This window comes from Arachis hypogaea, chromosome 2 (assembly GCF_003086295.3).
Source record: "Arachis hypogaea cultivar Tifrunner chromosome 2, arahy.Tifrunner.gnm2.J5K5, whole genome shotgun sequence".
Taxonomy (NCBI): domain Eukaryota; kingdom Viridiplantae; phylum Streptophyta; class Magnoliopsida; order Fabales; family Fabaceae; genus Arachis; species Arachis hypogaea.
In genome coordinates this window covers 103,225,367-103,295,395 of record NC_092037.1, presented here as the reverse complement: position 1 = coordinate 103,295,395, position 70,029 = coordinate 103,225,367, and the positions used below count along the sequence as shown (strand labels likewise).

Below are 70,029 nucleotides of genomic sequence, written 5' to 3'. Positions count from 1 at the left end.
GAAAATCCTAGAAAACTCTGGAAAACCCCAGAAAATTCTTGGAAATCTCTAGAAAAACCTAGAAAATCCGAGATAACCCTTAGAAATCCCTAGAAAATCCTAGAAACCCCTAAACACCCTAGAAAACCTTAAATTACCGTAAAAAATCCTAGAAAACCCTAGATAACCCTAGAAAACTCTAGAAAATCCTAGAAAGCTCTAGATAACCCTAGATAAACCTAGAAAACCCTAGAAAATCCTAGAAAACCCAAAAAACGCTAAAAAATCCAAGAAATCCCTAGAAAAATAAAGAGAACAATAAAAAACCCTAGATAACCCAAGAAAACCATTAAAAATCCAAGAAAACCCTAGATAACCCTAAAAATCCTAGAGGGTCATAGTAAGAGGCCCAATAGAAGTTGAGTGTTTTTTCCTCACTGCTCTTTTTTTTTCTTCTTAAAAAAAAAGAAAGAAAATGAAAAAGTTCTTCGTGGAGAAGGAGTTGCTGTTTTTTTGTTGTTGATGACACAGGAATAGAGTAGCAGACAGCACCTAGCAAGGTTTTGTGTCTTCAATAACATCTTGTAAGCATTAACAGTGAAACATATAAGAAAGTAATAATATCTTCTGTTTCTTGTTATTTCGTCATTTTTTGTTTTGTGGTTGGAGTTGGGGAAGCAAAACCTACAATTTGAAGAAGCGAAGGTTGATAAACAGCATGATTCTGAAAATTGAACCGGACCGACTAATTTGACCAGGTTAATCGAAAACTAATCCTCTTGCCAGTCCGATTAAGGTTAAAAACCGTCTGACAAAAAACCGATTTGAGAACCGGCCAAAGCGACGGTTAATCAATGAATCGGATGAAAACCGACCGGTTCGATGCAATCCTTGAACCGGTCAATCCTTCGATGCTCCGGCGCTCTTGTAGCATTTGAATATTGGATTCAATATTCAAAAATGCATGCAAAGATTATCGAATCAATGTCTCCTTGTTGGGCTCCAATAAGAAATCCTACCAAACTAGTGTGTTCTTTTGTTATTCTATGTGCTAATTATTATATACATACACAAATTGAATTATTTTATATTTATTTAATTTAATTTTAGTTTTATACTCAATTTTTTTTTAATTCTTTAGAATTTATAGAATTATTAAAATAAGTATTAAATATTTTAATATTTACATTTTACATATTAAAATGTTAGTAAATATATTTATTTTAGATTTTTTTAGAGTATTAAGTTAGTAGGTCTTCGAAGATTTCGACTTAGGACTAATTAGTAGGGACATATAAGTATCACCACTAAATTTCACATGATAAATTAATGGAGTGACATAATGTGTTCATTGTTTACTATTTTGGAGCACCAAATTGGTACCTTTTTTTTTCAAGGGCTAATTAATCTGAAGTCGAAAATTTTAAGGACTTAATTGTCACTTTACTCATTTTTTACTATTTTATATTTTTTTATTTATGTATGACCAATTTTATCGGTTGAACCAATAATTTATCGATTGAACAAATAAATTAATGAACTGGTAACTTGAACGGTTTGATCACCGGTTCAGCTGACAACTATGGTTTGGGTTCAACGCCCAGAAATGGCGTCGTTTTTATAGCTTTATTTAAAAAAAAGGTTCCAGAGAACCCAACGAACAAAACCCCCTCCCCAACCCCTTTCTCTCTCTCTCAATTATGAAAAAACCCTAATCCTCTTCGATATCCCAGAGGCCCATTAGCCACCGTCGCCGATTTCCCAGCCACCATCGCCGATACCCTTCTCCTCGGGTGGAGGTGTGGAACTGACCGCCCAGTCACCATCGTTCCTCTTCTCCTCGCCGTCGAGCTCTCTCTTCTCCTCGCCGTCGCCGTCGAGCTCTCTCTTCTCCTCGCCGTCGCCGTCGAGCTCTCTTTTCTCCTTGCCGTCGATCTCTCTCTTCTCCTCACCGTCGCCGTCGAGCTCGCTCTCTGTCTCTGTCGCTGTTGAGCTCGCTGTCTGTTTCTTCTCCTCCGGTAAGCATTAAGCACCACTTCTCGAATTTGTTTTTGGCTTTATGCTTGTTTTGTACTGTTAATCTGTTGTTAATAATATTAATACTGATTGAGTTGCTGGGATTAGAGTTTACTAATTCTAAGTTGCTGAGATTTTGTTAATTTCTTATTATTCTGAGTTGCTAATTTGTTGTTGATAAATAATAATATTGTTGCTGGTTCTCTGATTTTCTAATTTTGTGAGTTGATTTTAATGATTATGATTTTTGATGATTAGTGCCTTTCTTTAGTTGAAAACTTGTTTGTCAATGTTTGTTTCTTTTGGCAGTAGAACATTGTGTGTTTGTCATTTACCTGTATTTTGATCTAATTTAGTTATAAACTTTGATGTTTGAAGTTGTTTATGAGCTTTTATTGATAAATTATGGACAATTTATTATATGAAATTGTAAAATTTTAAATTTTATTTAGTTAAAAATGATTAAATTTAAATATTTTTTTTTGGTGACTATTAAATTTAAATATTTGAAATTATATATTGAATTTTTAATAATTTTATTTAGTATTTAATTAAAACGGTTGAACCATGGTAGAACTATTGAACCAGTGAACCAGTTGCCTTACCGGTTCATTGACCGGTCCGGTTTTTGCAACCTTGATAAAGAGAAAGTGGTGGCAAGATGAGGATTATGATAAAGGGCGGTGTTTGGAAGAACACCGAAGATGAGATCCTGAAAGCAGCTGTTATGAAATATGGCAAGAACCAATGGGCTCGAATCTCTTCCCTTTTGGTTCGTAAATCTGCTAAGCAATGCAAGGCTCGCTGGTACGAATGGCTCGATCCTTCCATCAAGAAGGTAACCCTAACCACCTTATAACCTTAATAACTCTATTTGTCTATTTATTTATTTTACTTTTGCTGTCTTTTGTATGCTGTTTACTTTTTTTGTGAGTGAGTGGTTGTGTATCAAGTTTATGTATAATAGGGCTTTTGAATATGAAGGACAAAAAAGTTTAGATTTTTTCAGTTTGATTGAAAGTTTATGCTTTTTGACATGAGTCTCTGAGAATGGATGGTTGTGCTGCCAGTAACGATCCTTGATAGAGCTTTGATTATTAGGTTTTACTCAGTTAAGGTTTAATGTAAGTAATTGTAAGACTGCCCTAATGCCATTATTTAATTAATAAGTAATTAATTATAGTTCTGGCTTGCTTTTTAATGTGTCTCGATGCCCCTGCATTTTAACCCTTTTTCGGCATTTTTTGTGTCGACATGTGTTTTTCTACAATCTAGACTTTTATTATAATGCCGTTTTTTGTGTGCAGACTGAGTGGACTAGAGAAGAGGATGAGAAGCTGCTTCATCTTGCTAAGCTTATGCCCACGCAGTGGAGAACGATTGCTCCTATTGTAGGACGTACTCCTTCTCAGTGTCTTGAGCGCTACGAGAAGCTCCTTGACGCAGCCTGTGTTAAGGATGAGAACTATGAACCCGGCGATGATCCTCGGAAGTTGCGTCCTGGGGAGATTGATCCAAATCCAGAGTCAAAACCTGCACGCCCAGATCCTGTTGATATGGATGAAGATGAAAAGGAGATGCTTTCCGAAGCACGAGCCCGATTAGCGAACACAAAAGGAAAGAAGGCGAAAAGGAAAGCGAGGGAGAAACAGCTTGAGGAAGCCAGAAGACTTGCTTCTTTACAAAAGAAGAGAGAATTGAAGGCTGCGGGAATTGATGTCAGGCATCGAAGGAGAAAAAGGAAAGGCATTGACTATAATGCAGAAATCCCTTTTGAGAAAAGGCCTCCTCCTGGTTTTTTTGACGTTGCTGATGAAGACAGACCCGTGGAACAGCCCCAGTTCCCTACTACAATAGAAGAACTTGAGGGTAAAAGAAGGATTGATGTTGAGACACAGTTAAGAAAGCAAGACATTGCAAAAAATAAAATTGCACAGAGGCAAGATGCCCCATCTGCTATACTACATGCCAATAAGTTGAATGATCCGGAAACAGTACGGAAACAAACCAAACTGATGCTTCCGCCACCCCAGATTTCTGACCAGGAACTGGATGAAATTGCAAGGATGGGTTATGCCAATGACCTAGCTGGGAGTGATGAGTTTGGAGAAGGTAGTGCTGCAACACGTGCTCTTCTAGCGAATTATGCACAAACACCTGGCCGGGGAATGACTCCTTTACGAACCCCTCAGCGATCACCGGCTAGTAAAGGAGACGCTGTCATGATGGAAGCTGAAAACCTGGCGAGGTTGAGGGAGTCCCAGACACCATTATTAGGGGGAGAAAACCCAGAGTTGCATCCTTCAGATTTTACTGGGGTCACTCCCAAGAGAAAAGAGGTTCAGACCCCAAATCCAATGTTGACTCCCTCTGCAACTCCTGGAGTTGCAGGTCTCACTCCCAGAATTGGCATGACACCTGCAAGAGATGGTTATGCTAGCATGACACCTAAGGGAACTCCTCTCAGGGATGAGCTTCATATTAATGAGGATGTGGATATGCATGAGCGCGCTAAACTTGAGCTACAAAGAGCTGAAATAAGACGAAGTCTGCGCTCTGGTTTAGGAAGCCTTCCACAGCCCAAAAATGAGTACCAGATTGTCATGCAGCCCATTCCAGAAGATGCTGAAGAACCTGAGGAGAAGATTGAAGAGGATATGTCAGATAGAATAGCTAGGGAAATGGCAGAAGAAGAGGCAAGGCAACAGGCGTTACTTAGGAAACGATCAAAAGTCCTTCAAAGGGAGCTTCCTCGGCCTCCAGCTGCATCGTTGGAGCTTATAAGAAATTCTGTGATCAGAGCTGATGGGGACAAGAGTTCCTTTGTTCCACCAACCTCAATTGAGCAAGCTGATGAGATGATAAGAAGGGAGCTTCTTGCTTTGCTGGAGCATGACAATGCTAAGTATCCGCTTGATGAGAAAGTAAATAAGGAGAAAAAGAAAGGAGCTAAGCGTGTGGTGAATGAGCCTGTTGTTCCTGTTATAGAAGAATTTCATGAAGAGGAGATGAAAGATGTATGTATTTATTAATCTGCTTCTTATTTTCTTTCTTTAGCTTCTTTTGTGATGACATCACATGTTCGTGGCTTATGCGTTGATAGATAGTAAGTAGCAAGCTGCTTTCTGTTGTGGAGGATACACCTCTTGTTTTGCACTAACCTGAAGACTATAAGTCTAACCATTGTTATGGTTGTGTACTAACTTATAAGATTGAACAATTCTAAAATTCTGCTAGGTTTGTAGTCTGTAGATCCTGACACTGAGCCACCCGTTTTATTTGATGAGATTGTGCTAGGGTTGATTTTGTTTGCTTAGAAGCAGTTGGATCACACAACTGCAATGTGCCAGTTATGCCACTGTATCTAGGGCTGAATTGGATTAGGATTTTTTTTCTTGTGTGGTTTAGGGATGGTTGATGGTGTCTTGTTTGATCCGCATAAGTGCAGTGGCGTTGCACCTGAGATGCTTGTGTCAGTTGCTCTCCATGTCTAAGTTGTAGGTGCTTGTGTAGTTCGTCCTGAAAGTGGGTAGGCTCTGATTTTCTGTGGCCTGTGTTAATGTGATTGTGCTTTGTTCGTTGGTGTGAAGTGTGTTTGTGATTTGCAGGTAACCATTACTATGTCATAACGTCTTTGATGTTTTCTGTTTTATAAAAGATTTTCCTGTTTTTCTAATAGGAAGTTAAATGTTTCTTATGATTACATGTTTATTATATAATTTTCTATTCTATGTATGATTGTAGTTGTGTTATGGCCTCACATTGTATGCAGCTGTCCTCCCTTTATTATTTTACTGGGTAAGATATCATTGTTCATAATGTGGTTATCAAAATTGAAATCTTAGTCTTATTTATCTTTTAGTTTTATTCCTTTTTTTTTGTATAATAAAAATTCAAATATGATTAGGAAAAAGAAATACCAAAAAGCGGGGAGGGGACCAGGGTTCCCATATACAAAAGCAAAACACAAACAAAGGCCTATCAAAAATGTAAAGCTCTCCAATCTCTCAACATGTGTGAGAGGGAAAGACCTCTAAAAAGATCTTCAGCTTTACACCAGGATGCTAAGTGTCTAGTCCTATCCCATAAGATATGTTTATCAGAGAATCTGTCACTAAAGGTGTGCGTACATTACCTCCAAGCAGAGAGTCCAGATGGTGGCGAAATTTGCACTGGTCCACCTAATTTTTGCCTCTTTTCTATTACCAAACCCAACAAATCTAGTCAATAAATATATATCTAGAGTTGCAGGGCACACCCAACATTCATCAAAGATGCTAAACAAATTGTTCCATAAGAAACTAGCTGTCGGCAATGCTAAAACAGACAAGGGTACTCATTTTGGTGGGTACTGAGTAGGCTTTATGATTGATTGGCAAACATGCAAGATATTAGGAATTATGCTACCTAAGCATGCTGGGCCTGCCACCGTCTATCTGTTCAGGAGCCCAGTTTTTTGTAAACTGTCCAAGCCCATCCAATCCTCGACACCGTAAACCCTCATTTTATTACCTCATCTGCCTACACTTGTGTCCACCATCCTCTGTTCAGCTGTGCCGCCGCCGCCCCCCCCCCCCCCTTCTCTTTCTCCTTTCTCTTTTGCCCCCATCCCCCAACCAAAAACAAAACACACATCCATCCTTTGAGTTCTTTGCTCCTCTCCCAATTTCTCCTTTAACTCTGATTATTTACTGGGACTTGTTTTCCTTCTATTTTTTTATCCCTTTTGGGTTTCTTTGTGACTGTGATTATAAAGCATTCTGATAGGTGTTTTTCTTTTTAACATCCTAATTTCACGTGTCATTAGAATTAATGCCTTTTATATTGATTTGTTATTATGTTAATGCTGATTATTTCATATTATAACTTCATACATGTCAAATCAAAGTTTAATTTTGTTAAATGTGATTGTATGTCTATTTTGCTTGTTTATGCCTTATGCTTAACTATTTGTTTAAATGTGTTCAGTTTAGGCAGGATCTTGTGATCCATGTTACCATCACATGTCGTACATATGTTTCTAATCTCAATCTTGGGTAGAATCTATATTGACAACATTGCTTGACTACACTGTCTATACCTATCCTAGACATTTAATACTCATATATCACTCTTTTTTTCCCAAATTATTTTTGGTGGTTTTCTTCCCACTGAGGAGATTTTGTTATACACCTATTCTATATCTGTCCTTTATTAATATACTCTTCAGGTATGGATTTAATCTGATGTGTAGGTCTTTGTTTATTTTTGTTATTTCAGTGAATGTTGTAAAAATAGCCTTGCAACTCTTTTCAAGGTTCCTTTTAGGTCATGTATTGTGACATCAACACATTTTCTGTTTATGAATTATGACTTCATGCTATGCTAGTTTGATCTGATAGTCTCACTTTTCGGTTATAATCCTGCAATTAATTAATTATGTTCGGTTGTGTTTGCTGGTGATGTTTCTCAAGGGCACTTCCTTGTTTGATTGGCAAGTTCTACCACGCCCTCTCACAAACATAACAAAAAAAGAAAAAGAAAAAGAAATAGAGCAGAATGTTAATGTTGACTATATTTCAATGTATGTCTTTTTGTTCATATCATAAATGGCACTAAAATATAACAAACTTCTGAGTTTTGAATTAGCTGGCTAATTACCTTGCTTATTATAATTTATGATGTTGTCATCCAAACTTTCCCTTGTAAGCGGGTTAAGGATACTGATTTTGCATTTTTTTTTTTTGTTTCTATTAGGCTGATAAGTTGATAAAGGATGAGGCCCATTATCTTCGGGTAGCACTGGGACATGAAAGTGAACCCCTTGAGGAATTCATTGAAGCACACAGGACTGGCCTGAATGATCTCATGTTCTTTCCAACCCGTAATGCCTATGGTCTCTCAAGTGTTGCTGGAAACATGGAAAAGCTGGCAGCTTTGCAGAACGAGTTTGAGAATGTGAGGAAAAAGTTGGACCAAGGCAAGGAGAAAGTTGTAAAGCTCGAGAAGAAGGCAATACTCCTCACTCAAGGCTATGAGGCATGTTACTAACATTCTCCATGCCAAATGGCTTTAACTCAGTCAGTTCTGATTACGTTTTATTGCTTAAAAGCTGGCTTTGTACTTAGAATCACCTTGGTTGAGTTAGTTTTGTAATTGAACAATGCTATTTTTGCCTTAGAGATAAACTGATAGGAACCTACTCACCTAGTCAATTGTAAATAGAGTATGGAGTGGATTGAGTGAATTGTTGCTAGGGTGGGTTCTGCATTCAGGAATGCATTCTGTTATGCGAGAGGTGAGAGGTATACAACGGTAGGTGGAGTAGTGATGGGACTATATCAAACAATTTGGACATAGAATTCATGCTTGGACAGAGGTCGAGTCTCTTGAATACTCAACAATTTAATGTTATAAAACCAGTATTAATACATTCTTTGAAGTAGGATATTTGCACCCCATCGGTGTAGATCAAATCCTAGAGGTATTTCTTCTGCATTTCTATTATGTTCTATGCATCTATTGACACAATTTTCGTTACCTAAAATTGAAAATTGTAACTGAAAATAATTGGAATTCAACCCATGAGTTTGAAGCAGTGACCTTCATGAATCAAAATTGATAAGGAACACATGGAAAAGAAAATTCCTTTTGTTTGATTTTGCTGTTTGTAAAGAGTCCTTTGTGCCTGTACACAATGTTGAATAATATACTTCGGCTATTGCATTTTTCAGATGAGAGCCAAAAACAGTCTTTGGCCACAAATTGAGGCCACTTCCAAGCAAATGGACATAGCTGCAACCGAATTAGAATGCTTTGAAGCTTTGCAAAAGCAGGAGAAGTTAGCAGCATCCCACAGGATAAACAATCTATGGGAGGAAGTACAGAAGCAAAAGGAACTTGAGAGAACTTTGCAATACAAGTATGGGAGTCTTATGGAAGAAGTGGAAAGGATACAAAATGTCATGGAACAGTACAGGGTACAAGCACAAAAGCAAGAAGAAATCGAAGCAAACAATCGTGCTCACGAGTCAACAGAGACTGTTGCTGACAAAACTGGTGCACAGGATTCAGAGAGTTTTAAAGCTGCTCCTCTCACTGAAGAAAATGAAACTGCTATAGCAACTGCTTTGTCTCATGATGAAAGTGAAGCGGGCACTGTGCGAGACCAGACTACCGCTAGCCAGAAAAATGATGTGGATGTGGATTCTGATGATATAAAGCAAACAGATGACCCTAATGCAAAACCGCCAGATGCTGCACTTGCTGCCAAGGCTGACGCCGGAAAAGTGGAAGGTACCATCATTGATGGTCACATTGATAACGGTAAGACAGCATTAGACTAGGGTGCTACAATAGGAAATGAGGTGGAGAAAGATTTAGCTATGGGTGCTGAAAATTCACGATAGGTGATAGCACACCAGAAAAAACCACTGCTTCTGATGAAGGGGTGAGATGCAAGTTGCTGATGGCAATTAAACCAAGAAATGCTCAAGCCAGTTCTGATAGTTTTTTTTTTTTTAAATTTGGGGTTGGTGTCAGTGAGGGTAATTAATGCTGGGGATTTCTCGAAGCAAATCTCTCAATCAAGGGTCTTGAACTGAATAAATTACATGGAAATTGAAGATATCTGATCCAAAAGATAGACGGGGTTGAAATGATCACCAGTTAAAGCTTGTAGCATATGATGAACCTATAAATTGTACGAGCATTCTCAGAGACTCGTGTCAAAAAGCATAAACTTTCAATCAAACTGAAAAAATCTAAACTTTTTTGTCCTTCATAATCAAAATCCCTATTATACATAAACTTGATACACAACCACTCGCTTGCAAATTAAAAAAAAGTAAACAGCATACGGAAGACGGCAAAAGTAAAATAAATAAATAGACAAATAGTTATTAAGGTTATAAGGTGGTTAGGGTTACCTTCTTGATGGAAGGATCGCGCCATTCGTACCAGCGAGCCTTGCATTGCTTAGCGGATTTACGAACCAAAAAGGGAAGAGATTCGAGCCCATTTGTTCTTGCCATATTTCATAACAGCTGCTCTCAGGATCTCATCTTCGGTGTTCTTCCTAGGGATGTCAGCAGGGCGGGGGCGGGGATGCCTCCCTGCTCCCTATTCCTTCCCTTAGATTTGCTCTCCATCTCCATCCCCATTCTCCATGGCTCCCCATCCCTATTTTCCACGAGATCACATTCCCTGTGACAACTCCATTTCCTATCTATCTTATAGTTCTAGCTAATCATTAGTTTTCATATGATTAGAGCTACAATTATCCATCATATACAAAAATAGCAAGATTTTATATAAAAAGTCTAAATGACACGATGGTGACTTCTTTCAAAATGACGCAGTGGGGGGACGCAACGACGAGCCAAAGGACAAAGCAGTGGACGAGGTAGGAGACACGGTAACAGAGAGAAGATGTTTTTTAGGATGTTTAAGGTTTTTAAGGTTTTAGGATTTTTAGGGTTTTTAAAGATTTTTAGAATTTTTTAGTGTTTAGGGTTTAAGGTTTAGGATTTAAGGTTTATGGGTTTAAGGCTTTAGGGATTTAGGGATTTTAAGGTTTATGGTTTAGGATTTAGAATTAGGGTTTGTGGTTTAGGGATTTAGAGTTTTAGAATTTTAGGATTTTTTAGAAATTTTATTGTTTTTAGGGTTTAGGTTTAGGGTTTAGGATTTTAGGATTTTTAGGATTTAGGCTTTAGGATTAAGTAGTGTAAAACTTTGTATGTTTATCTGTTGGAAGAATTTCAGAAACGACAAGAACCGAAAATTTTTTTTTTCAAAAAACTATACTTTTTCTTATCATTTTGCAAGGAGTTGAAAATTTCACATCATTTATTTAAAATATAAATAACAATGAAATATAAAGATAATAAAGAAAAAGAGATTGCAAATTTAAATTTTATTTTGATTAAGTATAATTTTTTTATCTACGACTAGTCATCCCCAATAAGGTATAAAAAATTTTTCACTATACACCAAATTTTGATGGTGATACTTGATAAATTGTTATAAATAAGAATACTTTGATACACCTAAGAAAATTCTTTATCTTTTGTCTATTAAGGTCCAGTTTGGGTAACCAACTTAATTAAACTTCTTTTGATAAAATAACTTAAACAATAAATGACTTTGTTAAAAGTAACTTATAAATAAGTTATTTTGTATTTGGATTTTTAACTCTAAAAGTGTTTATTTTATAGAAATGTGATGAAAAGTAGAAGTATTACGAGAGAAGTCATTTTTTTTTAACTTCTCTATAAGCTCTTAAATAGCTTCTTAGAAAGTTACAATTTGGTTTTGAAAATTGCACTAAACATTAATACTATTACTTTTCATAAGTAAAAAGTTAAAAAAAATTATTTCTAAAGTTTCCAAACGCGCCTAAGTCTAGTTCCACTAATTAGAGACGTCAACTCTAAGAACTTAAAGCAATTCTAAGTTTCTAACTAAAAGTAAATGATGAGAATAGAGTCTTTCATTTAATTGCGAAAGAAGAGTCTGAGACGCAAATGCAATTGAGTTTAATATGTTTATAGTTGGTGCTGTTTTCGGTTATATATGTAGTTAAATTTGATTTATCTGTTAGTAGTGTAGTTTATTTTATTTTAACTCTTATACATAATTATTCTAAATATATGTAAAAAAATTATAATTATACATCATTGTAATTTTAAATTATAAATATATCGCTGTTGAACAAAATTTATTTTAACATATTTTTGTTCTATTATTAAATTTTTTTTAGATTTATCATTATATTTGTTAGACTTATACCAATTTGATTAGATTTAATTGACAAAAATATTTAAATGTGTAATGGAACTTTTGTTTTATGTGATAGTTTGTGTTACAAAGTTTTCAATTCTTTTTTTTTTTTTTCTCTAGAGGAGAGATCGATCTCTATATTATTTTTCATTGGGAAGAATTCTTACATCAAACTATAGAATCGCATGAATTATTTTCTTTATGTTTTCTTTCTGAACTTTTGAATTCTGAGTAGTCTCTGTCTTTTATTCTCTTTAATCTAATGATTTTTTACATATAAATGTCTATTTATATAAGTTGGATATGATGTGAACAATTTTCATCCATACTCTTGCATCATTACTCTTATAATGTCTTTGCTTGCGTCATAATATACTATTTGCACCACCTATATTAGAGTATTTTTAATATTTAGAGTTTAAAATTTGAAATTTGCACTAATAATAATTGTATTATTTATTTAGTTATAACATATCACTGAAGTAACAAACATATTTTAAGTCAACCTACAAAGAAAACATATTCGAAACACATTATTGATGGGCACCTAGAGCACAACTGCAGAGCAAACACACGAAAATAAAAAGAGAAAGGCATAAAAAGAAAAACAAGTAAACTAGGGGAGAATATATTGGACAAACAAATACCAAATTAACTATAGGATTCCTCCATAAACCAGTAATTTAGTAGTGGAATTAATCAGGAAGTGTACTTCTTCTCAATCATCACATCACCACTCTCTGTAGGTTCGGCTTTATGAGAATGACCATGGCAGCACTTGTACCGAACAGATTCTATCTCCATGGTTCGTCCACACATAGGGTCTGGACAGTTTATGGGATCAAGAATATCGGCAGGATAATTAGCCAATTGCATGTGAGCGCATTGGGCAGGTGAATCCCGAAGCTTGTTCTCGTAGTATTCTCTGAAAGCCACGTCAAACCCTGCTTTCTGCAGCACTTTGTCTTTCCATATCTCAAACTCGGCGGCAGTGGCAAGCATGGGTTCCCCGGGACCTAGCAACTTCACATTTGAGCCTTTGCTTAGTAGAACCCATCCCAGCTGGTCCTGTTTAAGGCAGAGCAAGCTCTTTATCTCCTCAGCGGTGGGATCTCTGCGCTTCTTCAGAATCTTGCTCGCGAACAGGTTCTCAATCCCAATCCAGAAGCGGGGAACAATCCGAGGATCTTCTTTTCCAAATGGATAATACTCTATTATGGCATCTGCCTTCTTGATAACCTCATGCATTTTCATTTTCTCTACTGCCACTGTTAAGTCTTGCATCCACTTGCTGTTACCGTCGGCACCTCCGTAGATGAAGATGAAACTGTCTCCTTTAATCTGATGTCGATAGTATTCAATTCACACAGCAACACGCGGACACATAGAATATTAATTATTTAACTTGTAAAGTTTTGATAGAAGGAAATGAACTCATTTTCTGCACTTAATTAGTTAAGATTCGTCACATCACAGGTAATAACCAGGTAATGATTATGAAGCTAATTGAGTACACAGAAAATAGATCATGCAAACATCTCTGTAACTTGTATACGTATGAAGTGATATGTGCAACATGCAGGCACATGTAGTGTAGAACTTACAAGGTCGTGTAATCTTGGATGCACTTTCTTCATCTCGGCCCAGAACCAGTTCCATTTCTGTGTAAGTAGCTCATCATCGGAGGGCCTGAAAGGGAAGGCATCGATGCCCCACACAAAGATCATGTGCATTGCATTGTAGTTGACGACCCTACCTTGAGGGTTCAACACAGGGATGATAGGCTTATTCTTGTAGTTCAAGTCCTCTCTTATCAGTTTGATTCCCGCCAAGGGCAGGAAGTACTCAACCACGTACCATTGCATGTCAAGTTTCAAGTTCTCAAACTCTGCCTGGCGAAGACGGTTCCAATCATCCACCACGGGCACCCACAATATCTTAAAATCCTCTTTCCTGTATCCCTTGACATCTTTAGGATCTTCTTGCAATCCAACATATATAGATTGTAGAAGCCGAATCTCATCTCTGATGCTGTCTAGGCCTGAAATGAACAATAACACATGCTTCTGCCTAAACACTTCGATGCTAACCTGTTTAATTTGCCCCACAACAATAAATTAAAAGGAAATAAGAACCTAATTCAAATTAAATTGAGTAAATAGCTCTGTCTCTAATTATTGTATAAAAAAAATTTCCGGTACAAGCTAGGCGATATATTTTGTCATGGAAACCATATATACTTAAATATTCACCCTTTGTCTATTCAAGCCCTCGTACACTTGGGGGTCCTGAATTTCATTGTGGAAGATCAGAACCTTCAAAACCTCTACAATTTCTGTAGGTGTTTGAAGGACCCTCTTACGCCTCCAGTAATCTTCTAGTTCACCTGTTTGCAATAAACAGAGCATAGAGTTAATCACTTATTGATTTATCAGCATGACGCACTAATAATGTATTTGTTATATGTATCTATCCGTCGACGCCAATAGTGATAACAATGAATGCATATGCACCGTTTTATTATTGTTTATAAAATAAATAAACTATTCACTAAGCACGACGTAACCTATTTCTTTTCTGCTTCTTGTCAGATGCGCCTTTAATTTGCTAAGAATGGAGGAAAGCTTGTTACCGAAATTCGATATTTCAATTCCATCTTCCCTGTAGAAAACAATTAAGCAATTGAAGTAATATAATTTATATAAATTGAAGTGTGATCAAGTAAACGCCTTGTACTGATATGAGAGAACTTACGAATCACCCATGAGAAAATCAATATGAGTAGTACAAGATACAATGGTGATGATTGTCCAGTAGACAACCACAGGGATTTCTTGCAAGGCATCGGACAAGGCGGGCACATCCTTTGAGTCATAACCTTTGGTAGAGAGCCTCTCCAACTCAGTGATACACTCAACGGCTAACAATACGCTCTTGACCAAAATGTTATAGTCGGCTCGGGCTTGTCTGTTCCTCTCGATGCTATGAACTTTGTTCATCTGAGCCAATGACCTTCCGAGCTGGTCCCCGGTTGGAACCTGCGCAAGGTGCCAAAAGTTCCCATATTCCATCGAAAATGCGGCTAGTGTTAACACCGCTTTTCCATCCCAGCTGTAGGATTTCAGCTCTTCAAGTATCCACATTGTTGTTTCGTGTGCGTAATGCTCTCCATGAGGTGTGTTCATCATCTATAACGTAGCCGCCCGTAAGTTATTATTATTGTATTTGGCATAAAAGTAATCTTGTGTAGGATCGATTTAATTATTTATTTCTTCATAAGGTGAGTTTCGTATTTAATTAATTTCGCGATTCAATTACTCGGTTGTTATTTTTTATTTTTCTCAAACTACTGGACATACTAAGTTCTAACACTTCTTTAATGACTGGTTTAATTTAGAGTGGCCAAAATCATTATAACGCATAAAATCGGGTCAAATTATATACGTATATGGATTGTTTCCGTGCATATAGTGCCATAGTGGGAGAGTAACCTTAGAAACAATACGCTTCAGCTTTTGGAACGGTGGATTGAAAGTTGACACGGTAATATTGTCCTCTATCAGATTACCAGCCTGCAATAAAACAAATAATAAAATAATTAAAAAATTGCTCTGCTTTTCTTAATAATATATAATATATTAATGCTTTATGTATTATTTTTTTATGTTAAAGTGATTAATAAAAAATAAAATAATTTTGTTATATTATAAAAAAAATTACATAAAAAAAATGTGAAGAAACCCTAATATCATTTTTGTGTGCATAATAATCTCATGTATATTACAATTCTCGAAAGGAAGGGGGAGAGAACATGGATTCGACTCTAATAAAAATTTTATAATTATTTTTATGTAAATTTTTTTTTAGTTTTCGAACGATGAATTATAGAATTAGATTTTGATATATTTATAAAAGTGTTATTTTTATATAAAGAAAAAAATTTATTCTTCTCTTTTAAGAGATGTTAAAATGATACTTTCATCTCCTCTATTTGTAAAATGTACATTCTCCTCCCTTGTAACTTTTAAAAAACTTTCTCTTTAATGCATTTTAAATTTTTTTGTGTTAACTAATATTAATTTTATCCATTTTTTAAGAAAAAATAAATTATTTTTTACAAAAAATTTCTTTAGCAAAAATTTTATTTTTTTGTCATTAAATTTTACTTATCTAAATATCCTTTAATAAATTATTTTTTATTGATTAAATTGTATTTTTATTAAAATATTTTTAAAAAAAAAATAATTATTAAATTTTTTTAAAAATACCTTTCAATAATTTTTAAATTGTGATTTTACTAAAATTTTTGTTAACAATTATTTTTATATTTTATTATTAATTTTCTGATATTAATATATATTATTTACTATTAAATAAAAAATTTTACCACTGTTAATATCTATAACAATTAATATATATTAAAAACACAATTTAATAATTAAAAAATTATCGAAGAATATCTTAAAAAAATAATTTAATTATTAATTTTTTTAAAAAAATATTTTGGTAAAAATACAATTTAGTCAATAAAAAATAATTTATTAAATGATATTTTTTATTATTGAATATTTTGGTAAACAAAATTTAATGACAAGAAAATAAAATTTTTGCTAAGAGATATTTTGGTAAAAAATAATTTATTTTTTTAAAGAAATAGATAAAATTAACCTTATTAGTTTACATTAAAAATTTAAAATAGATTAAAGGTGAGATTTTTTAAAAATTATAAATAAGGGAAATGTATATTTTACAAATAGAGAAATAAAAAGTATCATTTTAACATCTTTTAAGAGAGAGAAGTAGAATTTTTTTCTTATATTAAATATTTATAACTAAATAAATAAATTATACTTTTATACAAAATATATAAAAAAAAAAGATATTTTTGACAATTCATTTGAGTACCTTAACAACAGCAGTGTCAGCGGCAACCGTGGAACGCTTGATAATGCTTGAAGTGACGTTGAAAATGGAATCCACATCATACCTTTGAGCGGTGTGGACGTGAGTTATGTAAACTCTCTCGAGGATCTGATCATCGGTCAAAGCCAATGGGTTCACCAATAGCGAAGCCTTGGCTTGCTGCAGGTGCGCACTGGAAACTGGTACCGACGATATCGACATATCTGATGATCAGATATAGATGTGATACTCTCTTAAATTAAATTTAGATAAGTATATATCTATCTCAGTAGTGAAATTGTTGCCTTGCTCTTAATTGCCGTGGTTGTTTGGCCTATTTATGAGGAGTGGACTAAGCTATCTAGATTGATCATACAGTACGTACGTACGTGATAGTCATACGATTAAAGTGAAAAAGAATAAACATATATTCACCCAAATCTTGCCGGTGGCTTCTTTGCCCCGTCTTAATTACAATATCAGTAACACTGTATGCTTTATCCGTCATTCATGCATGTGAGATAAGTAGGGGATACTGGGATAGTATTGCCATTTTGTGATGACTTCCTGCAGCTTTTTTGGCACTTATTTTTAAATACAATTCTTTACAAGATATGTATCCTGCACCTTTTGCTTTTGCTTTTGATAAATCAAAATTAGACCTTCTGGCTTCAAGAAAGGAATATTCAATACTAAAAGGTTAGAACAAGGAGAATACTTATAAGATTGCAACAAGTAATGGATATCATCACGAATCTCGTCGTCCTTCGTTCCTTGTGTAACAACTTACCCAACTGTGATGAAGCCGAGGAGTACGTTATTTGAGTTTTTTTTTTCCCGAGTAATTAAACTATTAAAGAGTTGTATGTTATTTGAGTATTAAATACTACTGTAAATAAAAAAACGATTGACTAATTAATCTCACATTAATTGCAAAGCTGATTTTTAACCGGACCAGCCAAAGGGATTAGCTTAACTAATAGATAACCTAGGGTTTTGTATATATATATATATATATATATATATTTATATATATATATATATATATATATATAGTCCAAACTCAAAAAAAATCACTTTCATTACACCAACGTGTACACACGCGCTTGAATAACACAAACATATCTTTTTTCGTTTTCGTGTTCTTTCTTCTTTGCATTCTTCCTTTTTCTTTATCTTCGCATTCCTTCTTCTTCGCGTTCCTTCTTATGATCTTCACGTGTTTTCTCTCAATCGTCATTTTTTTATTGTTGTTGTTGTGTTTTTTCTTTTCCTCCTTTTAGTTGAGGTTCATTTGAATTCAGAAATAAATTTGATGTGTTTTTGTTGATAATTGAATCTTTTTGACTGCTTGTTCAAAATTAAACTAATTTCGATTCATTTGTGAATTAATTGAGATTCACTTGATGCTGCTGATAAGTATTGACCAAATTTTTTATTCCTTAAGTAATTTTGGTTCATTTTTTAGTTTAATTGAGATTCATTTGAATCCATAAATAAATTGTATGTGTTTTTATTGATTATTGAGACTTTTTTACTGCTGGTTCAAAACTAAACTAATTTCTGTTCATTTGTGTGTTAATTGAGGTTTACCTGATGCTGTTGATAAGTATTGACCAAATTTTTTATTCCTTAAGTAATTTCGGTTTATTTCTTAATTTAATTGAGGTTTATTTGGATCCAGAAATGAATTGGATGTGTTTTTGTTGATGATTGAGTCTTTTTGACTGCTTATTTAAAATTCGGTTTATTTGTGAATTAATTGAGGTTCACTTGATGGTGTTGTTAAGTATTGACCAAGTTTTTTATTCCTTAAGTAATTTCCGTTCATTTCTTAGTTCAGAAATAAATTTCATGTGTTTTTATTGATGGTTGAGTCTTTTTTACTACTTGTTCAAAACTGAACTAATTGAATGGAATGGAGTGGAATCTAATGCAATTGAATAAAGTGATAATGAATAATTTCATTCTTCTTTGCTAAAAAATTTGGTCAATACTTATCAACAGCATCAAGTGAACCTCAATTAGCACACAATGAACTGAAATTAGTTCAGATTTGAATAAACTGTCAAAAAGATTCAATTATTAACAAAAATACATCGAATTTATTTCTGGATCTAAATGAACCTCAATTAAACTAAGAAATGAACCAAAATTACTTAAGGAATAAAAAATTTGGTCAATACTTATCAGCAGCATCAAGTGAATCTCAATTAATTCACAAATAAATCGAAATTAGTTTAATTTTGAACAAGCAGTCAAAAAGATTCAATTATCAACAAAAACACATCAAATTTATTTCTGGAGATGCAACGGCACTGATGATTTCTGCAGTAAGTTAGGTCCCTTTTTATCTGATAAGGCAATCAAAACAACAGATGGAGGGTTTCAAGATGTTAAACTTTATATGCGCTTGTTGAGGGCGTCGCGGAAAGTATGGAAGTCGCTGGCGCTTCTAGCAGCATTGCTGAAAGAGAGAGGTCTGTGTGTGATTGTTAGAGGTGAGTAGATTAATGTGAGAGAGAAGAGGAAGGTTTTTATAGATTTTAATTAGGTTTACTTAATCAATTTTAAATTTTTTAAATTTTGAATTTAAAAAATTTAAAATTAATAATTAATATAAATTAATGTGGTTTTGTTTAGTTTTTGGCTGGTAACCTTTTGGTTCCATATACTTTTCCTAATGTTATATATTGATTATGAAAGAATTATATCCGAAATCTCATTTTTAAATTTAATTTGAAAAAGATTAGAAACTAATTTAAGTGTCAAATGCCTTTTGCATGTACTTATATTCTGTTTTATTCATCAGGCAAAATATATCTCATCTATTCCAAAGAGATCAAGCTCAAACAAAGACCGGATGAATTATACTTCAAAAAGATTAATTAAAAAGCAACAATAATATCTAAATTAAAAAATATACAACTGTCTACGTATAAAATTTATAGTTAAAAATTATTACATAATTTAATATATTAATAAAATTATTATCTCACAGTTCCCAATAATAAATTTTATATAAAAATTGTACGTAAATTTTTAACGATTAAAAAATATAAGTAATATTCAACTAATACTTAAGATGCTAACATATACTTAAACTACTGCAGTATATATAAGCTCGAATAGCTCTTTTATAAAGTTGTTATACTCCATGTAAAGCCCCCAGCCCTAAAGAAGTAGTTACGAATAAATCAGTAATTGTTACAAAACTATGCAAGGGCCCGCAATATAATTTCAGGGATTATAACCACTGTTTGATAATTGTTAAAACTTGGAAGGAGATTTCTAATTACATGCATGCTGGTTTATATATTTTACCTTTTAAAATTATCAAAGTAACCCCTTCTTGCGAGCATAAGCAATAATTGTGAGAAACAGAGATGCAGTGCATATTGCTGTGACAATTATTACCTGCCATATACCCATACACGGAAACTTCTATTAGATTATATACATCAAAAAATTAAAAACTTAATCTCAAAAAAGGAAGTATAGGGTACAATGCATGCATTGAATTGTATTGTGTTCGATTTCAGTACGATATCAAATGTTTATTATCTCTGATATTCGGATGATTATTTTAAATAGTATGAATGTATTGTATTTGATAAATTAATAGTATTTTATCTTATATGTTTATTTTTAATTCAAATTGAACCAAATAAACAGCTCATTATATATATTATACAAATATTCAATTCACTCATTAATGAGATTTATCTCAAAATATACGGTGCATACGAAATTATGTTTCACTTAATTGCAAGCCGAAATTACCACTTATGCCCTACAATTTTCATAAAAAACCGATTTTAACCACGCGATAACATCTCTACAGTTACCCTTCAGTAACTTGGCCGCATGACGTTTTTAGGTTCTTAAGTCAAAATGTGTAACCATCATAGCCACCAATTTTTTTTTAAAGCTGGAGAGACTCGAATCAACAACCTTTAAATGAGTATAAAGAGGTTATGCTATTTAAATTATAACTGTTTCACCATCAAATTTATAGTCATCTCAGGCATGTATGTGCATAAAATTAAAAATAAAATAAAAACTGTGCATACCCATTTGAACATGAAACCATGGTTCTTTTTCCAATTGTACGGAAAACTCAAGCCAAATATATCATTGGTCATCAACGCAAAGATAGCTAAACAAAGATTTCCTGAGCTAAGGACGAGCTCCCACTGCATACCATATACAAAAATATAACTTCACAAATATAATTTGTTGAACCGAATTATAATAAAGAAGTCGATGAAAACCTTTTCAATCAACAGTTTTTAGCTGAAACTTTCTGGCGTGGGATTGGAAAGGAATGTAAAGGACATTAAGTAAAATAAAGAAAAAACGACTATTTTTATTCATAAATATTTAAAATATTAACAAAATTATTCGTAAAAAAAATAAAATTAAAATTGTATCCATCAAATAAAAAAATTTATTTGATAAAAATATCCAAAAATAAAATTTTTGTTGAATCCTTTAAAAAAACACTAAAAAATTTTAAAATACCCTTTAACTCTTCCACTTTTTTCTTCAATTTCTGCAACTATACCATCCATTTTTACTCGAATCTAAAAACCTTCCATCTTCATCACCTTAATCAGTTTTAACGTCACAACAACCACAACACCACCATTATCATCATTGTCACCGAAAAAAAAAAAAGGAAAAATCTTCAAGTAAAAAAAAATCTCAATTTGCAGAAAGCAAAGAATATGCTGCTCCCTGACCCATTATTTAAATTCTCCAATTCAATAATGACCAAGTTGCTCCTTTAACTCAAAGAAGAAGGAGGGTTGAAGAATATGCTGCAAATCCAAAATTCTTGCTTCGATGGGGTTGAAGCCATAGAAGAAAGAGGACAAAGAGCCATCATCTCTACGACCGTACGTCCAAGAGGAGCAACTGCAACCCTCCAATGACGATGTTGATTATGATATTGGTGGTGTGATTATTGTTGTTATGGTGGTGATGACGATGAAAGGTTATTAAAGTTTAAGATTTGAAAAAAAATGGGTGGGATAATTTTGGAGATCGAAGATAATGGAAGAGATAACGATAATTTTGAAAACAACAATGCTAGGGAATCAAAAAGGTACCAGTAAAAAATCAGCTAAATACCTCTGGGTAAATTCAAAACTTTTACATGGATGGTGTTTATGCTAGGTATTAGGATGTTTCTTTTCTTTGTAGATTGGATGGTTCTGAATCTATTTTTTAATTTATCATGTTTTAGGCATTTGGAGAGGAAAGGAGGGTGGAGAGACGGAAGCTAATTGAATCAGTTTCCGCGATTCATGTTGCAATGATACTGAACGTATCTCCTCCTAATTTGAATGTGGTGAAACATTGAATAACCAATATTTTAAATCATAAATAAATAAAACTAATTACTATATTTATAATTAATTAAGTTGTTCCATTCTTAGCTGATTTAGAGTTAGTTCCATATACTCTTCCTTTAAAAAATATTTTATGTTTTTCGAACGAGCCAACGAAAATCTATTAAGTTTATATTTGTAGAATAATGGAATGGTTTAAAATTTAGCATTTTGTATTTAATTATGGTATAAAATTCAGCTGCTTTATTAGAGTCAATTTCTCCCCCACCTCCATCCGTTCAGCAGTAGGGATGTTCAAAATCGATCCAGATCAAATTAAACCGACAAACCGAATTGAAAAAACCAAAAACCGGAAAAAAAAAAACATGTTTGGTTGTTTTTTGTGGTTCGGTTCAGTTTTTGGTTCTTACCATGAAAATCTCAATCGAACCGAACCGATAAGGTAAAAACCCTAAAAAAAACCACCCCCCAACCCCCAATTCCCCAAATGAGCGTTGCGTGACCTAACCCCCAGTCCCCCACCCCCAATCGAAACCTAGCACCCACGTTCTTGAGTCTCGAGGCCGGCGGCGAACCCACGTTCTTGCAGCACCTCCTAGTGCCGGCGAGAGACCGTTTCTCCCACCACCTCGAAGCCTTCCTCCCAACACCAAAGCCTTTTCACCCACTGCTCCCAGGACCTCTTCGTGGACAGAGCACCACGAAGCCCTAGGCACAGTTATCACCACCCTCGCAGGCTCGCACCCAGCAGTAGCACAGCACCACCCAGCGGACAGAGCACTGTTTCTGGCCACCCACGCAGCAGTAGCACAGCACGACGCCACCACCCACTGACCCAGCAGGCTAGCACAGCACCACGCCAGTGACGCCACCACCTAGCAGCGTTTCTGGCCACCACCTAGCAGCGTTTCCCAGTCCCCCACCCAGCCACCGATTCAAGTCATTAAAAGTCAATATGGAGTCTGAGCCACCGAGTCAGGTATGTAATTTGACTAATTTTTGTTCAATAATCATTGATTCATTGCTGTTGTTTGTTGGTATTGTTTACTTTATTGTTGGTATTGTTGTTTGTTGATTCATTGTTGCTGACTTGCTATCATTGTTGATCATTGTTCAATAAATTTTATGTATTTATATCTATTGCGCTCTTGCTCAGCACAATTTCGGTTTTTGCTTCTTCCTTCCTTGAATATGTTTAACTTTTATTTCTATTCTGTTGTCTGATTTTGTTGAGCCTCTGCTTTTACTTGGACTTTCCAACACCATTTCTTGTTGCTTTCCATTTGATTCGAATTTGTGGCTTTCTTATTATAAATTTGTTCTTGATTATCGATTGTTGCTCTTAGTTCACTGCTATTATTAATTTTTTAATTTGTTCTTCATTTTAATTTGTTTTTTATTTTGAGTTTAGGGTTCACTGCTGCTATTATTGATTATTGATGAGGTAATTCTGAATTGAATAGATATCTTTATTAATCAAATCAAAAAATTTTATAGATGTCTTTATTCTTTATCATGTTGAGTGTTTACTCTTAAAATTTATTTTAATCAGATGGTTCTAGATGATGGAATAAGTATGTATGTATGTATGTATGTATGTATCAATAGGTTGATTAGATGGTTGCTGGATTGATGGATCTAATTGCAGTCTTGCTCTTATTGTTGCACAGAAGGTTCTGATAACTGATATGATTCAAGATTCACCTTTTTCATTGGCTAAAGTACCAACTAAGAATAAAGAATATAGAGATAAATATTTATTTACTGAATATTCTTATTGAATTGTGTGTAGTTAGCATGCCTTATATGCTCTTAAACTTTGAGTTGATCCATTGATTCGGGCACATGTATCATGGTATGAATTGTTCTCTTTATTATTAGAATGTATAACTAGATTCGAATATTTTTTTACTTGTGTTATATTATTATTAGTATTGTTCTTATTATGTAACTGCTTTTTGATTTCAGGTTAGTTTGTGTTAAGAAGTTTAGCTGTTTTGTTGGAGAAGACATTATAACTTGGCTATCTTTCAATGGAAATTTATTTTTACTTTCAATTGTGTTGACTATTGAACTTTTAAACTTCTTTGATTTTTGTATTTGAATTCCTTTTGTCGTTAAATTTCAATAGACTAAGACTTTGTTAGCTATTGTGTATTTGTGTTTGTCGATTTCAATGTTATGACTTTGTGAAATAGTATGGTAGTATTTTTTTTGAATTGATTGAAAAAACTGAACAAACCGAAGCAAACCAAACCGATTTTAATTGATTTGGTTTGGTTCGGATGGCCTCGATAAAAAAAATCGAACCAAACCGAATCACAGTTTAATTAGACGATCGGATCGGATGACCTTTCTCTCAAAAACCAAACCAAACCGCACCACGAACACCCCTATTCAGTAGTCCACTCTTTTGATGACGACGTCACTTTCAGCGATAGACACTGCGGGGCTAAAATTTTCTCACGGATTCCAGTCAGATGCCCCTCCACCACCTCCAATCATACATATGACGATTTGTGTTTATAGTTTGACAGCGTGACTACTATTTTAAGTTTTTTAAATGCAAACTATTTTGACATTTTTATTCTAACGTATGTGGTTGCTAATCTTAAGTTTTTCATTTTAGTTAATTAGTTTAATTTAGTTAGATTCAATTTTCTGGCTTTAGTGGATTTAAGTTGTTAAGATAGGTTCGATTTAGGTTAGTGGGTTTGAACTATTGAAAGTGTTTGAGAATTTCTTATGTTGATGGATATTGTTGTTTAAGTCATATAATGTCATATTGATTTGTTTGTGAATTGTTTAAGTTAATTATTGATGGATAGAGTTTTAGACGCCTTCTAATTATAAATGACGCTCAACCTAAATTTCTAACAAATCTAAATATATAATTGAAGTTTATAGATTATTTCAAATTTGATTTAAACTACTAATCTTAAGTTTTTCATTGAGAGGTTTGTGCTAAATAACAATGCATGTACATAGGAGTGTATCAATGTCATCAAGCTGATGTACAATCACCCATGGCTGAGCACAAGAAGATCCATACTGAGACCAAAGAACGATGATTTCAGAAGTGAGCGGCAAAAACTCAACATATTCAAACCTTGGCTAGTTTACATTTTTTATTTTGTTTAATTATGTATTTAATTTCGATTAACTAGTGCTAAATGTTCTTTATGCAGAAACAATTTATATGGGACAAGACTCATGATATCATGATCAAGAAGATCTTCGACCATCGGATGGTTAGGTGGCTTCAGCAGATGATGGAGGACGTACATGAGAGGCGCGATCACCTCACTATTTGGCTCTACCCACATATTAAGAAGGCATTGTACGCCTATTGGAAGACTGATAAGGGGTTCAGGCAATGCCGTCTCACAAACAGAGCTAACAGAGCATCGACCGTGTCGTTGAAGTTGACTTTCATGAGGACAAAAGCTAGACTGGTATGTAACTTATTTCATTTTGCTATTAAGTTTGTTTTGTCTTTGACATTTAATGTCATTATTACTTGATTTAACATATTGTTTCAACATGTGTAGTCTAAAACGTTAGATCGTGATGCGATGATGGTAGAGACCTTCAAGTATACTCACACTTTGAAGGAGAACAAGGAGAGATTTGCTAATCGGCGGTCTGCGAATCATTTTGTGAGTAAACATCATTTGATGTAAAGATTTCAATTAACTCCTATCATCATAATCATAACATATATTATGCAGGAGTCCTCCACGCAGAGACTAGTGGTCACAACCCAGCAATCCCAGCCTACTAAAGAGGACAACAACAACTCCGTTGATCCAGTCATCAATTCTGACACGGTTTGGTGCGAGACCGCATCTAAGCCGTACAAGAATTGCGTCTACGGGATGGGATCGTTCTTCACCAACAACCTCTGCACCTCTATATTGAAGGCTTTATCTGCCTCTGCCACCAGTCGCGCTGTCGATCCAAAGGACAACAACGTCGATTTGAGGAAGCAGGTTCTGAATCTCACCCAAAGCCTTCCCCAACAAGCTCAGCAGCTGCAACAGTCTGGGGGGAGAGATAATGAGATCCTAGCACACGTGTCAGACACAGATCCCCTTTGGTTGGGGCTTAAGTAGGAGTTGAAGCGATTTCAGCGGATGAAGCAACAGATAACGGTGTACTAGGAGTAGAAGCGCGCTAATGGCAGTGGCGTTGCTTGAGGGGTACCAACATCACTATCTAGTTCGCCGCCTCAACAGGACCAGGGAGATGACAACAACCATGACTATCAGGATCCATAGTGATCAAGGTTTTGTTTTAGACTATCTGATTGTATTTTATTTATTTGACTTTTTATTTTATTTGTACACTTGATATTTAATAAAATCATTATTTGGTTTCTATTATTTAAAATTTGACTACTAATTGTGTAAAAAATAAATTAAAAAAAACAAAAAAAAAATAGAATTTGACTACTAATTGTGTTTAAAAAATAAAACAAAAAAAATTGAAGTTACTGTCGGTTTTACCGGTGGAAATATTATGCCAGTAACCAAATAGTTTTCAGGCAAAGAATTCACCGTAAAATCTGACGGTACTCAACATTTTTTTTGTAGTATTAGCAGATCAGCAAGCTTCATTCACATCCAATCTCACACCAATTTGGTATGCTTTTATCCAATCACCCACCCTATCCCCCCTTATATTGTTCTCCTTGGAATCAGCCATGAACATTGAGCAAACCTTGTGATCATGATTTTTGCACAATAGGTACACACGGTACCCAGCCTTTCATATTATAGCACATTGTCTATAGGAGTGTTCACAGATCGGATCGAATATGGCTAAAATTTTTATCCAATCCGCAATATAATTATCATATCGGATCCCATATCTGCATTTTTTAGGCTTGGATCCGATCCGATCCGCAAATTTAAGAATCGGATCAGATATATCCGGCAAGAATAGTATCACCGAAAGAACAACAACCATCAGAATGCTAAATTTAATACAACAACAATCATCAGAGAAAACTCAGAATTTTATAATAGTACTATTAAAACATTTAATCCCTAATAGTATCTACATTTAAAATATAGAAAAAAAATAAATTTTATAAGACCAGAACTTAAACAATTTATTGAAGACCAAAAGACCAGAAGCAGATGCCAAGTGAAGCCAGAAGACCAAAAAGCGAAACGCAAAAGCCAAAAGCAGAAACTGAACTGAAGCTAGAAGCAGAAACTAGATGCAAAACAATTGTGACAAACCTCGAGGAACATTAAAACAGAGGTGAGCGGCGAACGCCAATAGAGAGCAGTGAATGTCCACAGAGAGCAGCAAACGACGATAGAGTGAGGAAGAGAGGACTGGACAATGGTTGTGGACTGGCAACGAAGAGGAGTGAGGTGAGGTGAGGTTTGCCGTTCGACCTCCGGTGTGATAGCACAAAGAACGGCGGCGGTGGTAGACTGCTAGATGGCGGTGAGGACGGGGTGAAGAGTAAGAGGTGAGGGAGGAGAGGGGCATAGCTAGAGGTGGCAAACGGGCTGAAACCCGCCGATCCAGCCCGTGTAACTCACTAAAAAAGGCGAGTCAGGCTGAAAAATTGAAACCACCTAATCCACAGGCTTTGGCAGGCTTTTTCGGCTGGCCCAGCATTTTTTTTGTAATTGAAAATGTTCTAAGTAATAATTTAGATTATATTCTATGTTTGATTTATTAGAGACTTAAAGATATTTAATTATATATTTTGAACAATGTTGGTTTTATTATTTTGTTTCAAAAAACTTGGTTGATGATTATGTTTATTACATATTTAGAATTATAAAGACTTTAATGTTTATGGATTTAGAAATTATAAATTTATTGAAATGGTTGTGAAATCATATATATTATTTAATATTTAATAGTTTATTAATAAAAAAAAGAATTGGCGGGCTTAACCCGCCATCCCACCGTTAGGCGGAGCGGGGATGGAATTCAGGACCGCCTCACTAGGAGAGGCGGAGCGGACCAGCCCGTTAAATGACGGGCTTTCAGCACGACGGACTAGTCCATTTGTCACCCGTAAACACAGCAACACAATAGAAGGTGAGAGTGGCTAGAGGATTAGGGTTTTGAATGTTAAAATAATTATATATATATTTTTAATTATAATTTTTTAATTTATTTTGCGGATCTGTAGATATAATTTTTTAATTTATTTTGCGGATCTGTAGATAAAGATGCAAAATCTGCTATCGAATTCTATTTAATTGTGGATCCGATAATCATATGAATCAGATAAGATCCACAAAATGCAGATCGAATACGGATAAATACGGCAGCAAATCAAATCTGATCTATAAACACTCTAATTTTCTATGGGAATTTTGTTTGGACCTGCTATTTTTAGCGTATCTCTGACCAAACCTTCTCCTTGCATCTCCACCCTAGCTTTCACAATCCGTGAATCTCTTTCTTTGACATTGAAGAAATCCACTTTGAGCACGCTCCCAATACCATTGCCTAGTTTTCTAGCCACCTCCAATGTTTTAAAGTTCGCAGAAAGTCCCCAAAATTGTACCCACAATGACAACCTTGTAATTAATTGATATTCCACACTTCTGTCTTCCTTCCACCACTGTACTTGTAACGAGAAGTCTTTAAATAACCACGGTGAGCCTCGCTCTGCCCTCACTGTCTTCCACTCATTATCAAAGTAGAATTGAATTTGGTTGTGCCTAAACTCCACTACTTTGAATCCATCTGGTCTTCCCATATTGCTCTCAATGTGCCCTCCATGGTCCCAGCTGAGAACTGTTTCTCTGCGAAGAGTCTAGCCATCAAACTATTTCGGCAAGCATCGGTACCTTGTCTTACGTCCTCCTCCTCCAGTTATATAATGCCTTCCAGATTTCCTCTGTCTCCCTCCTTGTTGTTAGCATTGTTCCTCCTTTGTCAACTATCCTGATTGAAACTCTACATTATTTGTTTTTAGGTTGCGGTTCAATTGTCTTGGTTGAGATGTAACGTTGACCTTATGGCGCAGGTACTTTATTTGGTGAAACCTTAGCAGAGCAGATACACTCTTGATGGCACAAGTTATGATTTTATTGGATGGACAAATTAGTTCTTCTGATACTTGCAATCAAATTTTTAATATAAGATAATTAGGCCATAAAAATATATTCTAAAAGAAATTAATCTTCATTTAAAACGACAAAAAAACTAATTTATTTGATAAAGATAATTTTTGAAGACGTTTAAAGAATAAAAAGTTATTGAAACTAAAATATCTGACTTAAAATGTCTTGAAGATTAATTAGGTGTTTACTCTTTTAATCTATTATAGATTATGTAATTGGATACGAAGGATATGTAGACTTACCTTAATCAGCTTATTTCGACGACTGTCAATCTGCAGGATGCAACAATTTTACATTTAGCATTTGTCATTATGAACTTAGTACCAGCAACTATTATTCCCTCTAGTGCATAATGTTACCTGTATATTAATATAATCTTCTGTTCCGTCAATGTACTCCTTCATCTGCAAATTAAACGTAAAGAAAAATCAGTAGAAAAATCTGTAAAATTTTGTAGTATAAGGACAATTCAGACTTCAAAAATAATAATAATTGATCCATTTTCATTGAAGAGTTATAACTTATAACTCGAGTACTCAACCATTGTTGCTAGACAATTAGAAGCAGTAACAAAACTTTCGTTATAGCTGAAGAATTTTTGAAACCTCTGTTACATTGTGTGACACTTTATTCGTTTTTTGTCAATTTAAAATATTTTACTAGATAGAACTTTTTGATAAAGCTTTTTACATATAATTTTTTTCTATTTGACCGACTCTTAATAAAAATATTAATTTATAATATTACAAAACTTTGAGAGAAATTATAAAATCTAATTATTATGGTATAAAATTTTTAAGTTCTATATTTTTTTTACTGTTAACCTTTAGATTTAAAATTCTTATACAAGTATTAATTCCTTTTATATATATATATATACCAAAGGTTAAAAATTTATTCTCCAAACTAAATTGTGGTATCAGGATTAGGCTCAAGAGTTTGAAAATGAAAAAATAGAGAAAACAGAATATTTGTGAAAAATAGAATTTATATTAATCCAGACTAAATTAAGTATGAGGACGAAGCTTTAAGGGTTCGAGAATGAAGGAGAGAGAGAATAGAGTATTTGCGAAGAGTAGAGAATTAATTTATTGTATTAATCATACTCAAGAGGTTACCAGACACGCATATATGTATCAGATAAGTGAACTTTTTAGAATCTGTTACAACCACATGCTAACTAGTCTAATTAACCCCTTAACAGTTTAGTTGATGAGATGACACACTATAACTAATTCTTTTAACACCATGTTGACTAGACTAACTACTTCTACCTCCATAAATAATATACTCATTTTCCTCACTAATTTTGGTATAATTTAAGTCCTAATTATTGGTGGATTTAGGAGTTGATTTTTAGTATAAATTAAAAGAGATCTGTCTGAATATATTAATAGACACCAAAACGTACTTAATAAAATAAGATAGCATTTGTTTTTAAAAATTGATACTAAGAAATTGAGATTTAGTATTGTATTTAATGGTAAGAGATTTAAATTAAAATTTTAGTTTTAAGACACAAAATTTTAATCTCTTCAGTACTTCTAAAAAATAAAGATATAGAAAACTGAAATTTTTGTATACAGAGATTGAAATTTTAATAATACTTTTTTTAAAAAATATCCTCATTTAATTTTTTAAATTTTAAATGTATCCCTTAATTTCTATATTTATCTTAAACTAAATATAATATTAAGACATAATTGAGTCTAATGTATTTTATATCAAACATAATATAAAGACTTAATTTAGTCTTTTTTTTTTTAATCTTTGTTTTTCAGTCTCAATCCCTTAATCTTTGTGTTCCTTTCAAACTCAGCTTTAGAATTTATCAAGTATAACAAAAAAAAAAAAATACAAACAAAATCATATTCTTGAATGGTAATATATATTAATAGTATCATATATTACATCCCGTATATGTAAAGATAAATGATATTGTGCAGGTATACACGAATAATAATTTGCAACAATTTTTAATGTAAAAAACCTAAAAAAGAAGTCCATTTTTTAATGTAAAAAACCTAAAAAAGAAGTCCATTAACTACATATATCTAACCTATTAAGGACGAAATCTAACCTAACTTGATCTGTTTCTATTCTTTTATTTGAAACATTTCTTTTCTTTAATTAATTTTTATAATTGTACAGTAACTCAAATCCCATGTAGCAGTGTGTGTGCCTTGTGTATGTGTATGTTATGCTTACATTGATTAATTTTTCCAGTGTCCGGTCAATTTGCACGAAATAAGCCTGCAAATAAAAGTAACAAAAAATGTAGTTTTGACACTAAATTATTTTTAGCTAATATATAATAACGGTATTTACTATTTTATATAGTTTTAAGTTTGCAAGGCAAATTAATAAAGATGCATGTAACCTCCAATAACATTTCAAGCTCCTTCACATCATTTTCTTCACCGTGAATTGTTGATAAACTTGAGATCTTGGATCCTGAGGTTGGGGAGATAGAAGCCTTATTAGCAGCACCTGATATACTAACTGGCGAAAGCAGCTTTCTTGACAAGCACAGGTCAGCCATATCTTGGTCATCGTCCAATAGACGTTCAAGCTCATCTCTCACCTATGCTGTTTGACAAGATCTTAAATAACAAAATACATCTTGCAGTTGATAATTATTGGTTATATTTTTATTTTCATTTTATTTTGTTCTGAGAAGTGTTAGGGCTTTAGGGGTCAGCAAATTTTGTAATTTGTAATTATTATTTAATTATTATTAATATTTTTAATAATATGAGATGATATCTAATAATATAGAATTGTTCACTTTTTTTTATTGATTAAATTCGGACCAAATTTTAATAAAACTGCTAACCCTTAGACTTTCTCAATAAAATATTACTATGTCTCAAACATATTTAGATTAAATACACCTAATCACCTGTCGTATAGATGTTCCATTCTTAACAATTTAAGTTATGAATATGTGTAACATACAAGAACTAATGACTGAGCCCGTAATTCGCACGAAAATGCAAAATTAATAATAATGTTCCATTAAGAGAATGATTTATTAATTGTATCGAAATATTAGTTCGTATCTAATAAAAAAAATTTTATTGTATTCGTGAAACACATCATGTAAGAGAATAGGGTACTTTATTAAAAAACTATAATTACTATTTTTGGTATTTTCTTGTTAAATTTATCGTTTTTATTAAAAAGTAGGGTACTTTATTAGTTATTTGGAAATCAAAATTTAATAAGAGAATCAACTATTGTTCAACTAATGTCTATCAACTTTTTTAAAAATGATCCTTTTATCTTAACTTGTAAACTATAAACTTTAAAATTCTAAATTTTAAATTCTAAATAATATTAAACCACTCTTCCACCTTAGCCCATGACAACAATAAAGACGTCTCACGGCCCACAAATTCAGCCCAACAGAATACACAAATTAAATTATAATTTAGTCTTTATCTTATCTTATAGTTATCTTTTTCTTTCACAATTCTTTTATTTTCCTATTCTTTCACAATTTTATTATCTCTGTTTCAAAAATTACTTCAGCACTCATATGTGAACTCACTTTTTCATTCTTCTTCTTGCACACTATCGTTTCCTAACCAAGTTGAACCTATGACCACTGAATCACTTTCAACACTAGACACCAGTCCACCATCACCTTCTCATCCCCCGTCACCTTCTTCACCACCTGAGCAACCCCATCCTCGTCATTCCGACCGGCCTCACCGACCTCCAGCATATCTCTATGATTACTTGTGTAATTCTTTTCTCATCTCTACAAATCAATCCCCCTCAAAGTGCAAGTATCCTTTATCTTCAGTCATGTCTTTTTCTTCTCTTTCATCTTCACATAAAAAGTTTCTTTTATCTCTACATTATGACGTTGAGTCAAAGTCTTTTAAGGACGCCAATCAACACTCTAATTGGCGTAGTGCTATGAAAGATGAGTTGGATGCTCTTGAGCAGAACAAAACTTGGCGTCTTGTTGATTGCCCTACAGGGGTTAAGCCGGTTGGCTGTAAATGGGTCTATCGCATCAAACGCAAGCCTGATGGTTCAATTGATCGATATAAAGCACGCCTTGTGGCTAAAGGGTTCACTCAAACTGAAGGTGTTGATTTCTTGAAAACTTTCTCCCCTGTTGTCAAGCCTGCCACCATCAGATTAGTTTTGGCATTGGCCTCTATGAAGCGTTGGCCTATACATCAGTTAGATGTCAATAATGCTTTCTTACATGGGGATCTTTCTGAGGATGTTTATATGACTCTGCCACCCGGATTTATATCTCCTCAACCGAATCAATGTTGTAAGCTACTAAAGTCATTGTATGGTTTACGACAATCTAGTCGTATGTGGTATGACAAACTTTCTCATCTTTTGCTATCTCATGGATATCAGCAGACCTCATCTGATTATAGTTTATTTGTCAAATTCATTGGTGATCAAATTTCTATCCTTTTAGTCTATGTTGACGACATTGTTCTCACTGGTAATTCTATTTCTGAACTTGCTGCCATTAAGTCTATTTTGCACCAACACTTTCGAATTAAAGACTTGGGCCCATTAAAATATTTTTTGGGTATTGAGGTTGCTCAATCAGAGAAGGAAATTTGCTTATCTCAGAGAAAATATTGTCTTGATCTTCTGGAAGATTCTGGTTTATTAGGTGCTAAACCTGCCTATGTTCCAATGGATAATACCACAAGACTATATCAAGACAAAAGTCCCCTGCTATCCGACCCTTTTGTATATCGTCGTTTGGTTGGCCGTCTTATCTATCTCACCACTACTCGACCGGACATCATGTATGCCACTCAACAATTAAGTCAATTCATGGCATCTCCTACTGAATCTCATCTTCAAGCTGCCAAGCATGTGTTACGATATCTAAAAACTAGTCCTGGCAAAGGACTTTTCTTTCCAAGGGAATCAGAAATTCAGCTTTTCGCCTTTAGTAACTCTGATTGGGCCGGATGTCCTGACACTCGACGATCTTTAACAGGTTATTGTTTCTTCTTAGGCAGTTCTTTAGTCTCTTGGAAGACCAAGAAACAAACCACCGTTGCCCGCTCATCCACAGAAGTAGAATATCGTGCACTTGCCAACACAACTTGTGAACTTCAATGGATATTAAATGTGTTACAATTTTTACGCATCTCTCCTATCCGCCCACCAGTTTTATATTGTGATAATCAGAGTGCTCTTCATATTGCTGCTAACCCAGTTTTTCATGAACGGACCAAACATTTAGAGGTTGATTGTCACTTAGTTCGACAAAAAGTTCAAGCTGGAGTGATGAAACTTCTCCCAATTTCCTCTTCTGGGCAACTAGCTGACATCTTCACCAAGCCTTTGTCTCCTCAACCCTTCCATCTTAATCTGAATAAGTTTAGTGTTCTTGACATCTTTCATCCTCCAGCTTGCGGGGGCGTATTAAACCACTCTTCCACCTTAGCCCATGACAACAATAAAGACGTCTCACGGCCCACAAATTCAGCCCAACAGAATACACAAATTAAATTATAATTTAGTCTTTATCTTATCTTATAGTTATCTTTTTCTTTCACAATTCTTTTATTTTCCTATTCTTTCACAATTTTATGAAAATAAAGAACTAGGTGGAGTTGGGTCAATGGGTATAGGTGAGGTTTCAACTGGAAAACTAATTAAATCTTGTTTTTGAGAAGGTGTGTTTGACAATGTTGGGCTGAGTGTTTGGAATTGGACATTTTTTTGTGACTAAGGGCAAGATCATTTCATAAAAAATCACGTTTCTGGAAATCTCAATTCTTTTATCTTCTAAAACATAAACAATATACCCTTTAAAACCAGGTTGAAAGCCAATAAATACAGCCTTTTTGGCTCTTGGATCAAATTTTGATCTGTTTGCCATTTGGGTAGAAACAAAACATAAGCATCCAAAAACTTTAAGGTCATGATAATTTGGTGGATGATTGAATAAAATCTCAAATGGTGTTTTAAAATTAATTGCGGATGATGGAACTCTATTAAGTAAATAAACAACATGTCCAACAGCATAAGACCAAAAAGATGATAGTAAATTAGATTGAAACATAAGAGCACGAGCTATATTCAAAATATGTTGATGCTTGCGTTCTACCCTTCCATTTTGTTGAGGAGTTTCAACACAACTACGTTGATGAATAATGCCCTTTGAAGCATAAAAATCAGGTAAAATAAATTCTGGTCCATTATCGGAACGAATAGTTTTGACTTTGGAGTTGAATTGTGTTTCAATTAAAGTAATAAAATTTTTTATTTGATTTTGCACTCATATGTGAACTCACTTTTTTATCTTCTTCTTGCACTCTACAGAGCAACAATTTGGGAACGATTGATTTGGCCATAATGAAAGAGGGATTATATGTCTTTGAACCCAATTTCGGTAAAAATTCATCCATTACACACTCCATAAATTCCATCCAATCTCCACCCATTACACCTTCCAATATATGACATTTTCGTTTAGGACACCTTTCTGGGCAAAGACTTAATCATTTACATAAACAATTTCCTTTTATCTCTATGCATCATAACGAGGCTTGTGACATTTATCATCTTTCTAAACAAAAGAAACTTTCATTTTCTCAAAGTTTTAACAAAGCCAATGCAAGTTTTGATTTATTACACTTTGACATTTGGGGTCCGTTTCGACAAAATTCTATTCATAATCATAAATATTTTTTTACTATTGTTGATGATTTTAGCCGCTTTACATGTGTTACTTTATTAAAATCAAAAGGAGAAGTGCTATGAAAGAAAAGTGTTGGGCTGACAAAAGATCCATAAGAGGCTCCGGATGAAGTTGCTGGTGTGCCCTTTCTCCTGATCCATGGATGTCAGCAGAGCTCAAGAGGAGCTCTGATACCATAATAAAATTGTGAAAGAATAGGAAAATAAAAGAATTGTGAAAGAAAAAGATAACTATAAGATAAGATAAAGACTAAATTATAATTTAATTTGTGTATTCTATTGGGCTGAATTTGTGGGCCGTGAGACGTCTTTATTGTTGTCATGGGCTAAGGTGGAAGAGTGGTTTAATAAATAATTCTTCAAAAAATGAGGGTTTAAAAAATAATTTATAATAAAAAATGAGTTAATATTAACTAATTAAAAAATTAGTTCTTTTGTACTTATTTATTTTCTTTTTTACAATATTAGCTAATATTATGTGTTCTCGTGAGCAATTTTTTCCTTAAATGTGTTTAGCCTCCCGCCAATGATAATTTTTGCCCATCAAAACAGACTAAAACGTACGTTTTTCTTTCTTTTGGACAAGACTAAAACGTACTTTATGAACCTTAGCCGTTAATGTAGAAGTAGTGCACTTCAGTTTTCGAACACAATCCAAATTCACGCTACTGATCTGCAAAATTAAAAAAATTCATAAATTAAAAAAAAGGAAAAGAGAATATTTTCTTAAGGCCTAATTAGGGCTGTTAGTAGGTTGAGTCACATTAACATCAATATTTTTTTTCCTCTCCCCCATCTCTTTTTTTTTTCTTTTCTTCTTTAATTTCTCTCCCTTTTATCTTTTTAATGCCAATGATTTTTTTTTCATTATACTATATGTTGTTTTAATAAAATACCATTAAGGTTATGTTATTCTCTCTTCTTGGATATAACATGTTAGAGAATACTTAAAATCAATTTAGATCAATTAGTATCATTTATATTTATATAGCATATCCATATATTAATTGTAGAATTCTATACTTTTATTATTTCGATTCTTCTAGCACCTAACCTCTTGTACATTGTACTTTTCAACACTCTTTTAGATTACTCTCTTGTTTCTAACATGATATCAAGAGCATAGATTCTTTTTTTTCCATGTAAATTCGTTTATAGCCCCTTTATTTCTTCTCCTCCAGCAGTGTTCTTTAGCCTCGTTTTTCGATCATTTTTCGATGCTTTGGTTCGTCACAGCCATTACTACCGTGCTCGTCTTGTCGTCGTGATTCCAACGCATCCAGACTCGCCATCATATGCCGCCGCGACCAGTATTCTTCTCCTTCCAGATTCATCCTGCGCTGTCAGATTGGGCTCTGCGATCAATGGCCCAACGCTCTCCATGTGTCGCCTGCCATTTGCTCCGCGATAACCCGGCAGCTCGCATCTGGACCCGACCCGGTCCGACTGTTGACTCGCGTTCCAGCTCACTCGCCAATGTGTCCTCTCCCTCCACTCGGAGGTCACCACGTGGCATCCATCTGCTGACATGGATGTTGATGTGGCGCTGACGTGACATTGACGTGGCAGACAGTGAGACCCTCTCTAAGGTTTTTTGGTGAGCTCTTTTCGATTCTGCATTTCGTTTTCTCATTTTTTACTCTGAAATTGCAGTTTGCTCTCCTCTCTTTGATCTCTACATCTACTATTATGGAAAAGTCAAATGCTTTTGTTGCCATAGACAGAAAGGGTAAATTCTGTCGAAATTGTAACCGTTCCGAACACCTCTTCTTAGACTGTCCTTTTGTTGAATGTCGCATATGCCACCAGAAAAGTCACATTAGCTACCATTATTCACAGTTGTTCTACCGTTATTGCAAGCTCTCGGGACATTTGATTACTACATGTCCTACTCGCCCACTACGTCCTAGTCAACTCAAGTATTATTCTCGTCCCAACTTCTCCAAGATTGTGGCTGCTTCTGCTGTTTCTACTACTACTGAATCTACCACCTCTGCTCTTCTCAACCCATCTCCTGTCTCTCTAGCTATCTGATATTGCGTCTCTTCTTCAGCATCTTCTTTTCCTTACTGGTAATACTCCTGCTACTTTTTCGACTCCTCCAGGTAATTCTAAATGGTATTTTGATTCCGGTTGCTTTAATCACATGTCTCCTTTGCATTATATTTTCTCGTCTTTGTCTACCACTACAAATGCACTTTCTGTCAATACTACTGATAGTTTCCTCTTGCACGCGACACACAAGGGTTCTATTTCTCAGTCAACTCTCACTCTCCCTGATACTTATTATATTCCCAAATTGAACTTTAATCTTCTTTCTGTTGGTCAACTTGTTGATCTCGGTTTTGATGTAATTTTTCTATTTCTGGTTGTCGTATATAGGATCATCGGACGGGATAAATTATCAGGACTGGACGTAAGGTCGGAAGGTTGTTTCAACTTGAGAATCTTCATATTCCTCATGAGATAAATATCAGTGCTGCTTCTTCTCCATCTACACTTCACTTGTGGCATCATCGTCTTGCCCACAGCTCCTTAGAAAAATTGTGTCCTTTTGTGTCTCAGGGTGTTTTGGGTTATGTTAATAATGAGTCTTTTGATTGCATTTCTTGTCAAAATACCAAACAACCTGCTTTATCTTTTTTCAATAATTCATCTCTTGCTTGCTCCCCTTTTGATCTTATCCACTCTGATGTTTGGGATCTCGCTCCTACCACTTCTATGGGAGGGGATCGGTATTTTGTCATTTTCATTTATGATTATTCCCGTTTTACTTGGGTTTATTTAATGACTAATCGCCATGAGCTACCTCAGATTTATATTACTTTTGCCACCATGATTAAAACTTAGTTTTTCAAGCTTATTAAAGTTTTTCGATGCGATAATGCTATGGAATACCATGACTTCAAACTTTTAAATTTTCTTGCAGAACATGGTACTTTGTCTGAGTTTTCTTGCCCTGGTACGTCTCAACAAAATGGCCGAGCTGAATGCAAATACCGTCACATTGTTGACTCTATTCGTGCAATGCTTATTTCCTCTTCGTGTCCTGAGCGTACTTGGGGTGAAGCTGTTCTTACTACTGTTCATGTTATCAATAGACTTCGTTCTTCTGTCTTTGGTAACATTACTCACTTTAAGCGTCTTTATCATACCTCTCCAGATTATAGTTCACTTCAAGTTTTTGGTTGTGTCTGTTTTGTTCTTCTTCAACCTCATGAACATAGTAAACTTGAACCTCGGGCTTGCATGTGTTGTTTCCTTGGTTATGACACTAGACACAAGGGTTATCGTTGTTTGGATTCTCTCTCTAGGCGTATTCGTATATCTCGTCATGTTGCATTCTGGGAGCATCACATGTTTTCTAAGTTCTCCTCATTTGAGTCCATTCCTCCTACTCAACTACCATTTTTCACTAACCCCAGTGTTGATCTTTTTCCTAGTGATGATTCTACAGGTTCTATCTCAAGTCAACCTCTACAGTCTCCTACTCTTCTGCCTTCTCCATCTCCCGATGATTTCAGACCGGACGATAATCCTGCTCCTACTGTCATGCCTCCTCCTTCTACTCGTTCTTCTAGGGTAAGAAATCCACCTCCTCATCTTCTTGATTATCATTGTTTTTCTACTATTCTTCATCACCATGAACCTAAGTCATTCAGAGAAGCCTCCACAAATTCAAGTTGGAATAAGCAATGTAGGAGTAAATTCAGGCACTTGAAAAATCACACACTTGGGACTTGGTTGATCCTTCCTCTGATCAGGAAGTTGTGGATAGTAGATGGGTTTACAAGATCAATACTTGCTCTGATGGTTTTCTTGTGGCAGTTACGTCTGCGCTTTCTTGTGGCAGTTCCATCTGCGCTTCCTTCCGACAGTTCTGTCTGTGCTTTCTTCAGGCAGTTCCGTCTGCACCCGTTTTACTAGTTTATGCATTTTTTTATTTAGTTGTTTCAAACAAGTTTCAAACTCAAATTGTCACTTGAGTTTGAAAGAAGATATTAGAGTATAATTAGGATCAATTAACATTATTTAACATATCTAAATTGATTTTAAGTATCCTCTAACATAACATTAAAAAAAGAAAGGATATGTTTGTCTCTTTTCTAATTGTTATGCAAATATTGTTTTAAAAACGCAAATGGCTAGAGAGAGGTATATAAAATTATAGATCCAACATGCTAGCTACCTTAACATAAATAGTATATATACTTTTTTTTTTTTTACACTTAAAACTTTTGAGTAATTATTCAAATTAATTTTTGAAAATTTTAAAATTGGACCAGGGGCGGAGCTAGAAAAAATATTGGAGGGGGGCAAAAAATATTTACACAATAAAATAAGACTAAAATAAAATTTTAAGGGGGGGCTAAACTAAAATTTATATATAATTTACATGTAAAAAATTAAAATTAGGGGGGGCCATTGCCCCCTTTGCTTGTACCTAGCTCCGCCCCTGAATTGGACAATTTAATTAGTTCCTCAAACTTAAAAATATATAAAAAGACATCAATATTTATCGACGTTAAATAATATAGTCTCTATCCAATTTTATTTTTTATCACTTAAAATTTAATATTTTTAATCATAATAATTTAATATTATGTCTTAAAATCATTTATTCCAACGAAAATTTAAATAATTAAGTAGAAGTAAATGAATAGTTAATTATGAATAAGAACACGAATAATATTTTTAAACTTTCTAATTTCTATCATCTTTGTATTTCTTTCATGTATGGACAATCGTATTTTGAAGGTGCCGTGATTAGCTCAATCGAAATACATATTTATATTAGTATATCCTTATTATTTTATCCTCTAAAAGGGAGGAAAGAAGAGAGACGTTTATTTAGATTTGTTTTAGATAAGATGATATATTTTCAAAACTATAACATTTTGAGATCATTTTTAATGCGAAAGATACATAAATATTGGTAGAAAGAAGAATGTGGGGGGGGGGGGGGAGGTGTGGGGTGTTAAATAAAGGTAAGTAGTGTCACAATAGCCTCTTTCCATATTTTGTGGTTGCCATAAAAAAAGGAGACATATATACTAAATTCCTTTTAATGTTTGTCAATGCAAAAATTTTTGTTTTCATGTTAATATTTTAAAGTGAAATTTATATACAATTATCTTTACGTTAAGTTGATATTTAAAAATATTTAAATAATTTGATAAATTTGACTAAATTATCATCTAACGATTATCAACTATCAACTTCATATAAAAATAACTGCACGTTAACTTTTACTATATTTTAAAATGGTTTGTCTTTAAAACCTTTTGACAATTAATTAGTAATTAGTTTTTCCCCCCTCAAATTTACCATTTTACTCTTCATCTTACACAACCCAATGAACCCACCATGGCTGCTACCACCAACACAAATGACAAAAATCACCACCACTGCTTTGGCACTTCCAACAGCACAAACACTACAATTATCGCCACCTACTCCCCCATCAAATTATGTTACTTCTTAGTGGGTTGGAGAAAAATAAAGATGAACGTGAATTAGATTAGATCAACTATGACTAAAATTTTAATTTGATCTATACTAAAATTATTAGATTCAATATCGGCAGTTTTTGAATTTGGATTCGATCCACATATTTACATATTAGATCTTGGATATATTCACAAAATATAAAAATATTTTAAAATTTTATTTTTATTAAAAAAATACCTATAAAATTCTTTTTTTTACCCTTTTAAACACGTTTACTCTTAAAATATTATTAAACATACTTTTTTAAATAATAAAAATAAAATATAAAAAAAATATTTAAGGGTTAAGTACAATTTTGGTCCTAAAGTATAGACTGAAAATTTTGTTCATTTTCGACCCTTTTTTTTGCATACAAAATCGTCCCTAAAATTTAATTTAGTTTTAAAATCGTCATTTTTACCAAAAATTTTAAATTTTATTCCTAAATTACCCCTAAGTAAAAAAATTATAAAATAAAAAAAAAGAAAAAAAAAAGAAAGAAAACGAACGAAAGGAGAAAGAACGCGGAAGGAAAGAAGAGAAGGGATGGGAGAAGAAGAAGAAGAAGAAGAAGGGGAAAGGGAAAGGGAAGGGAAGAAGAAGGGGCAGCTCCCACTCCGGCGTGGTCTTCTCCCTTAGTTCTTCTCTCTCGAGCTTGCTGTCTTCATCGTTCTTCTTCTTGGTGAACTCAACAGCGACTGTTTGGCAACGGTATTAGAAGCTTGGCGATGACGTAGTGACAAACCCCATTTTGAGGGTTTATCTTGTGCTTAATTTAGGGGATTTTATAACCTTTTACCCACATTTATTCAATGAAATAGCATGGTTTTATACCTTCTCCTTTAATTGTGCTTAAGAGTGAAAACATGTTTTTTAGGTCTTAAAATGAATAAATTTAATTCACCTTGATTCCATTAGATGCCTTGATATGTTTGTTAAGTGATTTAAGGTTTAGGAGGCAAAGATTGGATCAAGGGAATGAAGAAAGAAGCATGAAAAGTTGGAGAACTCATAAAGAAATGAAAGAACCGGAAAGCTGTCAAGCCGACCTCTTTGCACTTAAACGACCATAACTTGAGCTACAGAGGTCCAAATGATGCGGTTCCAGTTGGGTTAGAAAGCTAATATCCGGGGCTTCAAAACGATATAAGATTTGCCATAGTTGCTACAAGTATGGTGGCGCGCACGCGCATAGTACGCGCACGCGCCGTTGCTGCCACCTAGTCCACTTGAAGCAAAACGTAGCCAGCGATTTTAGAAGCCTTGTGGGCCCAATCCAACTCATTTCTGATGCTATTTAACCCAAGGAGTGAAGAGGAAAACACATGTTAGTTACCATTAGTCATAGTTTAGTTTTAGAAGTAGTTTCTAGAGAGAGAAGCTCTCACTTCTCTCTAGGATTAGGATTAGGATTAGGTTTAGTTCTTAGATCTAGATTTTAATTCATCTTCTTTTACTTCTATCTTTTCAATTCTTTGTTGTTACATTCATCTTCCTCTATTCTTTTGTTGTAATTTCCTTTATGTTGTTCTTGTGTTTTGATGTAGATCTACTTTTGTTTCTTCTACTCTCTTTCAATTCAATAAGAGGTAATTCATAATAATTGTTCTTCTTTGCTTTTCTATTGTTGATCTCTTACCTTTGTAGTTAGATCTCTCTTTAATTCTTGCAATTTGTGTTGTTTACTTTTATTGCCTTTTATGTGTTTGTTGAAATGCCTCTTCTAGATAAAGTATAGATTTTGTTCCTCTTGGCCTAGGTAGAGTAATTAGTGACACTTGAGTTATCTATTTCCTTTGTTGATTGGTAATTGGAGAGATTGCTAATTGGTTTGGAGTGCACTAAAGCTAGTCTTTTCTTGGGAGTTGGCTAGGACTTGTGGCTCAAGTCAATTCATCCACTTGACTTTCCTTTATTAGCAAGGGTTAACTAAGTGGTAGCAATGAACAATTCTCATCACAATTGAGAAGGATAACTAGGATAGAACTTCTAGTTCTCATACCTTACCAAGAGCCTTTTATAGTTGTTAGTTTATTTTCATTGCCATTTAACTTTCATGTCTCTTATCCAAAACCCCAAAACAACTCACAACCAATAACAAAACACTTTATTGTAATTCCTAGGGAGAACGACCCGAGGTTTGAATACTTCGGTTTATAAATTTTAGGGGTTTGTTACTTGTGACAAACAACTTTTGTATGAAAGGATTATTGTTTGGTTTAGAAACTATACTTGCAACGAGATTTCATTAGTGAAATTCTAAACCATCAAAAATCCAATCGTCACGTAGCGGCCCCATTCTCCTTCTCCGATTTGTTTTCTCTCTCTACCCTTTCTCGCTTGCACTCTCTCGTCTCTTTCACGATGCTCGACGGTGATTGTTCTGCACCGCTGCTCCTCCCTAGGGTTCCAATTCTGCTTCTATTTCTGAGTTAATCACGTTATTGTTTATTCTGATTTTGTTAATCTATTGTTTTCAATTCTGATTCTGATTTTATTAATCCATTGTTAATCACATTATTTTCAATTCTGATTCTGTTTTTAATTTTGTTAATCCATTATTTTTCTGCTTCTGTTTCTTCTGCTTTTATTTTTTATGTTTTAGATTCTGCTTATGTTTGTGTTGCTATTTCTGTTTTCAATTCTGCTTTTGATGCTACTTTTATTTTTATTTCAGTTTTTTATTTTATTATTATATTATTTCTGCTTCATTGTTGTTGTTGCTGAAGAAGGAAAAGAAGAAGAGATGCTGTTGTGATGGAGAAGAAGAATAGAAATTGAGTATTTTAGTGAAGAAAGAGAAGGGTATTTTAGTTCGAAAGACGATTTTAAAACTAAGTTAAACCTTAGGGACGATTTTGTAGGCAAAAAAAAGTTTGGGACGGAAAAAATTTTTGACCTATATCTTGGGACCAAAATCGTACTTAACCTAATATTTAATTATTTATTTTTTTGGATTTGCGGATATGCAGATACCTATATAAAATCTGCGGTCCGATCCCATTAATGTGCGGAGGCTTTCGGATCGAACCAATATTCGTAATTTTTAGATCGGATTCAAATAAATACCGAAGATATGTAGATTAAATCCGATCCATTAATATCCTTAAAGAAAGATGGAGTTAGTAAAAGAATACAAATAGAAAAAAACTAGTAGTTAATTGTTATAAGTTTAATCGGAAGAAGGAAATTAAAATACTTTTAAAACATTAAAAATAAAATTAAAATATTTTAAACTTTAAGAATAAAATTTTGTTTTAGACAAATATTATAGAAATTTAGTATGCTTTTTCTAATAAAAAAACAACTAATTAATGATAACTTACACACGTTATTGAATATTTGATAAAATCCAATCGAAGTCCACTTTGAATTTCTTGTATAACACTAACACATTTCCGGAGAAAATCAATGTAATTTAGAAAAATAGAAAGGTAACGTGGAACTTACCACAATTCAGAAAATCTCAGTCTAATGTACCCTAATAATCAACATAAATGTAAGGTGAATGTTATGGATTTAAAAAGTGGTATCTATTTACTAAAAAAAATTAAAAGTTATTATTTAATTTTAAAGATATAAAACAAAATAATTTTTAAAAAATCAAAATTTATTAAAAAAATAAATTAAGTAAAATTTAGGCAAAAATTTATAGGCACCATAAAATTGGCTTAAATGTAACGAGCAGGGCTAAGATACTCTATGTATGCACCTTGTTCGTAAGCTTTTCCAACGACAGATATGTAACCATTTCCAGTTCTGTTGTACGTGCAGCGAGATAACTACAAATGGCTTCTAGGGCTACCTCCAATGCTTGAAATTGCAAGGTTGAGTAGTCTACATGGCCTAAATCAGATCATTAAGAATTAACTTTTTTTTTTTAAAGAAAAATGAAGAAAGAAAGAAAAGAAAATAAAAGAAAAGATAAATAATCTACAACGTACGAGCCAATCGCCTTTTGAGTTCTTCAACAACAGGGACTACATTTTCATCCCGCGGATCTCGGAGAAATACCTATCCACAACTTAATCACAATTTTGTTAGGTAAATAATAATTTTTGTGAATAATAAATTTTGAAATTGATTCAATAAAATAAAAATATATTATCCCAAGTTATTTACCTGAATCTTAATATTAAAATAATTATTTGCATATCTAATAAATTGAACATCTGATATATTCATTGTTCACATTATTTAATATTTTTATTGTCTACTATACTTTTCCATCACAAAATTGTATTGATATTTAAAAAAAAAGATTAAAATCAACAAATTATGATAAAATAATTTTTCAGATAAATATTAAAATATAAATGAATTTTCACATAAGTTTAATCTTCTAGTTTTTCCCAAACGATATAATCAATTATATAAAAGAATGCTATTCGTTTGAATTTCTCCTTTTTCGTTTAAGAAGGTGTTTTTCATTAGAAAAAATTACTTTTATTAAATTTTGAAGTGTTTGGATATAATTTAAGGGAAAAATCCCTTTATTAGAAGCTAATGATTAATATTAACTCTAAAAACTATATTTAAAATTTTTTAAAAATAAAAATAAAAAAATCATAAAAAAATTGACTAATATTAATTTTTAAAATTTTCTTTTTTATATTTTTTAATAAGTACTTAAAAAAACACTATAAAAAAATTTTCACGTAAGAGATAACATTAGCAAATCTTCATGGCATTTATTTTAACTTAAAAAAACAATTTATGGTGTATTTATATAATATAATTAAGATTAAAGGTTACTATTAAGTTATGTAATTATTTTAAAAAGCTTACATGATTTCATATTTTAGCCTTATATATATATATTTATTTATTTATTGTGTATCTTCTTATTTCATAATATGGTATTAGAATTTTTATGACCGAAAGATTTATAATTTAATCCTTATTATTTCTAAAAGAGATAAAAATAACATAAGGTTAATAATAAAAAAAAGTTTATAAAAAATTTAAATAAATCCAAAAAAAAATTTATTTAAAAAGTTAAGAATGATGTAAATTTTCAAAGAGACTCAAATTTAAACTAATCGATAACTAACCTCTTCAGATGTGATTATTGCTTTGATATGCTGCAAATGGAGAAAAATAAATGAGATAGCTAGAAAATAAATTAATAATAACATATATAATTTAATCATATTAGTTTATATTAAAATTAATCATTAAAATTAGTCATTAGAAAATATATATAAAAATATAAAATATATATTAAAAATTAATTAAATTATATATATTTATACATAAATATAAAAAAAAATTTATAATTAATTTTGGTGATTAATTTTAATATAAAAATAAATTTTTGTATATAATCTCGTGTTGAAAGTGAAAATCTAATTAATCACCTAATATCTTGATGTATTACCTCCAAGTTAAGCAGAATAGCCTTTTCTCGACCAAGAATTGCTGATGGGTATGAAAGTAGGGGGTCTAGAATCCGAAAATCACGATAATGAATCTGAGCTAGATTCATGATGCGATGCTTGTCCATATCGACGATGGAACAGTGACCCTTAGAGTTGAGCACAATCCAACTTGTGCTGCTGCTGGACTGTGAATGTGATTTCTCCTTCATCATCACCTAATATAATTATATCGTACATTAATGGATATATATGAGCAGGTAAGTATTTATTCAAAATTATATATAGCTAGATACCCCTGGTCTTGGACCCTTCTAGTAAATTATTTACAGATGACAAACTAACATATAGAGAGATAAATTATCCAGCCGCTGGCCAAAGCTCACGGACTACATAAGTCCGGCAGCCGCTCCTACTTGACCTATCCTTCAAAATATTCACTATCTTTTATTTTTGTTCTTATGCTTTATTTAGTAATATATGCATGTATATGATCGTGACAGGCTAAAAAGAATACATTCATTCTTATATACGAATATCAATTATAAGCAGATAAATTCTTTATTTATTCCAAAAACATTGCCAACATATTTTAATATAAACAAACAACATTTTTTTCAATACTATTATTACGGAACTATAATATATTATTTACAAATCTAATAATTTTTAGTATATAAATAATAGAAATAAATTTTCAAATAAAAAAAATTGAAAAGGAGAAAACAATACCCTCGTTCAAGGAATCAAGGCCCAATCCTTCCCCTCCCTCCCCTCCCCTTTTTAATCAGGACTATATTTTAGTGATTTCAGTGTTACTTCTTTCGTTCGCTAATATGCCATTTTTCGTGAAACAACAAAATAATTTTGCTATGTGCAAAAAAGTTAAAATGAAAGTATTTTTCTTAAATTTATCTTGACTCAAACAAATAAAAAATCATCTAAATTTGTATTAAAATATCAATTTAAAATATAGATACAACTTCTTTTGATTTGTTCTTACAAATTTATTCCAAAAAAAAAAACAAAATTAATATTATAATCATAAAAGATAAATTTCAATTAGTAAAATAATTTAAATTCTAAAAATTAATTCAAAATTTTTAAAGTATCATTTCTAATATAACTTAACCTAATCCAAATTCCTAACTATATAATTCTTCAAATGAATGGGCAATAAGGATCACAAAACTCTTCCTTTTCTTTCACTTATTTGGTCACTGAATGGGCCAATTCTCAAAAATATGCTACACAAACACTTGACAAGATCCTCTGAAACTTTGTTGTACGTGCTATCAACTTCCGATTCCTTATCGTCGGACGAACTTGAAGAACTCTGTGCTCTGTCTTGATCTAAATTTCCTCCCTAACTAACAACTTCAACAAATCATTGCACAATCATCTCATATAGTTCCATCATATCTATTTTTTCGGGATTAATCACTTTAACTACCTTCTTTTCTGGAGATTGCTTATTCTTCATATAAAGTGCGGCTGGTGGCGAAAGGGTTCCATCAAAGGGAAGGTCTTGACTATGGCGAGGATTTTAGTCCAGTTGCCAAACCCGCTACAGTGCGTGCAGTTCTAGCAGTGGCGTTGTCAAGGCAGTGGAAGAGGACGTCAGTTTGACTTCAACAACGCCTTTCTCAATGGCGATTTGTCTGAGAATGTATATATGTTACAGCCTGAAGGCTACAGCCTTGGTTCCAACCTTGTGTGCAAGCTTGAGAAGGCGTTGTATGGCCTGAAACAAGCTCTGCGTGCCTGATTTTTAAAATTGAAGACCACTTTGGAACAGTTTGGGTTCACCAGCACCACTTCCAACCCTTGTCTGCTTGTTAAACATAGCCCTCTCTCCACCATTTACCTCTTGGCATATGTCGATGACATTCTTGTCACTGGATCTGCTTCGAATGAAATAGACAGACTAATAGTGAATCTGAATAAGGTGTTTACTCTCAAGGACTTGGGAGAAATGAGTTTCTCTCTTGGTATTGAAGCTGAGAGAACAGTCACGGGTTCCCTAGTGCTCAAGCAAACTAAGTATATCAGGGACTTGCTCAAGCGGGTAGATATGGTGAGTGCTAAAGCAATACCCACTCCTATGATAAGTAATCTCAAGTTGACTACATCTGGAGCTGTTTTTGATGAGCCTTCACTATACAGGTCTATTGTAGGGGGACTACAATATGCCACCATCACAAGGCCGGACATTGCCTTTGCAGTGAATGAGGTCTCCCAGTTTCTCCACACTCCTCTCGAACAGCACTGGAAGGCTGTGAAGCGCATTTTGCGCTACCTGGCAGGCACATCAGATATGGGACTTGAGTTCAACAAGAGTGAAGACTTCCGAATTTTAGCATTCAGCGACTCTGACTGGGCAGCAAATCCAGTTGACCGCAAATCCACCACTGGGTACTGTGTGTTTTTGGGGTCAAATCTCATCAGCTGGTCTAGTAGGAAGCAGGTTTCAATGTCCAGGTCCAGTACCGAAGCGAAATTCAGAGCGTTGGCTGATGTCATGACCAATACAATGTGGTTACAAAAGCTCCTTTTTGAAATGCATTTTCCTCAAGATTCATCTCCCACCTTATTTTGTGATAATCAAAGTACTGTGCTGATGAGTCAGAATCTCATTCTTTATAGCAGGTCGAAACACTTTAAGATTGATCTCCACTTTGTCCGAAACAAGGTTGTTCAACAGCAAGCTCATGTTGTGCACATTCCTTCCTTTGATCAAATTGCCGATGTACTTACAAAGCCCTTATCCCATGATGCCTTTGTTCGTTTCAGGACCAAATTGAGGCTGGTTTCGCAACCCTCCTCAGTTTGAGGGGGGATGTTAGGGATAAATGATAGTTATGCTTATGCTAATTAGCTGAGCTGGCAAAGTAGTTATTCTGTTAGAAGTTAGCTGGTTTCTCATTAGCTATTAGAATTGCTATATATGACATGAAGTTTGTGTAAGTGAATTGATTTTCAGGCACTCTTTCAATTTCAATAATGAAAACCCTCTTCTAGAATCCTCTGTTTTCTTCCTTTCTCTCTCAACTTTTTCTTCCTTCTTCGTTCCTGAGAGGTTTCTGATACCTTCACAACATCCAAAAGCAAATGCCCACAATACTAATAGTGTCTACTGTCTAGTGTCAGTGTTGAATGAAGACGTACGTGTCACTTGCAAGGGCCTCTTGTTTATTGTTTTGCCTTGATTGCAGTCTGCAGATTCCATCCACCGCCCTCAGCAGGTCAGCTTCCGCTACTTGTTGGTCGGATTTTTATTCTTAAATCTGAATTAGCTGCCATATACAGATATACATGTGCGTGCTACATCCATTTAGCAACTGAGAGGGACCGAGAGAAAGAGCGCTGCTCTATTCGTGTTGTGTAGGATGAATTGAGATGCAAATTATGGAATTTAGATATCAAAAGTTGGTAAAATGGTAAAGTAAAAGGAATCATCACCATTAATTTTGTAACTTCTATAATTTATGTCCCATTATCTTAATTTAAAAGTGATCCACTTTTAGCTTTCTTACTTTGCCAACTTTTTTATTTTAGAGGATCTTGATCCCAAATTATGTGTTTCAATGGTGTTGTGACTCGTGATCTGATCCCTTAGACAATAGAGGCCTTAAGTTATTTCGTCTAAATTATCTGCTCCCTAATCGCAGAGAATAATAAATGTATGTACAACTAAGGTGCTTGGCTTTTTCATGTTTTTATTCTACTGATCTGGCTGGCGTTCTTATTTAATAGCTCTTCGTAACTTTAGCTGCACTATATATCAGCTCGAATTTTATTTTAAATAGTCTTGTTGCTAATCATATTCAAACAAAGGAAAAAGGCATCAACTGATGCTATAATTTTGTTATATCTGATTATTTGAAGTCTCTTGCCTTACAACAGCAGGCCCAGGTTTCACCATTCTGTTTTTTGCCAATTTTCTAGTAGAATTTCTGCAACAATGTCATTGCTGGGCACTTCCGAGGGGGATTCTCGAGATTGCCAAGTTTGTGGTGTATGTCACTGTCCCCATCGTTCTTATGTACAGTTTTGCCAACAACACCAAAAACCTTCAGAAATTCATGGGAAATGTAATATCCTTATCCCTTGTTGCCCCTTTTCAAAATTTTACAGAAAGGGGGGGGGGGGGGGGGGATGGAGCGGGTTCTGATGTTAAATCAGAGAGAGAACTGTACTTGCATGATCGGCATAACTGGATACTTTCTTTGATTATTTTATCGCATTTACAGTGGCACTATGCTTTTTTGTCAGGTTAGAGTAAACTATAAGGGTGGGTTAGGATTACTTTGCTTTCAAGAATGCTTGAACTTTGAAGATGAGAATTCAAATCATATTTAGCATTTCATTTATATTTCAATTTTCAATGCACGATTAAAGACAAAGCAGTGTCACTCGTTGAGGTTGTAGTCGCCAATACTTTCTGTTCGACAGATCATTGATAATTTTCTCCGCAGGATAGCATTGAATTCTTCATTTGTTTTAATTGTGAATTGTGAGGACGAATGCAATGTTGTAAAAATTATGGACTATTGGATCTGACTTTGTGTGTCTTGTAGATTATATTTTCTTTTCGTAATGTTACAGAAATCATACATTGAATATCCCCCGAGGCACCGAGACCGCCATCACCAGAGGAACTTAGGGAGATAGGACAAACGATGATTAGTTGGTTGTGCTCTAGTTGTTACGTTTAGTATATATTGATTATACAATACATATGGTGGTTGTTGTTGTTGTTTTATTATTATTTTGCAAAGTATGCTTATATATTTTGTGAAGGGGAAACAATGACTATTTTGAATAACGTGAACAACCACCAATCAAATGAAAATATACTACACTTTAATTTAATGCTACTAATTAAATTTACTCTTTAACCCTATTAATTCACATTGTTTACACATTGTTCAAAAATATTATTGGTTACCTATACTTTTCCTTTGTGAAGTGTATGTCAAATCAAATAAATAAGTTATTGTGTTTATGAAGTATTTACGTGAATTAAGTTCAAGCTAAGAAAAGGTGATATTTTAGACTTTAGTTAAATACCTTCAACAGTTTGAGAAACATAATGTAATTAATAGTTTTGCCCATGTTTATTACAAGTCTCAAGGGTTTTATCACCCCTTGAGTTAGCTTTTGAAATTAAATTAGATTCATCCAATTTTAATAGTTAGAATATATCCGATTCAGGCTTGGGTCAAAAGCACAAACTTCTTATCTTTGTGTTTGGTAAATTAAAATAACTATGTGCTTGTAGGACAGAAAGCAGACTAGCTGAGAATTAGCGAGTATAGTAGTGTAAGAATGACGATTGCATTACATTGTTTAAGCTCGGATACACGTTAAACATAGTAGTACATGAAGGCTCTAGCATCTCTTAATAAACACGTGATGAAACTAACATCCTAACAACTCTAATGAGCTGACACAAAAACAAACTCATGCTAAGTACCTTGCTGACTTGGCCTAACTGTTGCTTGAGCAGCTTCCTCCTTCATAATGGAATGGTAAATGGCTTAATTTTATTTCGCTCCCTTGATTCGACAAATAGGAGATGATGTTCTGATTGGCAGGTATGCTTCACGTTCTTTCCTTTAAGACGAAATCAAGAAGAGAAGAAAGCAATCACGATGGAAATTTGCCAAATCCATACCTCAATACGTTATATTATGATAAGTTCGTCTTCACATTTTTACAACCGGGTATGGAAGTTGAAAGCTAATAATACAACACGGTATAACAATTAACAAAATACAAAAGCTACCAGAAAGGCAACAAAATTGCTAGTGCCTCGCGTAGGTATTTTTCGTAACCCCCAAAATGACATCAGATATAGGGGCTTGAGGCAGAAGAATATAAATTCAGTTGCAGTTGCAACAAGACAGACGCAAATGAAAGAGAAAGACAATGAAAAAAACAATGGGGAGGAGAAAACACTAATCTAGTAGCATCCAAAACTAAACCAATGGTGATAAAATGTATAATCTAGAGCTACCTCTTGTCTTTGCAGAAGAACAGAAACATGTCCTCAAGGAACATTCATTACTTGTATTGACTGAAACATGTCTGAGACAGCTATCACAAGATCCCCTGATTTGATCAAATTTCTGGCCTTAAGAAGTGAAAAGGTTTTATTGAGATTGCTCTCCATATCATCTGAGAAGCTCAGACGAAACGGAATTAGGCCCCATTGGAGGTTTAGACGCCTACGCACAGATGGTGTGGTTGTGAAAGCGAATATTGGGCAGTCCGGGCGGCATCTCGATAACAGGGATGCCATGCATCCTGTCTTTGTGTACACAAAAAGTGCGTCCACCTCCAAATTATTAGCTGCACAGTAAAAAATTGATAGCTATTTTTCTGGAAACCCCTCATCAAATAATGCTAAGAGTAAAGCAAACAAATAATAGACTTTCTGCATATTTTCTTCTCCATTCATATTATTGTTTTTTTTTTTAAAGCATTTATCATAGCTACTCTCCAGCAGCCTATCAACGTGATTTTTAACTTGCTGATGCTAGAATTCAAATCAAAATATGTTAGTCTTTAAGGCATGTCCCAAAATATAAAAGAAATAATAACTGTTTAAACAATAGAATTATAGAAAATGTACAAACAAAATGGGGAAATAAAACAAAGCAAGCAGAAAGTCAATATTTGTTATTTGAAAATAAATTACAAACAAAAATAAGAAAAATCACATAGAGGAAGCAGAGTCAAGATAACCACTTACCCATCTTTGCAGCTGAATTGCAAATTTCTTCAGATATATTTTCTGAAAAAGAAGTCCCGATTGATGGATGTTCAATAGTTTCATGGTATTTTTGTTCCCTCCACCATCTTTCAATTCTCAAACTAACACTCCTTAGAACAGCCAGTGCCTTCTCAGGGTATTGGCCCATGGCTGACTCACCTGAAAGCATCAAAGCATCAGCTCCTTGCTTTACTGCTTCAGAAACATCGGCTACTTCAGCTCTTGTAGGAGTTGGGTATTCAATCATGGACTCAAGTAGTTGAGAGGCAACAATGACAGGTTTATTCAGCTGCCTGCAGAGTTCAACAATCCTCTGTTGCGCAGATGGAACCTGTTCTAAAGGGATCTGAGCACCCAAGTCTCCTCTTGCCACCATTGCTGCATCTGATGCTTGAATGATCTCCTCCAAGTTCTTCAATGAGTCAATACTTTCTATCTTTGCAATTAGAGCAACATCACTGTATCATCACATTATAGTAATATCAGCATACGGCAAAATTGAAGTGAAATCGGCAGAAAATAAAATACAAACCAGAAAGAATGAAAGGGAAAAAATCCTCAGAAAATAAAACAAGCGAGCCAATGGAAAGACAAGTGTTGTAAGTTGTAACACACATAAAGGTGCATTGAATATATATGTGAAGGACGGTGCTTGTCAACGGTGAAGTAATTGTGATGCTACAGATTATAAGATGGTATTCCTAGTACATACCTATTGGGGGACCGTGCAGCAATATAGCTTCTAAGATGGTGAATGACTTCAGCAGACTTGACAAAAGAAATAGCAATGAAATCAACTCCCTCAGCAATACCAAAATCGATATCTAACCAATCCTGTATATGGAAAATCAGGTTGAGAATCACAAAAATGAAAAATTTATTCACATAGGATGGACAATTTTCTGAACAGAAAAGGTAGCACCATATGTTTACAATCTTGAGTCTCAACATGAATGGTTAAGGCATAAAAAATACAATAGGGTTGTTATTTTGTTCAACTGTCCATAAAGGTAACACTGTAACAGCAATGTTAAAGCAAGGGACCACTGCACAAACTATCATGACAAGTATCCTGTCAAGTTTTTATCCCATTTTATTTTGTTTCGGTGAATTATATGTGTTATATGCAACGGGTTTCTATATCCCAACAAGATAATTTGAAAAGATTTGCTTACTATGCTTAGACATGGCAGCAAATATTTCATCACAAAAATAGAGTTTATACTCCATATAGACTACACTATACTATCCACACATGAAAAGTAAACATGAAAACATGGAAAGAGTAACACGGCACCCTGGTACAAATTAGCAGCGTAAAGAAGAGCGCACCCAAAGGGTGTAATGACTAATGTAGGAAGCCTAACCTACGGCAAGCATACGAGGCTAAAGAAGAAAAAGTTAAATAAATTGACAACCTTAGAAGAAATTGTAGGAAGCATGGAATTCCTTTCTCGCACTAGACTCCCATTCCTCCAGAATGTTAGATTGGCTCTTGGGAGCAACAACCCAGGATCAGTACAAAGGCATTTGACATCTGGCCCTATCTTTCCAATCACCTCAAACCTCACCATACCTCCATCCACTAGAAGTTCATCCCCAACTTTGACATCTGTGCAACATTAAATTTCAGTTCAAAGTACTCAACAACATCATCAAGATTTAACAAATATAACCAGGAACATAATGAATCATAGTAAAAATAGATGTTTCATCCAGGCTGTGGAGAAATATTAACCTTCAGCAAAACCCTCATAATTTACGTTGACAGTGTGCTCTGGAAGAGTAGAATCAAAGGCTCTAACGCTGAAGGTCCAGATCTCGCCATCCTACAGTAGAGTATTCAATAAAAATGGCCAAAATCCTGAGCATGTTAACTCCTTATGGTAAACAAATTATTATGTCTAGCAGCATTTTGCATATAATACTAAGGCCGATGTTCATGTTTATATTGTCAAAGCTTTTTCAAATTCAAGATACCAAACATTACACTACAATTTTCCAGATAGTATATGGGTCATAACATAGGTCTCGAAGCAATCAGTTTTGTAATACTACTAGTAATATCCTATGGAAAATAGGGCAGCATTTTTAACAGGCATCTCGTAGGAGAAATGAATCATCACAATTCACAAAACGAACTGTTCTACCTCTAAGCCAGATGCAAAATCGAGGCTCAAACACTGAATGGCATGTGGAAGGATGAGTATTGTGAATGTGGCAGGAAAAAAACAAGTAACTGGCGCAAAGCTTATAGTTCAGAAAAGCTGGTTCCGTGTAATTTGAATAACGAAAAAAAAAAAGAACAGAATATGTATGACAATTAAGATTTGATGCAGTATACATTCATTTTGGCCCCAAACGAGCACCACCAGTAAGATAGCTGAGACGGGTACCTCAGCTTTGGCAGAGGAAGCACCACCGAGATCACCCATGTGGATCTCGCTGCCTTCGGTATCCATCATGATGGCGACGGCGAAGCCCTTGTCGTCGTTGAGGCGCCTCACACGCTGGATCACCTCCCTGTGCCACTCCCTCGTTCCGTGGCACATGTTGATCCGCGCCACGTTCATCCCTCCGACGGCCAGCGCCTCCAGCTGCTCAAATCCACACGTGGCGGGGCCCACCGTGCACACGAGCTTGGTGCGGCGCGTGCTGCGGAAGCCGTTCTCCCTGAGCTCGGCCTCGGTGACGGCGTCCACCTCAATGGAGGTGGGGCTCCAATCCGCAGTTGAGACGTGACGGCGCGGGAGTGATGAGGTGGAGGGCCGGAGGGAGAGGGCGAAGGAATTGGGAGGTGTGGAGAAGGAAAGCTTGGAACTTGGAAGGTGCGCATGGGTATTGCCGGAGTGGGTGACGGAGGAAAAGGAGCCATTTGGGGCGGTGAAGAGTTGCAGAGACTGTGCCATGCTGCGTTGAAGAGAGATTTGGGAAAGATTGAGAAGAAGGAACTGTTGAGCTTTGAAGTTGTCGCCCTCCCCGCTCTCCGAGTTGGTTGCAAATGAATGTCAACTTGTCAAGTGAATAAGAATTGAGAAAGAGAATTAGAGAAGGGCTTTGTCACTCGGTCGTCGGTCCTAAATTTGGTAGAAGTTATATACTTATATTCGAGTTTTGAAGTAGTCTAGTTATATCTAACATGTTCTTTGAATGGATTTTTTTTTAAATAAATAAAATAAATATTTTATTTATCAAAATAGGTAATTTATAGCAATTTTATAAAAATGTACTTTATCTCTTATTTTATTTATAGTGTAAATAAAATAAAATTATATGTATGTCGTTTATACGCTAAACAAGATAAGACCCTTATACAACACGTGTATAAATGTGATACGACTACACCGTTTTGTGTTTTATCTCGTTTATAGTATAAACGAAATATATGTAATCTTGTTTCATTTATGTTATAAACAAGACAAAAAATAAGATACATTTTTATAAAATTACTATAAATTACATATCTTAATAAATAAAATATTTATTTTATTTATTTAAAAAATTCGTTCTTTGAAATTATATTCCACAACTCAATTTAGTCTCGGAAGCATTTTTTATTAGTGAGACGTGATTGAAAAACTAATGTAGACTTACTATTACTACAATCGCACTAAAATAATTAGCTCATAACATTAACTCTATTTATCAACTCTGTGCCTATAAAGGTACTAATTTCTATATCTCATAAAAGATTACATGATAAATTCGTATGCCTCTTAAACACTTATTGACTGTGTCGGAGTGTCTTTTATAGGTACCCACCTACTGTGTTCTTTGACGTCTGATTCTTACTCCATTAAAGAAAAGGGGTATTATAATAGCACAAGAGACGAGTTATACCTCGAAAATTCATCCACACAAGAACAATTGGCACCATCTATGAGGACGAGTAAATTTTTATAAAGTATATACTTTATACATTCGAATTACTTCACTTTGACATATCATAATATTTCACATGTCATAATCAATCAATGAATCAATTCGAGAACAAATGCGGCTTTCAACCAATTCGAGAACAAACTCGACTTTCAACCAATCCGAAAATAAATTCAGCTTTTAACCAATCCGAAAATAAATTTGACTTTTAATCAATCCGATAAAAAAAAACTCGGCTTTCAACCAATTCGAGAACAAACTCGACTTTTAACCAATCTAAAAACAAATTCGACTTTCAATCAATATAAGAAAAAAAGAAATTCAATTTTCAATCAATTCGAGTACAAATGCGCCTATCAATTTTGCTAACTTTTTAAAAGTTCTCTACTTTACACAAGTAAAATTATATATTTTATTCACACATATTTTTGTATTTCTATTTTGTGTAATTAATTTTTACTAATTTATTAGTTATATTCAAACTCCAATATATGTTCTATACTTTGAATAATTCTTACAAATAGTATACTTTTTTTTCTCTTTCTCTATTTTTATCTATATTTTTGTAAGACAATACTCATCGTTTTCTATTTTTATTACTAAAGATCATTGATTATTGTACTGTTTTTTTTTTTTTAAATGAGAAAGAGACATTTTGTATTAGGATACAAAGCCATCCATTTACAATAATGAGTTAATGACATATAACAACCATGTCAATTGAATTTTTATTTCATCATGTATTATATTTTTATTGCTTAATGATTTCATTTATACAATTAAATGACTGTAATGATGAGTTCAAATCTCAAAATTGGATTCCATCAAAAATCAATCATATATAAATATTATACTATTCATTTTATGCTATTAGATTTTATGTTACGATTTGTTTAATACAAAAAGTTAAACAAAAAATAGTTATAAACAAGGAAATTTGCTATTTTTGCACAAAGAATATACTTCATAGCTAAACAAAATTTATTATATTATTAAATGACTAATTATTTTATTGTTTTATTAATAAGTTAATGCAGATTCAACGAAATAAAGTTATAATATTAACAAATAAAATTAAGTAATTCATATTTGACATGTATGACATATTGACATTTATATGTCGTTTTTTTCTCTACAATTATCAACTTTCAAGGTATATTTGTTTACTTTAAATTCTTTTACTTTTACAATATATATTATTCATTCAATATATGTTGTGATTTTATAAATATTTATTTTCTCAATTTATCTTATTCATGTCATATGACTTTCATTATAAACTGTAAATATTTAATAACTAATTGTTTTGAGCGAGAAATTCATCAATAAGTTGTTGTGGATAAAAAAAATTCTCAAGACAATGGATCATTATATCCTCGGATCATACAATGAATTTCATCAACGGATACAATCAAATGTTATATCCATACTAAAAAAATTGTTCTCAAGTGAAAAAGTATCCCTCACAAAATTGTCTTCATCGAATAACTCTTATCACTAAATTATATTATTATTCACTTGAAGGTATACTTTTCTACAATTACTTCTGTTCAACAATGATCAACTTTAAAGTATATTTTTTTACTTTAAACTCTTTTAGTTTCATATGATATATTATTTTATATATGCTGTACAGATTTATTATATCAATTTTTAATATCATATTTAATTCAATAATGTGATATATAACTTGATTAATGTCAAGACAAATCGCTACTTTTACCTTTTTCACATTACTTTTTTATTGAGAATTTATAGAATTTATTTCAATATTAAAAGTTTATAGATTTTTTAATATTTTCCAGAATCAAATGTTTATATACACTACACATGCATAGTTCAATATCTCTATCTTTCTCTATATTATTGTCACATAAAGTTATTATCCAAACTCTCTTAAAGTCAAAATGAACAATGTTCTTTCCCAAAAATTTAACAAAATTATATGCTCAAACTATGATCAACAAAAACTCATCTATTTAGGTGATATCAAACTAAAACGATAAATTTATTATATATTCTAAAAACTATATAATTCTCGTGCTCTATTTTACAAGATTTTTAAAATTATAAAATTATCACTCATTCTTTTTTGACTTTAACTTTATACAAAATTATAAAGTTCTTCCATTTGATTCATAATGTCACTAAATAATTACACACAATAGAACATTATGATAATTTTAAATTTTTTATTCCACTAGTTTGTATGCTTTATTTTCATTTAATTTTTTGTGCAGAAGAATGACACCACTATTACTGTTATATTACTTTATCATTATCCAACTAAGCTTTCATAGATCAAATCTTCATCGTCATTATTAAGCGTCCTCAAATATTCAAATAAATTAAAAGTTAAATAAATAAAATAAATACAATGAAATTTTAAAACAAAACCCTAATTATTAAAAATTTCGATAGTCATTGTCATAACGAATTAGATTATGTAATGAAGAGACTCAAACAAAAAACTTACCTAAAGTATATGATCCTTTCTTGAATCAACCATCTCCCCTCTTCAAAAAAAGAAAAAGAAAAAATAAGAGGCGTAAATAAAAAAAAAAGATAGACCAACCTTTTCTTTGTCAACAATAGTATCCTGTATATTTTGATATTGAAAATCAATTTTTAGATATTTCTAATGATCCTTCTTTTCTAAGTGAACCAAAAAGTTTTTTTTATAGCTATAATAAGAATTCTAGTTGTCGTTCCCGTGGCCCTGCTGAGGTAGTGGTGATATCTGTGTCCCACCAACAATCAACAACACTGTTAGCAGCACCGCTGATGCCAGCGGTATGCGCATCTGAACCTGGGACACCTCTATCTGAGCCTCCATCCGCTGAAATTGCTCCAGTTGTTCCCTCCACTCCAGCCTGAGGTCATCCGTGGCCGTCATGCGTGTGAAGATCTTCTGATACCTCTCCTGAGTCTTGGTCAGCTCCTGAGCCTGTTCGTGAAGGTTGCGAGTGAGCTCTTACACCTGTAGCCTTAAATAAATGCCTTCCTCGGGATTGACGACTCGAATAGTGGCAGAGGTGGACGATGGCCTCAACTTGGAGGTGCGGAGACTACTGATAAAGAACGACCATAACCTGTATACGCGGCTCTTGTACAGTGTTGAGGCGGTCTTACGCCAAACTGATCGGGATCGACGATTGAAGCAGCAGAGTCATTGGCGTCCTCCCCGCTTTGCTGAGATTACTGAGACGCGACCTCTAGTCTTTGCATGTAGGACTTTTGTGTAACACATGTTATTATGATTAGGACGATAGGCTTACAGTTATTCTCTAATTTTATATTACAAGATCAGATTTTTACTCAAATAATGATCTTGTGACCGCTGATCAGCAAATCTTTCTTTGTTCTCCTTCAACGTGTGGTTGTACTTTGAAGGTCTCCACCAATATTGCATCACAATCCAACAACTTCGACTACACATGTTGCACTGAAACATGTTATTAGGATGCCTACTAATAATATGTCAAAGAATATAACTAAGTTAATATCAAAATTAGAGAAGTTACATACCAACCTGACCTTAGTCTTCATGAAGGTCGCTGAGCCGCCGATATACTTAGATGACCTAACCGATGTCCTGTTAGCTCTGTTTGTGAGACACTGATGACTGAACCCCTCATTGGTCTCCCAGTGAACGTACAAAGCCTTCTTGATTTCCAGGCAAAGCCAGGAAGTTAGGTGGTTGCGCCACTCACGTACATCCTCTAGCATCTGTGCACTCGCCTACCCATACGATGGTCGTATATCTTCCTGAAAATGAGATCGTGCTCCTTATCCCATATAAAGTTTAACTGCACAAAAGTAACTTTAAAGTTAGTTAATCAAAATATATCGTATTAAGCGTAATACACCATAAACTCTATCCATCAACAATTAACTTAAACATCACCAAATGTCAACAATCAATGAACAACAGGCAATAATCAAGAAGCAACATCCATAAATCCATTAAATTCACTAAACTAGAATCAACTATCAAGAATCACTAATCACGATATATCAAACACTTTCACCAGTTCAAACCTACAACTTTAAATCCACTAAACTAGAATCAATAATCAGACACTTTCAGCATATAAAAGACTTAAAGTAGTTCTTACACTGTTCCATCATCAGGCCAAATCATCAATTGTACGATGGAAGGTGGTAGAGGGGCATCAGCTAGCTCACTTCCGTGAGAGGATTTCGGGGCCGCGGTGTCTGTCGCCGAGACATTGGACTGCTAAGCAGATGGAGGCGACGGCATCGCCATAGACGCTGGGACGTAGTTGGAGTTAGAGATCATGATGAACGACTGGTCTGATGCATCAACAACCTGTGACATCACTGGGGTAGTTGGAGTAGAGGGAGATGATCCAAAATTCCCATGGGTACCAGCAGAAACCCTCCCCTACCTCGACCATGACCACAATCTTGATCTGCAACACCACTACTTGTCGTCATCTCTGCAAAGAGCGTATCAATTAAAAATGTGCTAAACATATTCACAACATCATTCAAAATGCTTAATCAAAATAAACCACGTTAAACTTATTGAATATTCAATCATCAATGCATAATGGCAAGAATCATGTACAAACAAGCATTAGTTTTCAAAGATTGAGCCAAAAGTTTCATTAACAGCTCTTTGAGCCATATTGTTGAATACTTGGCATGCAAAAATATAAACAACACAAAATAGCACTAACAAACATTCTTTGCAACACCAATTCAAAATTCAGTACCAATGACATGAAAAATTAGCAGCATTTCGCAGTGACTCAACAAAGTATTAGTCAGTCATCCAAACATGCAAATTGAAATTCAAACTCAAGATGCTCTTAACAGCATATTTAACTATGTATAAACTAACACTAATTCTAATAAAAAAATCCTAATTCTGACCTAAACTCAACTAACAGCAGCAAATAAACATTAGTTTTCAAAGATTAAGCCAAAAATTTTATCAAAAGTTCTTGGAGACATATTGTCAAACACTTGGCATGTAAAAGCATAAACAACACAAAATAGCACTAACAAACATTTTTTGCAATACCAATTCAAAATTCAACACCAAAGACATGAAAAATCAGCAGCATTTCGCAGTGACTCAGCAAAGTATCATGTCAATCAATCCAAACAAATTAAAATTAAAACTCAAGAAGATCTTAACAACATGTTTAACTATCTATAAAATAATACTAATTCTAATCAGAAAATCCTAATTTTAACCTAAACTCAACTAACAGCAGCAAATAATTCTAACTAAATCAAATTAGCACTAGAATCAACATATAACTAATCCTAAATTAACTAAAACAGAGAAGAAAAGGTGATATGCGAACCTGAGTCGAAGAAATAGAACAAGAATTCACGAGAAAGGGATGCGATGGGAGTGACCAGCCGCTGCTACACCTGAACTCGTTGGAATTAGAGTGGCTCTGTTTTGATTCTATGACTTGGAATGAGGCAGGCAAGGGCGAGCAAGAGAGCCACATTGCGAGGTTATGAGGAGGAAAAGAAGATAGTCACGACGACACTGGATGGTAGTCAACAGCAAGACAGAGAAGGCAAGAAAGACGACGGCGAGCAGCACGAAGGTGGCAAGATGACGACGAGAGGGGTAGAGAGAGAGTGGGAGGCGAGAGGGTTAGAGAGATAGAAAGACAAATTCAAATGCGGGAGAAGAGAGTTCGCGCTTTAATTTTATGACACAATTACTGTTGGAAAAATCTGATGTTAAACCATTGCGGGTCATCAAAATACAGCGTTTCATTTAGTGAGTTTACCATCGAAAAATCTGATGGTAAATCCTACCCTAATGGACGCACCAATTTGTTTGTTTCCCTCCAATTATTATCAGTGAATTTACCGTCAGAAACATAAATTCGCCAGTGATTATTTAACCTTACGAATTCGATGTCGTTACACTGGTAAATCCGTCGCAACTCTGCGACTCTAAATCTGACTGTACTCATCATTTTTCTTGTAGTGTCACGTTCTATTCGTTTCGTCGAAAGCGGCAGCTCCAACTGGCTCCAAAGGCAATGATAGTGCACGACGGCAACGACGGGATAGCTCTCTCCTTCCTCTTCTCCGTCATGCTCGTGCCCTCTTAGCTTCCTTCTCTCCTTTTCGGGCTTCCTTTTCGTGCAATAGCAACAATGACGGTGACAGCAAGCAGCAATCCTCTCTTCGGCAGCGCCCTCTTCTTCCGCTTTTCTCTTTTTTCTTCTTCTCTTTTGTGTTTCTCTCTCGTCCTTCTCTTCTTCTTTAAATTAGCGAAGAAGAGAGAAAGACTAATGAGAGGTGGGATGCGAGATTGAGAGAGAACAAAATGCGAAAATGGCATTTTCGCAGCTGCAAGCTCTCCTTCTTGCCAGAAATACCATCCGAATTCTCTGCTGCCATCACTAAAACTCTTCCGATTGCCAGATCAATATTTTTCGTTCAATGTGATATCTTATTTTCACGTTTGGGTGTATTTGTCAAATTTTAAAATCTTTCAAAAATTATTTTGTCAAGAACAAAAATCAAATACAATTTTAATAGCGCTAGAATTTTTTGAGTACAATTTTAATAGCGCTAGAATTTTTTGAGTAGCAATTTAATATTTACCTCTCCTTTATAGATTCTAAACAAAGCATTGAAAAGCACTATTCCAAAATTCTTATCCTTTGATTGGTTTTTGACGGTCTATGGGCGAAAAAAAAAAAAAGAGACATTCAGAAAGATGAATAAAAGAATGTTAGTGATATAAAAGATGAAATTTGACTTGTATTATTGTGTTTTTTTTTTTTAACGATGACTTTTTTTCTTCATCCAACCCCTAGAATGGCTCTTCATCTTCTCCTCGGTGTGGAAATCGACCACCTTATTCATCTTCAACACATCCTTTCCAAGCCCTCCCGAAAGCTCATGAACCTTCATGGTCACTGTTCCAACCTACACCAAATTTCCAAAATAGTTTTTTCCCAAAATGATTTTTCGCTAATGTCAGACTCTTCATTCTCCTCGTGTCAGCTATATAACCAGCCTGTAATTCACTTATTCTTTAGGCTCATCAAGACCCTGCCCCGAACATAAATATCTACAGGTGAGTCAAAAGCGCTTGCAGCGAAGGTGTTTTGTTTTTGCTTTCGCTTTAATTTCTGCGTTGATTTTTGCCTTGAGTTCTGCGATCTTATTTTTACTGAAATGGAAAACCCTCTCTCACTTTGAAGTTCTAAGACGAAACTGTAATAACCACTTTGTATCATCATCTCCTTTGCCAAAAGAACGCGTATGGCAGCTGTGGAGTAGCCATAAACGCTGTCAAGGAACCAACGCTCAAGCACTACTACAAGTAAGAAAAAAGTGTTGAGAAATGCAACCAGAAATGTAACCACAAAAAACACGATGGAGTGAGCTGAGTTTTTCATCGATGAAAAGGGATGGGTTGGTAACGCGTTTTGTTTTGGAGCGTGAATAGTTTGTTAGGTGGCTGATACAATTCCTAATTTTGGTAGCTGGTTTTAGGTATAAATAATATTTTTATATTGATATATTATAGAAAAACAAGAAAATTTATTAGAAGTGGGAGCAAAAATCAGTTACTAAGAAGCCAAAACTGGGAACCAAAGCAATTTAAACAAAAAAAAAATCCTTGTAGCTGACTATGTGGTCATGTTTCACGTCACATGTGAATTGCAAAATTATAGGGTGTTACGTTGGCGCTCCTCCACCTCGTCCCCTAGGTGGTGTTATATCCGGCGGAGGCACAATCTCAGGTCCCGGTGGACGTGGTGGCACAACCTCGGGTGGGCGTGGAGGCACCACACCCGGCTCCGGTACGGGGGTCTCCGGGCCAGGTGGAGATAGAGGTGGTTTAGGGGCATCAGGCAAGGGAATTGGGTGTGGCGGCGGGGGAGGATCCGTAGTTATTTCGGGGGGGACAGTCGGATCTATTTCGGGAATTGGCAGAGTAGTTGGGATCTCCGTTGGAGCCTTTACCGGGTATTCGGGTATTTCTTCGTTCAGATCCGTTATGGTTATTAAAGATTTTGCGTTGAAGGGGGATATAGAGATGGCCATGGATGTGGTTTTTATTTTGGCTTTGGGTGCGAAATGAGAGTATAGATTTCCCGAATGGAGAGGGTAGACGATGCTTCTCTTTAGGATGCAGCAACACATGCTTAACGATGTCATTCTTTTTCTGTGTTTCCGATTCCTTTCTTCTCATTCGGTGGCGGTGCATCGCGATATATAATTATATACTCTATATGGGAATGGGATGCGATTTGCATGCTCAACACACTTGTCACACACTCCCTCAACTCATCTTTCTAGGCACAACACGTAGGTGTACTAGCATAGCCTAACATGTACGTGTTAGTCTTGCTATTTCACATAAAAATTGACATTTTCATTTTGGCAAAAATTTTTAATTTGTTAAATGACGACTCATTACAAAAATATTAATATTTTTATGTAAATATAATTAAGATATAAATATATATTATATTAACTTGTTATTCAAGTATACTATCAAATCATTATAAATTAATTAATATCTAAATATATATTATTAAAAATAATTTAATTAAATATATTAAATTATATAATAATTTTAAATTATCATCTTTTAATAATATTTTTATTTATTTATTTTGTGGAAAAAAAAGTATATTCAAAGACATCAAATTTCAGGTTAATATTTAGCGACTATGAAAATAATATGGTCCGTATATAAATATTATCTATTTATAAAATCTCTTAAGATTAGTTTTATTTTGCTGTCGTAAGAAATATGAGGTGAGAATTACTAAATTATATATAAAGTTTGGGGATGTGATCGCTAATTTAAGAGGATCGACCCAAAATTCTCAATTTTTTGTTAAGTTGGGAGCCTCTAGCTTAATGTCCGTAGTTGTATCGAAATCAGTATTGATGACATCTTTATCTTTTGTAATTTATTTAAATTGTGATAACAATGGTACTTGTGATATGAGAGAGAATTATTTTTTTACCGAGCTTGTATTGCGATGACAACTTCTCCTAGTATGTCACCAACCTCTATAGAGGGTGGAGAACTAGATCCTATAGAAGATGCACTGTGAGAAGATAAGGAATCTGTCATGATAGATGAAAATAGTGGCGAGAATTTAAGGAAGATTTCAATTTGACAGAATAGTCCTTCAAATTCCAGAACGCAATAATATTTATCGCACTTTTTGGCTTTATATTTGGAGGCCGTGACACTAAGAATTTCCAAACGTCGAATCTAGATTTGGAGGCAGAGATTTGCATGATAATTCGGCTCTAATCGAGTTTTAAGTTGGCAATCCTCCAAAATAAAGAGAAAGTTGTAGTCAAGAGTTATAATATCTATGGTGAGATTGAGTATAAAGTGTTGAAATCGCATCACATCAAGTATCATAGAAAGTGTAACAAATTTGTAAAAGGTTGTAATTAGTTGATTCAGATCCCTCTTTAACAGAAAAAAGGTACTTGAGATGTTAATGGAATAATGGACCTTATACACGTTTGGAACCGAAATCTCTAGTAATTACAGACAGCTTGATTAGCTTGATTACCATGTGATTGTTCTTTTACCTTTCCAATGATAAAAGTTGATGCGATTGTATCAATTAAAGTCTTGCAAAATATAATAGAGGCAAGTTATGATTTCATATCAAGTTACAAGAAAGTTTGATTGACAAAATAAAAGTTAGTTGCACGAATTTATGGAGATTAAGAAGAGTCATACATTGAGTTGTTAAAGATAGATTCTAGGCGTACAGGTAACTATGTCGAGTAATATTGCGAGCCTGGGCTAGATGTTGGAGGTCCAAAAAAGACTAGGGGAAGAATGTAACAAATATTGCTGATGGAACTGAAGATCATGTACTGACCAAGTATGCTAATCGAATCGGATCAAATCTAACCGAAAAATGTAAAAATTATATCCGATCTAATAAGTGCTGTGCAGATCGAATAGAATGATAAACTAGTCACTATAAGAAATTGAGAGAAATAGAATAAGGCGGCAGCAGCAGATCCACATGGAGAACCAGGGACAAGTCGCAGGCCAGTTTTCATTTGAAATTGAAGCAACAGAGATTTCCACCCTCGAGATTATTCACTCTGTCTTGGATTTGAGAGGCAGCTACACGACACAAGGCGACGAGCCCAGGAGAACCGTTCCGAACAACGTCGAAGGGGAAGCACAGATGAATCATCACTGAACGTCCATGGTCTCAAGCGCAGTAACACAGCAACCGCAGGAGCTGCTGACGGTGGAGGTCACCATGGCTCTTCATCCGTTTCATCTTTCGTTAGTTGCAGGGATCCAGCTTGTGTTGTGGAACCGGGGCGGTTTTCCAAACCGGGTTCCTTTAGTGGCTTTAGGCCCAGACCAAAGGGAAAAAAACCAGGTGGATGAGGTTAGTATAGTAAGTATATAGGAGCGAAAGTGAGTTGTGTGAAGGAGAGCGAGAGATAAGAAAGAAGAATGGCAATGGCAGGTTGTGCACTGGTATCCACCTTCCCCCTCAAATTGAAGCCTCCCAAAACGAAAACCTCTTCTTCCAATCTCCTTCATCCAGGCAAGTGCAACTCCATTTCCTTATTTATTTATATTCAATCAACATAATTTGAACTCCAAAGTCCAAACTACTAATTTTTTATGCTTCCTGCGCATTTTTTCTTTCTTTCAGAGCTTGCCTTCGTCACTTCCCACCTCAGCGGCATCAAAATTTCGTACCACCCTTCTCCCACGCCCCTTCTTGCGCCCATCTCTCCCAAGTTCTTACCTTTCCAGCCTCTTGCTCGTAACTCCTCTACCCTTTTCCCTCAATTTCTATTTTTTACCTTTCATTGTTTGCTATCTGCCATGCACCATCTTCACTCCAAGTAGGGAAGACAAATTTAGAATTCAATAAATCAAGATTGTCCTGTTTTGGGCCAAAAGGATTAGTGTTATCGTTCAATTCATCATGATAAAACCAATGTTATCTCTGACTAACTTCATAATAGATACTTGAGAGGTGATACATCAATTACAAGTTTCATATTCCAACCTTTTTAACATCGTAGGTTGCGTTTCAATAGTGAAATTTCCAAATGCCTTCTCCTGCACTTCACTAACCCTTAAACCCAATCGTGAGTGATCAGTTGAAGGACTCTGACTTGTGAAATCACCTTCTTCGTCACATGATTGGACGAGGACACATTAACACATTTATTCACCCAGGATGTATCTTATCCATTTTGATTGCTCTTGATACTGGAAATATTGATGGATGGACAACTGGATCTGGAATAAAGATTAAGATGGTGGATACCCATGTGCTGTCATGATTTTAGCCAAGCATTTGAGTTCTTCAACCTGTTCATGCTACAAAATCTCCAAGTATCTCTGCTTGATTCATCCATTATGAGTTTGCTCTCTGCCAAAAGAACAGCCCTGTTTAAGCAGCTAACGAAACAAAAATCAATCATTTACATGGCCAAAAGTAACCAAGGGAGGTTGACCAAATAGCAAATTACTCCCTAATTACTATATTTTATGTTTAGCTATAAGTGGATGATTACAAAAATGTTGTGTCCTGCACCAGGCTGTTAAACGTGTTAAAGGTAGCTGATTTGAATAGCTACAACAACACTTGAGTTATTATAAAGAATACACAACCCATAAGCCGATAACTTCCACGTGATCATGTGATATTATTTGAGTCATATGTATATTGAAGGAAGACCACCGCATTTTGTTTAGTTGAAGCTTGTGTTAATTGTTTGATCAGATCATTAGAAATTGGAAATAGAAAAAAGTAATCCTGAAGCTACCAACTGTGATTTTGAAGCTTCTTCGTATATTGTCTTGTGGCTGGGCAATTACTATATATTACAATTTCACTTTTCCTGGACTGAAGAAACTAACACTAATATTTACTCGAGCTTCAGCCTGATCTTTAGAGCCACATATGCTCTAGTTCTACTGTCTTTATTTTTTTTAAGAGGGTGACAAGCATGGCTAACAATATGCTAATATGGATGCTACTCATTGATGACAAGTTAGATTATCATTAGTGGCGGAGGAACCTAATTGGAATCTGTTATGTTTTGTTGACACTTGACAGTGATCGATTATTCTATTATCCTATTTTTTATTTGATTTATTATTATTTATTTTTTTATCTGTTTTTTCAGGGAGAGTTTGTCCTTTCACTGGAAAGAAAGCAAACAAGGCCAACAAAGTATCTTTCTCAAACCACAAGACAAAGAAACTGCAGTTTGTAAACCTGCAGTACAAGAGGATTTGGTGGGAAGCTGGGAAGCGCTATGTAAAGCTTCGGTTATCAACCAAGGCATTGAAAACCATAGAGAAGAATGGACTCGATGCAGTTGCAAAGAAAGCTGGAATTGACCTCCGGAAGAAATAAGACCACCTGATTATGGGGATGTAGTTGTAAGAAAGAACAAATTCAAGTTAGTTGATATTATTTGTTGATTTTATTTTTAAGGTTACTTTTAGGGACTATGGGTGATTCTAGCAGTGATTGAAAGAAGATATTGTGAGAAGCACAAACGGAATATCTTGAGAATTGATATGCACTTTGTAATGCCTGCATATTTTTAATTTAAGCTACACAAATCAGCCTTCTTATCGATTAGATATGTGTTTTATGCTTGTC

At 34.3% G+C, this 70,029-nt stretch overlaps 7 protein-coding genes and 1 long non-coding RNA gene across 17 annotated transcripts; 5 read left to right on the top strand and 3 right to left on the bottom strand.

The window, feature by feature from the left end:
* The first annotated feature begins 1,587 nt into the window (after positions 1–1,587).
* LOC112729016 (cell division cycle 5-like protein) lies at positions 1,588–9,757 on the top strand. 6 transcript variants are annotated; one of them, XR_011874928.1, is made up of 5 exons: positions 1,588–1,997; positions 2,570–2,833; positions 3,303–5,012; positions 7,732–8,458; positions 8,709–9,757. XR_011874928.1 is itself a non-coding variant. In XM_072222317.1 (5 exons), the coding sequence occupies exons 2-5, from the start codon at positions 2,657–2,659 to the stop codon at positions 9,318–9,320; spliced, it is 2,781 nt and encodes a 926-aa protein (XP_072078418.1). In that variant the 5' UTR covers positions 1,588–1,997; positions 2,570–2,656; the 3' UTR covers positions 9,321–9,757. The 6 variants fall into 6 exon arrangements, 4 of the variants coding, with proteins under 4 accessions (XP_072078418.1, XP_072078424.1, XP_072078428.1 ...); XM_072222317.1 differs by having other exon boundaries at positions 7,732–8,013; XM_072222323.1 differs by having other exon boundaries at positions 1,602–1,997; positions 7,732–7,986.
* A 2,431-nt stretch (positions 9,758–12,188) lies between these two features.
* On the bottom strand, positions 12,189–17,281 carry LOC112729015 (protein SIEVE ELEMENT OCCLUSION B-like). Its single transcript, XM_072222316.1, has 7 exons — positions 16,663–17,281; positions 15,249–15,329; positions 14,512–14,945; positions 14,324–14,418; positions 14,010–14,143; positions 13,362–13,847; positions 12,189–13,098 (listed from the first exon to the last, which is right to left on the bottom strand). The coding sequence occupies exons 1-7, from the start codon at positions 16,879–16,881 to the stop codon at positions 12,457–12,459; spliced, it is 2,091 nt and encodes a 696-aa protein (XP_072078417.1). The 5' UTR covers positions 16,882–17,281; the 3' UTR covers positions 12,189–12,456.
* A 2,497-nt stretch (positions 17,282–19,778) lies between these two features.
* On the bottom strand, positions 19,779–47,010 carry LOC112761483 (magnesium transporter MRS2-I-like). The gene is made up of 11 exons (XM_029290512.2): positions 46,701–47,010; positions 46,375–46,404; positions 45,265–45,334; positions 45,033–45,166; positions 36,429–36,503; positions 31,506–31,709; positions 31,334–31,378; positions 29,485–29,529; positions 29,368–29,397; positions 20,733–20,855; positions 19,779–20,076 (listed from the first exon to the last, which is right to left on the bottom strand). The coding sequence occupies exons 1-11, from the start codon at positions 46,911–46,913 to the stop codon at positions 19,996–19,998; spliced, it is 1,050 nt and encodes a 349-aa protein (XP_029146345.1). The 5' UTR covers positions 46,914–47,010; the 3' UTR covers positions 19,779–19,995.
* LOC112761499 (uncharacterized) lies at positions 22,490–26,408 on the top strand. 4 transcript variants are annotated; one of them, XM_025808188.3, is made up of 6 exons: positions 22,502–22,995; positions 23,809–23,871; positions 25,005–25,095; positions 25,205–25,471; positions 25,568–25,675; positions 25,748–26,408. In XM_025808188.3, exons 3-6 carry the CDS (start codon positions 25,084–25,086, stop codon positions 26,129–26,131), a joined length of 771 nt encoding a protein of 256 aa, XP_025663973.1. In that variant the 5' UTR covers positions 22,502–22,995; positions 23,809–23,871; positions 25,005–25,083; the 3' UTR covers positions 26,132–26,408. The 4 variants fall into 4 exon arrangements, with proteins under 4 accessions (XP_072063959.1, XP_025663974.1, XP_025663973.1 ...); XM_072207858.1 differs by lacking the exon at positions 23,809–23,871 and having other exon boundaries at positions 22,490–22,995; positions 23,985–25,095; XM_025808189.3 differs by lacking the exon at positions 23,809–23,871 and having other exon boundaries at positions 22,494–22,995.
* LOC140176457 (uncharacterized) lies at positions 28,386–29,578 on the top strand. The gene is made up of 2 exons (XR_011868011.1): positions 28,386–28,845; positions 28,978–29,578. It is a non-coding gene; the product is annotated as an uncharacterized lncRNA (long non-coding RNA).
* Positions 46,941–49,531, top strand: LOC112730749 (uncharacterized mitochondrial protein AtMg00810-like). Its single transcript, XM_072210889.1, has 4 exons — positions 46,941–46,958; positions 48,166–48,270; positions 48,383–48,435; positions 48,547–49,531. The coding sequence occupies exons 1-4, from the start codon at positions 46,941–46,943 to the stop codon at positions 49,529–49,531; spliced, it is 1,161 nt and encodes a 386-aa protein (XP_072066990.1).
* A 2,465-nt stretch (positions 49,532–51,996) lies between these two features.
* Positions 51,997–56,586, bottom strand: LOC112761457 (pyruvate kinase isozyme A, chloroplastic-like). Of its 2 annotated transcripts, XM_025808186.3 has the most exons (7): positions 55,876–56,582; positions 55,218–55,308; positions 54,898–55,091; positions 54,192–54,313; positions 53,459–53,937; positions 52,721–53,055; positions 51,997–52,317 (listed from the first exon to the last, which is right to left on the bottom strand). In XM_025808186.3, the coding sequence occupies exons 1-6, from the start codon at positions 56,386–56,388 to the stop codon at positions 52,754–52,756; spliced, it is 1,701 nt and encodes a 566-aa protein (XP_025663971.1). In that variant the 5' UTR covers positions 56,389–56,582; the 3' UTR covers positions 51,997–52,317; positions 52,721–52,753. The 2 variants fall into 2 exon arrangements, with proteins under 2 accessions (XP_025663971.1, XP_025663970.1); XM_025808185.3 differs by having other exon boundaries at positions 51,997–53,055; positions 55,876–56,586.
* Positions 56,587–66,774: 10,188 nt separating this feature from the next.
* Positions 66,775–70,008, top strand: LOC112761409 (large ribosomal subunit protein bL28c-like). Its single transcript, XM_025808184.3, has 3 exons — positions 66,775–67,941; positions 68,053–68,166; positions 69,545–70,008. Exons 1-3 carry the CDS (start codon positions 67,848–67,850, stop codon positions 69,775–69,777), a joined length of 441 nt encoding a protein of 146 aa, XP_025663969.1. The 5' UTR covers positions 66,775–67,847; the 3' UTR covers positions 69,778–70,008.
* Positions 70,009–70,029: the final 21 nt, after the last annotated feature.

Excerpts from the sequence above, each read along its gene's own strand:
- LOC112729015 (XM_072222316.1), bottom strand. The coding sequence starts at position 16,881 with ATGTCGATATCGTCGGTACCAGTTTCCAGTGCGCACCTGCAGCAAGCC. Across the intron at positions 15,330-16,662 it reads CTGACACTGCTGTTGTTAAG|GCTGGTAATCTGATAGAGGA; the intron begins GTACTCAAATGA and ends GTTTTATTGCAG. Across the intron at positions 14,946-15,248 it reads TGAAGCGTATTGTTTCTAAG|ATGATGAACACACCTCATGG; the intron begins GTTACTCTCCCA and ends GCTACGTTATAG.
- LOC112761499 (XM_072207858.1), top strand. Across the intron at positions 25,472-25,567 it reads TGAGGACAAAAGCTAGACTG|TCTAAAACGTTAGATCGTGA; the intron begins GTATGTAACTTA and ends CAACATGTGTAG. Across the intron at positions 25,676-25,747 it reads GGCGGTCTGCGAATCATTTT|GAGTCCTCCACGCAGAGACT; the intron begins GTGAGTAAACAT and ends TATATTATGCAG.
- LOC112761457 (XM_025808185.3), bottom strand. The coding sequence starts at position 56,388 with ATGGCACAGTCTCTGCAACTCTTCACCGCCCCAAATGGCTCCTTTTCC. Across the intron at positions 54,314-54,897 it reads TTCCTACAATTTCTTCTAAG|GATTGGTTAGATATCGATTT; the intron begins GTTGTCAATTTA and ends TTCCATATACAG. Across the intron at positions 53,056-53,458 it reads CAATTCAGCTGCAAAGATGG|CTAATAATTTGGAGGTGGAC; the intron begins GTAAGTGGTTAT and ends TTTACTGTGCAG.
- LOC112730749 (XM_072210889.1), top strand. Across the intron at positions 48,271-48,382 it reads CAGTTGCCAAACCCGCTACA|CCTGAAGGCTACAGCCTTGG; the intron begins GTGCGTGCAGTT and ends TATATGTTACAG. Across the intron at positions 48,436-48,546 it reads TGCAAGCTTGAGAAGGCGTT|CCCTCTCTCCACCATTTACC; the intron begins GTATGGCCTGAA and ends TGTTAAACATAG.
- LOC112729016 (XM_072222317.1), top strand. The coding sequence starts at position 2,657 with ATGAGGATTATGATAAAGGGCGGTGTTTGGAAGAACACCGAAGATGAG. Across the intron at positions 2,834-3,302 it reads TCGATCCTTCCATCAAGAAG|ACTGAGTGGACTAGAGAAGA; the intron begins GTAACCCTAACC and ends TTTTGTGTGCAG. Across the intron at positions 5,013-7,731 it reads ATGAAGAGGAGATGAAAGAT|GCTGATAAGTTGATAAAGGA; the intron begins GTATGTATTTAT and ends TGTTTCTATTAG.
- LOC112761483 (XM_029290512.2), bottom strand. The coding sequence starts at position 46,913 with ATGATGAAGGAGAAATCACATTCACAGTCCAGCAGCAGCACAAGTTGG. Across the intron at positions 29,530-31,333 it reads CACTGGAAAAATTAATCAAT|ATGAAGGAGTACATTGACGG; the intron begins GTAAGCATAACA and ends TTTAATTTGCAG. Across the intron at positions 20,077-20,732 it reads ATGGTTTCATGTTCAAATGG|GTAATAATTGTCACAGCAAT; the intron begins GTATGCACAGTT and ends GGTATATGGCAG.
- LOC112761409 (XM_025808184.3), top strand. The coding sequence starts at position 67,848 with ATGGCAATGGCAGGTTGTGCACTGGTATCCACCTTCCCCCTCAAATTG. Across the intron at positions 67,942-68,052 it reads TTCCAATCTCCTTCATCCAG|AGCTTGCCTTCGTCACTTCC; the intron begins GCAAGTGCAACT and ends TCTTTCTTTCAG. Across the intron at positions 68,167-69,544 it reads ACCTTTCCAGCCTCTTGCTC|GGAGAGTTTGTCCTTTCACT; the intron begins GTAACTCCTCTA and ends CTGTTTTTTCAG.